At 45.3% G+C, this 69,712-nt stretch overlaps 2 protein-coding genes across 2 annotated transcripts in view; one reads left to right on the top strand and one right to left on the bottom strand.

Moving 5' to 3' along the window:
• Nucleotides 1-701, bottom strand: part of LOC106611361 (uncharacterized) — an 8,434-nt gene extending 7,733 nt beyond the window's left edge. Inside the window, exons 1-2 of the mRNA XM_014211516.3 lie at nt 407-701; nt 1-71 (exon numbers count right to left, since the gene is read on the bottom strand). The exon at nt 1-71 is cut by the window's left edge and continues 35 nt beyond it. Coding sequence (XP_014066991.1) covers nt 1-71; nt 407-443 — 108 coding nt within the window. The 5' untranslated portion in view covers nt 444-701. The remainder of the gene's footprint in view (nt 72-406) is intronic.
• Nucleotides 702-48,353: 47,652 nt separating this feature from the next.
• Nucleotides 48,354-67,965, top strand: LOC106611358 (potassium channel subfamily K member 2). The gene is made up of 8 exons (XM_014211513.3): nt 48,354-48,399; nt 49,415-49,634; nt 49,877-49,967; nt 54,795-54,912; nt 55,575-55,735; nt 59,085-59,271; nt 60,043-60,182; nt 67,175-67,965. The coding sequence occupies exons 1-8, from the start codon at nt 48,354-48,356 to the stop codon at nt 67,517-67,519; spliced, it is 1,308 nt and encodes a 435-aa protein (XP_014066988.2). The 3' UTR covers nt 67,520-67,965.
• The last annotated feature ends 1,747 nt before the right edge of the window (nt 67,966-69,712 follow it).

Genomic DNA, 69,712 nt, shown 5'->3' with positions numbered 1-69,712 from the left:
CTGGTTCGCGAGCAGGAGCAGGGATAGTATACCTGTCACCAGCATGTCCGCGCCAGACTCTATCGACGCATCTGCAAGCGCAACAAGCAATGTCGCTATCATTCTTCAGGCTCGACAGGTCCGGCATTAAACATTGTAGGCGTATTGTACGCGTGTTGTATATAACATTTAGGCCGATTACACATGTGTAATAACCGTAGGTTATGAGAAATAATCATCATAACGTATAGCAGTGATTTAAAACATTTCCATTATTCCCACACAGCTATAGTGATGCTAATGCTGCGACATTTTACCCATCTGGTGCTACAAAAGTATCAATCTCTCACTCAAAATGTAATCTGTCAGTTATGATACATTGGGTTAAATTGTTGCAATCGTACATCGCAGTGTTGTCATATCCTACCTGTTGGCCTGTTTGATGAGTAGAAAAACAAACGCATCCTAACGTCCTGTGGTAAATTCAGATTGTGATTTCATAGCGGGGGATTCTTCCATTCAGCCCAACCCTCTCGCCCTCCGGTAATATCTACACTGCACTGCGCAGCGGCGAGAGGCCTGGGCCGCGGACGAATAATGAAAAAATACATCCTTCCTTCCTCCCTTTCCTTAAAGTAATCACCGATCTGACATGACAGGAGAGTTGGAAGCTACATGGAGCCCCTGATTACATCTATCTAGCTTTGTTGACTTTAGATAATAAATATCCTCATGTAGAGGAGGAATTATAAAAGTAATAAAATGAAAGAAGGATGTATTTTGAAAGTATTCGAACTGGCATCTGTTTTGGTCAAGGACAGCATCCACGTGGAACCCGGGGCGAGGACGTGTCTGCGCTGGTCAGTGCGGTATCGCGGGAGCTCTCTCTCTCTCTCTCTCTCTACATCCTATACATGAGACGCCACGTAACTGCAGCTGACTAGGCACGAATCAGGCGGGATTAGATAGAGTGTGTGTGTGTGCATCTGCGTTCCTACTGTTCTTCCATGTTCTTCCCCCCATGCCTCTCTTTCTCTCTCGTGTACAAACTGTAGGCTACTTTTCTGCCACCAAAGGGGTGCATGGGAGTGGTCTATTAGTAGGTCACTCATACAGTCTCACAGGCAGGCTACATTGGTCCAATACCTACACTTCATTTAGAACTGACACGACAACATTCACCTTTATTTATAATGTCACTTTTGACTAGACAACATATACTGATTTCCTTTTGGGACATGTTTTAGCCTACTTGTCTCTCTGGGAAAGCTTGGTGTAGGAGGCTGTAGTAGGGTGTAGCTGCTCTGTCAAATTCATATCAGTGTGTGTGTGTGTGTTTATGTATGTTTTTCTGTATGTGTGTGTGTGTATATATGTGTGTGTGTGTTTATGTGTATGTCACGGCTGTCAAAAGGAGAAGACCAAGGTGCAGCGTGTGTGTAGTTCCACATTTGATTTACTCTGTGAAACTATGCAATACATCAAATAACTGAATAGACAAAACAACAAACCGTGACGCAGAGGAGAAACAAACACTACTCAAAATGAATCTCCCACAAAACCCAGGAAGAAAAACCCCTACTTAAGTATGATCTCCAATTAGAGACAACGAGGACCAGCTGCCTCTAATTGGAGATCATCCCAAACAAACCAACATAGAAATTCAAAAACTAGAATCCAAGAACATAGAAATAGAACACATAGAATAAAAAAGGTGCAGACTCCAAATGCAACTAAAAAAACAAAACAAAAAAAACAAAAGGGAGGGTAGGGAGGGTAACCAGTGTCTATGGCGGCTCTGGTGCTGTACCCAGAACCTTATCATCCAGCGCATCCTCCAGTAGAGGAGGCGGGTCTGGTTTGGGGCGTAACCCCCATTCCGTCCGCTGATCCCTTTGCTTCTGTGCCACCGGACCGTAGATCATCGCCGGAGGTTCCGGGCTGCAGGCCGTCTCAGGAGGTCCGGGCTGCAGGCCGTCTCAGGAGGTCCGGGCTGCAGGCCGTCTCAGGAGGTTCCGGGCTGCAGGCCGTCTCAGGAGGTTCCGGGCTGGGAACTGTCGCCGGAAACTCTGGACTGGGAACTGTTGCCGGAAACTCTGGACTGGGAACTCTTGCCGGAAACTCTGGACTGGGAACTGTCGCCGGAAACTCTGGACTGGGAACTGTCGCCGGAAACTCTGGACTGGGAATGCGCAATAGAGGCCTGATGCGTGGGAGTGGCACAGGTGGCGCCAGACTGGTGACACGCACCTCAGGGCAAGTGCGAGGAGCAGGCACAGGATGTACCAGGCTGGATAGACTTACTGGAGGCCGGGTACGTGGGGCAGGCACAGGATATACTGGGCCGTGGAAGCGCACCGGAGGTCTCGAGCGTATAGCTGGTACAACCCATCCTGGCTGGATGCTTACTTTCGCCCGGGGAGCTGGCACAGGACGAACTTGGCTGTGAACACGCAGTGGCGACACAGTGCGCAGCGCCGGCGCAGGATATCCTGGACCGAGAAGGCGAACTGGAGACCAGCAGCGCTGAGCTGGCACCACTCTTCCTGGCTGAATGCTCAACCTAGCACAGCGAATGCGGGGCACGGGCACGGGCACAGGTCGTACCGGGCTGTGAATGCGCACTGGCGACACAGTGCACATCACCGCATAACACGGTGCTTGCTTCTTCACGGTGAGTTGGCTCAGGTCTCCACCCTGACTCTGTCAAACTCCCCGTGTGTCTCTCGCACTTGCCTCGTGGTTGGTATAGTGCCTCATAATAAGGCCGCTCTGCTTTTGCTGCCTCAATCTCCTCCCTCTAGAGACAACGAGGACCAGCTGCCTCTAATTGGAGATCACCCCAAACAAACCAACATAGAAATATAAAAACTAGAACCTAAGAACTTGGCTCTGTCATATCCTCACATGGTCTCTCCTATCATTGCTACGCAGACGACACACAATTCATCTTCTCCTTTCCCCCTTCTGATAACCAGGTGGCGAATCGCATCTATGCATGTCTGGCAGACATATCAGTGTGGATGACGGATCACCACCTCAAGCTGAACCTCGGCAAGATGGAGCTGCTCTTCCTCCCGGGGAAGGACTGCCCATTCCATGATCTCGCCATCACGGTGGACAACTCCATTGTGTCCTCCTCCCAGAGTGCTAAGAGCCTCGGCGTGACCCTGGACAACACCCTGTCGTTTTCCGCTAACATCAAGGCATGACCCAATCCTGTAGGTTCATGCTATACAACATTCGCAGAGTACGACCCTGCCTTACACAGGAAGCGGCGCAGGTCCTAATCCAGGCACTTGTCATCTCCCGTCTGGATTACTGCAACTCCCTGTTGGCGGGGCTCCCTGCCTGTGCCATTAAACCCCTACAACTCATCCAGAATGCCGCAGCCCGTCTGGTGTTCAACCTTCCGAAGTTCTCTCACGTCACCCCGCTCCTCCGCACACTCCACTGGCTTCCAGTTGAAGCTCGCATCTGCTACAAGACCATGGTGATTGCCTACAGAGCTGTGAGGGGAACGGCACCTCCGTACCTTCAGGCTCTGATCAGGCCCTACACCCAAACAAGGGCACTGCGTTCATCCACCTCTGGCCTGCTGGCCCCCCTACCTCTGCGGAAGCACAGTTCCCACTCAGCCCAGTCAAAACTGTTCGCTGCTCTGGCACCCCAATGGTGGAACAAGCTCCCTCACGACGCCAGGACAGCGGAGTCAATCACCACCTTCCGTAGACACCTGAAACCCCACCTCTTTAAGGAATACCTGGGATAGGATAAAGTAATCCTTCTAACCCCCCCCCCCCCAAAAAAAAAGATATAAATGTACTATTGTAAAGTGGTTGTTCCACTGGATATCTTAAGGTGAATGCACCACTTTGTAAGTCGCTCTGGATAAGAGCGTCTGCTAAATGACGTAAATGTAAGTGTAAACATAGAAATAGAACACATAGAATAACCCCCGTCCCGTCCCGTCCCGTCACGCCCTGACCTACTCTACCATAGAAAATAACAGCTTACCATTGTCAGGACGTGACAGTGTATGTGTATGTGTGTGTGTGTGTATGCGAATGTCTGACCTCATTACTGTAGCGCGTTCCACTGTGACGGTTTGTTTTGACCACTAGATGGTAATCTAGTTTCACTGGCAAAAGTCCACCCTGCGCTGTTGCTCTGTCTCTCACTTGACAGGGAAATAAAGCTTGTCTGACACACACACTATTGTCTAAGGGATGAGAGAGCAAACAGACGAAGGAGAGATGGGGGAGGCAAGAATAAGATGTGGTAGAGAAAAGGAGAGAACAAGCAGAGGGCCTGAGTCCAGTGAGGGAGAAAAAGAGAGATGGAGGGAGAGAGATTGAAGTGTTGGGTAACAGCAGGGAGCAGAAGACGTTCTCAGCAAAAACACACAAACAAACACACACACACACACACACACACACACACACACACACACACACACACACACACACACACACACACACACACACACACACACACACACACACACACACACACACACACACACACAGTGAAAGATGGGTCCTCCAGGACTTAGTCATCATGTCAGTTCCTCTGTGGAGACTCAATGATTGACCCCAAAATGGGACATAACCCTCAATTATGCATTTTCTCACTCCTGCTCATGGATTTGTGTAAGGAACGGAATTGTGTAAGGAATATTGTCCAGCTCACGCTTAAGGTTTCCACACAGTTAGTGTACAGTACGTCAATGTGTGCTTGAGAAGAGTCAGATTTTTTTGGAGCAGCGCGTACTTTTCGGTGACATGATACCCTCACCGTTGCATGTGCTCCAAGACCCCTGAATAGCAACATTCACAAGGGGTGATAGCAGAGATGTTCTTGTTTTTGGCTTCCCATTGGTGGTAAAAGTAAAGAAGAACAAGAACAGCCCTTAGCCGTGGTATATTGGCCATATACCACAAACCCCGAGGTGCCTTATTGCTATTATAAACTGGGTGGGTCGAGCCCTGAATGCTGATTGGCTGACAGCCGTGGTATATCAGACCGTATACCACGGGTATAACAAAACATGTATTTTTACTGCTCTAATTACGTTTGTACCCAGTTTCTAATAGCAATAAGGCACCGCGGGGGTTTGTGAAATATGGCCAACATACCATGGCTAAGGCCTGTGTCCAGGCACTCCGCGTTGTGTCGTGCGTAAGAACAGCCCTTAGCCGTGGTACATTGGCCCTATACTACACCTCCTTGGACCTTATAGCTTAAATATACCACGGTTGTCAACCAATCAGTATTCAGGGATCGAACCACCCAGTTTATAATTAAATAATATACCTTGGCAAATATATTCTAATACTTGTCGTTGTAACATTTTTGACGTGCTGCTTGAATGTATTTGCTCACGGAGAAAAAGACCACATAAGATAGGTAGTAGCTGTTTTCAAAAATCAGCCTAGAATCACATAGTTGTCACTTAATAGCATAGCTTTTGGGGGGATTCTAGTAAGGCTACAATACTGTTTGGTTTATTGTTTGAACAGTCGCTAAGATTACATTTGGTTATCAATGCAAAATAGAATTTTGATACATAGCCTAAAGATCAGATCAAGGAACCAAGCATGTTTTAATTCGTCTTCATTGCCTACACACAACAACACTGCCCCCATGGCAGCACAAGGAATTCTCTGTCAGGGGATATGGTGCCCTGGTCAGAAGTAGTGCAGTATATAGGGGAAATGGTGCCCTGGTCAGAAGTAGTGCAGTATATAGGGGATATGGTGCCATTGTACACAGGAAGAAGGGGAGAGTTAATTGTACCGTAGTCAGACCAGGCTGGGAGGGGAAAGGTGAGGAGTATGTAGCTCACAGCAGGTTGGTGGAGGACGGGCTCGTGGTAATGGCTGGAGCGGAACTGGTGGAATGGTATCAAACACATGGTTTTTATGTGTTTGGTGCCATTCCATTTGCGCTGTTCCAGCCATTATTATGAGCCGTTCTCCCCTCAGCAACCACTGATGTAGCTAGATGTACCCAGGCTGGGAGGAGAAAGGTGAGGTGAATTTATTGAACTGCGTTGTTGGTTAAGGGCTTGTAAGTAAGCATTTCACAGTAAAGTCTACAGAGATTTTGATTTCGGCACACGTGATAAATAACATTTTATTTTATTTTATTGATCGTGCACCCGCCACTTACTCAATCCTGCTCGAGCCAGGCTTATAATTGCATGTTTATGTCGCACATAGTCAAACGCCAGACTCTTCATTGAGACAATGCTTAGTAGAACAGGGCTTAGTAGAACAGGACTTAGTAGAACAGGACTTAGTAGAACAGGACTTAGAACAGGGCTTAGTAGAACAGGGCTTAGTAGAACAGGGCTTAGTAGAACAGGGCTTAGTAGAACAGGACTTAGTAGAACAGGACTTAGTAGAACAGGACTTAGTAGAACAAGACTTAGAACAGGGCTTAGTAGAACAGGGCTTAGTAGAACAGGGCTTAGAACAGGGCTTAGAACAGGGCTTAGAACAGGGCTTAGTAGAACAGGACTTAGAACAGGGCTTAGTAGAACAGGGCTTAGTAGAACAGGACTTAGTAGAACAGGGCTTAGTAGAACAGGACTTAGTAGAACAGGACTTAGTAGAACAGGGCTTAGTAGAACAGGACTTAGTAGAACAGGACTTAGTAGAACAGGGCTTAGAACAGGACTTAGTAGAACAGGACTTAGTAGAACAGGACTTAGAACAGGGCTTAGTAGAACAGGGCTTAGTAGAACAGGGCTTAGTAGAACAAGACTTAGTAGAACAGGACTTAGTAGAACAGGACTTAGTAGAACAGGGCTTAGTAGAACAAGACTTAGTAGAACAGGGCTTAGTAGAACAGGAGTTAGTAGAACAGGGCTTAGTAGAACAGGACTTAGTAGAACAGGGCTTAGTAGAACAGGACTTAGTAGAACAGGAGTTAGTAGAACAGGGCTTAGTAGAACAGGACTTAGTAGAACAGGGCTTAGTAGAACAGGAGTCAGTAGAACAGGACTTAGGAGAACAGAACATAGACTGTTATTGGTTAATGCCGTCTTTGGTGTGATTATCAACGCACATACACCATTTATCCCCACTTCTATTGATCCATCAAATAATTGTATTAAGTCATACAGAAGTGTCTAAATGTGTAATGTGATAGGTATTTTAACATTACTATGTTTTTAAACCAAAAACACACATATGATTAATAAAATATTTAATCAGTCGTCTTCCTCAACTGAAGGGGATGATGATGCAATCTAATTTCATTGGTCCTCAACTCGTGGCTCAGACTCTTCATTCAGGATAAATGGAGTTAGCCCTGAATTAGCCAGAAATTGACCTGGCTAAAAGGTGAGCCACTTTCGTGTCACTGGTTGTCCCGAGTTGAACTCAGAGTTGACCAAAGTAACCTCACTAACTCCTCAATCCAGATTGGTAGTACAGGGCTCTGATCTCATCAATTACTTTGATGATAACTGGTATTTCTACTGCTCCCTCGTGTGTGTGTACGTGTGTGTGTGTACGTGTGTGTGTGTGTGTGTACGTGTGTGTGTACGTGTGTGTACGTGTGTGTGTGTGTACGTGTGTGTATGTATGCATACGTGTGTGTATGTGTGCATACGTGTGTGTGTGTGTGTGTGACGTGTGTGTGTGTGTGTACGTGTGTGTGTGTGTACGTGTGTGTATGTGTGTACGTGTGTGTATGTGTGTACGTGTGTATGTGTGTACGTGTGTGTATGTGTGTACGTGTGTATGTGTGTACGTGTGTGTATGTGTGTATGTGTGTGTATGTGTGTACGTGTGTCTGCTGGGAAGGTTTCTTCACAGGATTGAACAGGTTCATTTTGTTCACCTGTATAATATTCAACCTCCTGTTCCTTCTGTTTGAGGTACAGCCGCCCACTGGAGGTGATACAGTCCAGAGGTATGGTTGTTGTGATGGAGGCCTATGAGTTGGAGGAGCATGGGGGAGAGAAGATGGATGCCTGCTTCCTGGGCTGCACCACCTCCTTTTGTTTTGGTTAGATTTTAATAAGCATGGTTTATTGGTTGGGTTTGATGTGTGAAAACTAAAGATTACAAAGCACATTCTGAGACTGAGAACAACAGTTATCTTATGTTTATTTTAACTTTATTTAACGAGGCAAGTCAGTTAAGAACAAATTGTTATTTACAATGACTGCCTACCCCGGCCAAACCCAGACGACGCTGGGCCAATTGTGCGCCGCCCTATGGGACAAATGAATAAATGTCCTTGTTGTCTGGCTCTTCGCTCTGCTTGCTCAATCCAGATCCCCAAAAACGCTCACTTTCCCACCTTGTGACACACACACACACACACACACACACACACACACACACACACACACACACCACACACACACACACACACACACACACACACACACACACACACACACACACACACACACACACACGGATCACTGGATGGGCTGAGCTAAACCAACTCAGCCATTCAGTGGAATTCCATTCACAGAGAGAACATCGCCACATAACTGAAGCTTAACTCTTCTCTATCTCTCACAGCTCTTTCTCCCCATCTCTCTCTCACAGCTCTTTCTCCCCTATCTTTCTCTCACAGCTCTTTCTCCCCTATCTCTCTCTCACTGCTCTTTCTCCCCTCTCTCTCTCACAGCTCTTTCTCCCCTCTCTCTCTCACAGCTCTTTCTCCCCTATCTCTCTCTCACTGCTCTTTCTCCCCTATCTCTCTCTTACCGCCCTTTCTCCCCTATCTCTCTCCCACAGCTCTTTCTCCCCTATCTCTCTCTCACAGCTCTTTCTCCCCTATCTCTCTCTCACCACCCTTTCTCCTCTATCTCTCTCTCACAGCTCATTTTCCCCTATCTCTCTCTCACTGCTCTTTCTCCCCTATCTCTCTTTCACAGCTCATTTTCCCCATCTCTTTCTTACTGCTCTCTCTCCCCATCTCTCTCTCACTGCTCTTTCTCCCTCTCTCTGACTCTCTCCCCCATTCTCCCTTCGCCGCTCTCCTCTCCATTCCCTCTCCTCTGTTTTGCCCCCAACATCGCTTTCCATCAATTTGTATAGTAGACCATCATGCCAAGTTGAGTCAAAAGTTTTTATGAAATCAACAAAGCATGAGAAGACTTTGCCTTTGTTTTGGTTTGTTTGTTTGTCAATTAGAGTGTGCAGGGTGAATATGTGGTCTGTCGTATGGTAATTTGACATTTGCTCAGTACATTGTTTTCACTGAGGAAATGTACTAGTCTGCTGTTAATGATAATGCAGAGGATCTTCTCAAGGTTGCTGTTGATGTATATCCCACGGTAGTTATTGGGGTCAAATTTGTCTCCACTTTTGTAGATTGGGGTGATCAGTCCTTGGTTCCAAATATTGGAGAAGATGCCAGAGCTGAGGATGATTTTAAAGCGTTTAAGTATCGCCAATTAGAATTTGTGGTCTGTATATTTTACCATTTCATTAGGATACCATCAAACCACAGGCCTTTTTGGGTTGGAGGGTTTGTATTTTGTCCTGTAGTTCATTCAATGTGGGTTCTGGTAGTGTTGAGGGTAGTGTTGAGGGCACGGAGCTGCAACTTGTGTTAGAGGGAAATGTTATGCAGCAGAAAAATATTGTTGTAGAAGGTAAGGATGGATCTGAAGAGCCAGTTCCTCAGATTGGTGAGGAGGTGCCCAGTACGAGTGCTGGGATACAGGAGGGGGTTCATGTGGAGCTAATCTTCCAGGTAGTGGAGGAGATGCCCACTATGAGTAATAGGGTTCAGGTGGGGCTAGTCTCCCAGGTAGTGGAGGAAATGTCCACTATGAGTAATGGGGTTCAGGTGGGGCTAGTCTCCCAGGTAGTGGAGGAGATGTCCACTACGAGTAATGGGGTTCAGGTGGGGCTAGTCTCCCAGGTAGTGGAGGAGATGTCCACTACGAGTAATAGGGTTCAGGTGGGGCTAGTCTCCCAGGTAGTGGAGGAGATGTCCACTATGAGTAATGGGGTTCAGGTGGGGCTAGTCTCCCAGTTAGTGGAGGAGATGCCCACTACGAGTAATGGGGTTCAGGTGGGGCTAGTCTCCCAGGTAGTGGAGGAGATGCCCACTACGAGTAATGGGGTTCGGGTGGGGCTAGTCTCCCAGGTAGTGGAGGAGATGCCCACAATGAGTAATGGGGTTCAGGTGGGGCTAGTCTCCCAGGTAGTGGAGGAGATGTCCACTACTAGTAATGGGGTTCAGGTGGGGCTAGTCTCCCAGGTAGTGGAGGAGATGTCCACTACTAGTAATGGGGTTAAGGTGTGGCTAGTCTCCCAGGTAGTGGAGGAGATGTCCACTACTAGTAATGGGGTTCAGGTGTGGCTAGTCTCCCAGGTAGTGGAGGAGATGTCCACTATGAGTAATGGGGTTCAGGTGGGGCTAGTCTCCCAGGTAGTGGAGGAGATGTCCACTATGAGTAATGGGGTTCAGGTGGGGCTAGTCTCCCAGGTAGTGGAGGAGATGTCCATTACTAGTAATGGGGTTCAGGTGGGGCTAGTCTCCCAGGTAGTGGAGGAGATGTCCACTACTAGTAATGGGGTTCAGGTGTGGCTAGTCTCCCAGGTAGTGGAGGAGATGTCCACTACTAGTAATGGGGTTCAGGTGGGGCTAGTCTCCCAGGTAGTGGAGGAGATGTTCACTACTAGTAATGGGGTTCAGGTGGGGCTAGTCTCCCAGGTAGTGGAGGAGATGTCCACTATGAGTAATGGGGTTCAGGTGGGGCTAGTCTCCCAGGTAGTGGAGGAGAAGCCCTCTGTGAGTAATGGGGTTCAGGTGGGGCTAGTCTCCCAGGTTGTGGAGGAGATGTCCACTATGAGTAATGGGGTTCAGGTGGGGCTAGTCTCCCAGGTAGTGGAGGAGATGTCCACTACTAGTAATGGGGTTCAGGTGTGGCTAGTCTCCCAGGTAGTGGAGGAGATGTCCACTACTAGTAATGGGGTTCAGGTGGGGCTAGTCTCCCAGGTAGTGGAGGAGATGTCCACTACTAGTAATGGGGTTCAGGTGGGGCTAGTCTACCAGGTGGTGGAGGAGATGTCCACTACTAGTAATGAGGTTCAGGTGGGGCTAGTCTCCCAGGTAGTGGAGGAGATGTCCACTAATAGTAATGGGGTTCAGGTGGGGCTAGTCTACCAGGTGGTGGAGGAGATGTCCACTACTAGTAATGAGGTTCAGGTGGGGCTAGTCTCCCAGGTAGTGGAGGAGATGTCCACTAATAGTAATGTGGTTCAGGTGGGGCTAGTCTCCCGGGTAGTGGAGGAGATGTCCACTACTCGTAATGGGGTTCATGTGGAGCTAGTCTCCCAGGTAGTGGAGGAGATGTCCACTACTAGTAATGGAGTTCAGGTGGGGCTAGTCTACCAGTTGGTGGAGGAGATGTCCACTACTAGTAATGGGGTTCAGGTGGGGCTAGTCTACCAGGTAGGGGAGGAGATGTCCACTACTAGTAATGAGGTTCAGGTGGGGCTAGTCTACCAGGTAGTGGAGGAGATGTCCACTACTAGTAATGGGGTTCAGGTGGGGCTAGTCTCCCAGGTAGTGGAGGAGATGCCTGGTACGAGTGATGGGCTGCAACTGGGGAGTGATGAAAGGGATGTTAGAAGCGAGTCAGGGGTCTGTGGCCTCAGTTGAGGAGGAGCAGGATATGGATATCTCTTTTGATATGATAGCAGCTGGTGACGACTCAATTTATGATCTAGAGGAGGTAAATAGGTTTCTGGATCAGACTTTTGGGAAATCTGTCAAATTGGCAGATTATTTTGATGTTGATAAGTTTGTGAGGTCAGCTGTGATGTTACAGAAGACGGTGGGGTTAGACCAGATAAGTGAGAAGAAGCGGTTTCGCTTGAGGAAATTTGTTACTGCTGTTGCAGCAGCAAAAGGTGGTGGGAAACGTGGTCAGTGTAAGAGAAAATGTAAACAATGATGATGATCATGCTTCATACATACGGTGTCTTCTTTTTTCTCTTTGGTTTCTCTGTGGTTTCTTCTGCTTTTCATTTCTCTTTTCTATATGGAGGTACTAAGGGTAGGTTCTCTCAATATTAATGGTGGAAGGGACAGGAATAAGAGGGCTTGGGTATTAGAAGTAATAAAACAGAAAAGGCTTAATGTAGTTTTTCTACAGGAGACACATAGTGATGAGGAAAATGAGGTTGACTGGGGTATGTGGTGGGAGGGTGTAACGGCTGTCTGTGGAAAGAGTAGACCAAGGTGCAGCGGAGTTAGTGTTCATCTTGAGTTTTAATAAACGTAAGAACACTATACAACAAAACAAGAAAACCGACAGCCAAACAGTACTGTCAGGTGCAAGACACTAAACAGAAACAATCCCCCACAAAACCCAAAGGAAAAACAGGCTCCTTATGTGTGACTCCCAATCAGCAAGAACGAACTACAGGGAGCCACACACGGCCCAAAACAAAGAAATACAAAAACAAAGAAAAATGAACATAGAACGCCCACCCAATGTAACACCCTGGCCTAACCAAAATGAAGAACAAAAACCCCTCTCTATGGCTAGGGCGTTACAGAGGGGCAGCATATACTCAGTCATGGTACTAATTTCAGTGCTGGGTGGCAATCTTGTTTTCTTCAGGCTTAGGGGTGACTGTGGTATCTACAACAGAGATTGTCAAGGGTCGGGTTTTATTGGTCAAGGCGGATGTTATGTTTTTTTGTTTTTTTTAATGTTTATGCTCCTAATGAGGGTACAGAGCGGTTTGCTGTATTTGATAAAATAAAGGAAACCTTAAGACAGTGTGACCAAGAGGGGTGTATGGTTTTAGGGGGGGACTGGAACTGTACAGTGGATTTTACTGTTGATCACACCGCTGAAGAACCTCACCTGCGGTCAGCCACTTGCCTGTCTGGTCTACTAACTGAGTTTGAGCTTTCTGATGTGTGGAGAGTAAGGAATGCAAAAGTTAGGCAGTACACATGGTTAAAAGTTAATGAAGGTGGTGTCAGTGCAGCAACGTTAGACAGGTTGTATGTATCTGATCACTACTGTAGTAGGGTTGGAAGGTTAGACAGGTTGTATGTATCTGATCACTACTGTAGTAGGGTTGGAAGGTTAGACAGGTTGTATGTATCTGATCTCTACTGTAGTAGGGTTGGAAGGTTAGACAGGTTGTATGTATCTGATCAGTACTGTAGTAGGGTTAGAAGGTTAGACAGGTTGTATGTATCTGAGCACTACTGTAGTAGGGTTGGAAGGTGTGATATTACTCCTGTGGGTTTCTCTGATCACCATATTGTTACTGTTGATATTCACTTGTCCTGTCCACGAAGGTCATCATCTTACTGGTATTTTCAATTGTTTAAATGTTACATGATGTCATGTTTTGTGAAAGGTTTTTGTTGTTTTGGGAAAAATGGAGGGTTACAAAAGGAAATGTTGAGTCCTTGAGACAATGGTGGGAGGTTGGGAAGGCCCAAATACGATTATTTTGTCAACAGACATTTAGAACAGTATACTGCTCTGTCTCGAATTGAAGTCAAAGAGACTATCAAGGCCCTTGAACAGGACATCAAATCTATTGAATTGAAGCTGCTCACTCAGAACGACCCTGGAATAGTCATGAACTTACAGGACAAGAGAAATGAACTGAGATTGTTTCTGCATGAAAGAGTGAAGGGTGCCTTGATTAGGTCTCGTTTCGCTTCCCTCAAGGATATGGATGCTCCCAGCGCTTTCTTTTTTAACCTAGGACAGTCGACACTGCAACGTAAACAGATGGTCTGCCTTCGTCTCCCTGATGGGAAGGTGACCACGGATGACAGTGAAATGCGTCAACATGCCGTGGATTTCTACTCTGCCCTCTATAAGGCAGAGAATTGTGACTCTCTGTGTACTGAACAGTTGCTACACGGCTACCTGAATTGGGACCTGAGCAGAGAGTCGCATTGGACTCTGACATTACACTGCAAGAGCTGTCCACAGCAGTTATGCAGCTCTCAACAGGCCGAGCCCCTGGCATTGATGGTTTACCATCTGAGTTTTATAAGCACTTTTGGGGGTCTATTGGGGAGGATTTTTATGAAGTGGTGTGTGAATGTTTTCATGAGGGTTCTCTTCCTGTATCCTGTCAACGTGTGGTGCTTTCACTGTTGCCAAAAAGAGGGGAGACCTGTTGCTTTGCTGTGCGCAGAATATAAAATTGTTTCTAAATGTCTCTCAAACAGGTTGAAAGAGTATCTGGGATTGTTGGTCCACAAGGACCAGTCCTACTGTGTACCTGACCGCTCTATTGTTGACAACTTGTTTCTAATAAGAGATGTTTTAGACATTTGTAAACTGTCTGATGTAAGTGTGGGTTTACTTTCTTTGGATCAGGAGAAGGCTTTTGATCGTGTGGACCACCAGTACTTGTTTAAAACAATGAAAGCCTTTGGGTTTGGGGATGTTTTTTTGTTTTGGATGAATTTACTGTATGCTGGGGCCTCGTGTATGGTGAAGGTGGGGGGTGGTTTGAGTCGCCCCATCCCTGTCCAAAGGGCCATCAGGCAGGGATGCCCAATTTCAGGGCAGTTATATAGTCTGGCGATTGAACCAATGCTTTGTTTTTTTAAGAGCAAAGCTTACTGGTTTCTCTGTGCCAGGTGTAATGAAGGGTCCCACGATAGCACTGTCTGCGTATGCAGATGACGTGACAGTTTTAATTACAGGGAGTGAGGATGTTAAGGTTCTCTCAAATGCTCTAAAGGTGTATGAGGGGGCCTCCTCAGCTAGAGTCAATTGGGGAAAGAGTGAAGCGCTGTGGGCAGGTCAGCTTCAGACGTGGTCCGCTCCACAGTTACCAGGGGGGCTTCAGTGGGGCAGAGATGGAATGAAGACTTTGGGTTTTTTTCTAGGCTCTGTGCTCTGGGTTCAGCTAGCCTACGTTCATGCCTGTTAGGCATGGGGTGTACTAAACTGGGTCATCTGATGCGGAACAGGAATGGATCGTTGGAGGAGCGGGGAGAAAGAGCGGGGATCCGATCATCTCGCCTACTGAGGAAGGTCGTCGCTGAGGTCTGTGACTCCTTGCCAGTGCTTCATTTGCAGTATGTGACTGACATTTCCAATTCTGATTGGTGGAAGGAGGGTCTGGATTATGTGTTCCCTGCATTGATTGTTAGTGCTGCAGCGGGGGCATTCGAGGAGGATGTGGGGATGCTGCTTTCCTTCCATACCCTGGAGCTGGGGGAGTTCAAGGAGGTGGGAAAGAAAGCCATGTACAGAATATGTGTAAAGGTGTCCCATGCCTCTTCACTGGAAGGGGTCAAATAGACGAGGTGGGCAGGTGTGCTTGGTCCAGGTGCCTCTTCAAAAGGCTGTTGGCGATCATTATACAAACTGCCTATTGATAAGAGGACAGCTGACCTCCAATGGAGGATAATACATGGAGCCATAGCCACCAACATGCATCTGGTACACCTGGATCCTACTGTTGGGGAAGGGTGTCCATTCTGTGCGGAGTCTGAAACTCTGGCACATCTGTTTTTACAGTGTCCCAGGTTGGTCGGGATGATTGACCTGATCACTAATTGGTTCTCAACGTTGGGAGAGGTTTTCTCTTCCCAACTGTATATATTTGGGCCCAAGTACAGGTTCAGTCAAAAGGGTGTAGTTGAGTTGCTTAATTTTGTGTTAGGGGCAGCAAAATTAGTGATATGGAAGACCCGAAAGTACAGTATTCGGGGACAGGGTCTGTGGATGTGGTTGGAATGCTGGAGGGAATGTTGGTAGCGAGACTGAGGGTTGAGTTTGCCTATTATAAACTGGTCAACAATATTGATCTGTTTATGAGTATATGAGGTATTCAGAGTCTGTTGTGTTTAGTTACTGTGGAGGAGGATTTGGAGTTGTGTTTTTAATTGATGTGTAACTGTGGTTTTGTATGAGTATTTATTGTGTGGTGGGCTCCCAGACCCAATAAAGATTATTTAAAAGTCTCTGTCTCTGTCTCTGCTCTCTCTCTCTCTCTCTCTCTCTCTCTCTCTCTCTCTCTCTCTCTCTCTCTCTCTCTCTCTCTCTCTCAGCCCATCAATCTTTGTTCTATTAATAGATCAAGATGTTAACAGAATTGTGAAACACTGAACTAATCTAGAAACCCAGAAACGCACACACACACACACACACACACACACACACACACACACACACACACACACACACACACACACACACACACACACACACACACACACACACACACACACACACACACACACACACACACACACACACACACACGACATGCGCACACTGTACACCCCCTCTGCGTGACTCCAGGTCTATTTCACAGATCCTTGGAGAACAAACAATGTTATCCTTTAGCTCATTTACAGGAAAGGACATCCCACTGTAATTGTTAACATCAGTGTCTGGCTATAGTGTGTGTCTGTGCGTGCATGGCAAGGAGTTGTCTGTCATCAAGAGGGTGCTGCAGCACAGAGAGCAGACTGTAGAGACTCCTAGAGAGAAGCTGCAGCCCCTCACCCCCACACACACACACACACACACACACATACTAACCCTCCCTCACCCACACCCCCAGTGAACAAGGAGGCTCACATGGGGACACCTACTACAGAGAGAAGCACTCTGGCCCCCCCTGACACACACCCCTCAATGTACACAGGCTCTGTGTACCCCAGCCCCACACAGTAAACCCACTACTCTGGTAAAACCCATTGAGGTAGCCATCCTAATTAACTCAAATGGGAAATTCATCCAAGAGGATAGAATTCTTCCCCCACCACAAGGTGGATGCACTCCCTGTCCTGTCCCAGCCTGACTTTGGCACACCAGGCCACATTATTATTCACACCAGCACCAACAACCTGAGAGAGGAGCAGGAGAGAGTAGGCAGCCTGGTCTGAATCAGAGAGGTGCGGAGGGCTGCCATAATCGACATGAACATCTTAGTAGTTAGTAGATACTGTATTTCTGACTGCTATTCTTTCTTTTTGCAACATGAAATCACTATCAGTTAGCATGTGGAACATTCAGGGCCTAAACTCATCAACCTATCAGTTAGCATGTGGAACATTCAGGGCCTAAACTCATCAACTTATCAGTTAGCATGTTGAACATTCAGGGCCTAAACTCATCAACTTATCAGTTAGCATGTGGAACATTCAGGGCCTAAACTCATCAACTTATCAGTTAGCATGTGGAACATTCAGGGCCTAAACTCATCAACCTATCAGTTAGCATGTGGAACATTCAGGGCCTAAACTCATCAACTTATCAGTTAGCATGTGGAACATTCAGGGCCTAAACTCATCAACCTATCAGTTAGCATGTGGAACATTTAGGGCCTAAACTCATCAACCTATCAGTTAGCATGTGGAACATTCAGGGCCTAAACTCATCAACCTATCAGTTAGCATGTGGAACATTCAGGGCTTAAACTCATCAACCTATCAGTTAGCATGTGGAACATTCAGGGCCTAAACTCATCAACCTATCAGTTAGCATGTGGAACATTCAGGGCCTAAACTCATCAACTTATCAGTTAGCATGTGGAACATTCAGGGCCTAAACTCATCAACCTATCAGTTAGCATGTGGAACATTCAGGGCCTAAGCTCATTAACTTATCAGTTAGCATGTGGAACATTCAGGGCCTAAACTCATCAACTTATCAGTTAGCATGTGGAACATTCAGGGCCTAAACTCATCAACTTATCAGTTAGCATGTGGAACATTCAGGGCCTAAACTCATCAACCTATCAGTTAGCATGTGGAACATTCAGGGCCTAAACTCATCAACTTATCAGTTAGCATGTGGAACATTCAGGGCCTAAACTCATCAACCTATCAGTTAGCATGTGGAACATTCAGGGCCTAAACTCATCAACTTATCAGTTAGCATGTGGAACATTCAGGGTCTAAACTCATCAACCTATCAGTTAGCATGTGGAACATTCAGGGCCTAAGCTCATCAACTTATCAGTTAGCATGTGGAACATTCAGGGCCTAAACTCATCAACTTATCAGTTAGCATGTTGAACATTCAGGGCCTAAACTCATCAACCTTTGGATTGAAATGTTTACCACTGGAGTTTAAACAAAAATCTGAAAGATGTTGACGTCATCATTCTGCAGGAGACATGGTACAAGGCAGACATTGTGTCCCACAGCCCACAGAGAGGTAATTGTGCCGTCGCAGAAACACAGCTCTGTCAAATGAGGCAGAGACTCTGGAGGATTGATAATTTGGTACATATCCGAACTACAAAATCTAATTGATCACTTCAAAATTGGTAAATATCAAATCTGGTTAAAACTGAAAAAAATAACTTGTACTGACAGAAAAAGATGTGTTCCTTTGCGCAGTATATATCCCCCCCTCAGAATCCCCATATTACTCAGAGGAGATCTTCCCCAGCCCTGAGGAAGAGACGTGCCATTTCCAGGCCCAGGGAAATGTGCTCATCTGTGGGGACACAAATGCGCGCACAGGAACACTACCTGATCTAACGACCACACGAGGGGACAGCTTTATTACAGGCCATACTGTTTCTGTCTTCATCTTGACACTAATTGAGGAGTCCATAAACACAAACAACTTCTGGCAAAATTGGACTAGAGGAATTAGCGATACAAATTGGTGACATGTGGACAACCCATTTTAAAACCCTATACAACACTGTTCAAATTGATGCAAACACAGAGCAACGCTAAATTCATGACAAATTGATGCAAACACAGAGCAATGCTAAATTCATGACAAATTGATGCAAACACAGAGCAATGCTAAATTCATGACAAATTGATGCAAACACAGAGCAATGCTAAATTCATGACAAATTGATGCAAACACAGAGCAACGCTAAATTCATGACAACTTGTTGCAAACACAGAGCAACGCTAAATTCATGACAAATTGATGCAAACAAAGAGCAACACTAAATTCATGAGAAATTGAATGGATTAGAAAAAGCTATAAATGACAATCAAAATCAATTGGACCACCCAATTACTGGCCAGCTCTATAAGAAACTTCAGGCCCTCAAATTTAAAAAAAGCATGCGGACCTGATGGCATCCTAAATGAGGTGCTCAAATTCACTAGCGCAAAATTTCAATTGGCTAAATTAAAACTGTTTAATTTGATCCTGAGTGTAGGTTATTTCCTTGACATCTGGAATCAAGGACTCATAACCCCTATCCTTAAAAACGGAGACAAATTTGACCGTAACAATTACAGAGGCATTTGTGTGAACAGTAACCTGGGGAAGGTTTTCTGGAGTCAGTGCTTAATTTGAGCCGGATCTTACCGGAACAGGATCCGGCACCTCTCCGTTTTGGATGATCTCTCTCCCTCTCTCTGCTCTGATAGACATGAGCCTGCAACTCTCATCTCTCCAGCATTGCACTTAATCATTTATTTCGTTATAGAGCCGCGCGCGAGGGGGTTCTGGAGGAGCTGCAGCACGCCTGATAAATGGAAATAATTTGCCAAAGTTGTAGACTTTCTGCTGTCTGTTCAGAAAGAAATTAAATAATGCGGAATAGTCTACTACACCATGAGAAAGCCTAAAATTCAGCCAAAGAGGATACATATCTTCTTTTTAAAATAGCCTAGCTGTGGAGTGTAGCCCAATAACGAGGCATAGCCTACAGTCGGGAATGCACGGCAAATCTGCCAGTCAACAAACAGCATGCAGACAAAACTGTCCTTTCTCAATATTTCAAATACAATGGCGGGAAAACACAGGTTGGAAAGCAAATGGCTCCTGCTGAAAAGAGAAGACTAATCTCTGCTGTAGGCTACCAACATATTAGATCAACTTCCAAATATTGTTTTACAAAGTAAAACAAGAGAGAGAGATGGGTTTTTGGCACGAGCGCATCGCCAACACCAGCGATGCGGGTGAGTCAGTGAAGCTGGAAAGCATTTTTAGGACTATAATTTCCTCTTCATATTGTAGCCTACAGTGTGTCTCCACACACCTGGGCCTAGACTATTGATGGATTTAAGACAAGGTCGTTTTTATTGATATCAGATTCTCAGTATGTCAGTGTCAAAGTAGCCTGCCGTTTCGATCATTTGTGGGGTATTATGGTGCTTTCAAGACAAATGGGAACTCACAAAAAACAAGGTGAAATCATGACGTCAGTGATCTTCAGGTCAGAAATTCGGAGCTCTAGAAAGAGGCCAGAGTTCCCCACTTGAAATTCCAAGTTGAATTACCTTTCTAAACAAATGTATAGAGTACTGCACACACTACAATTACTTAGGTTTTAAAATAAGAGCAAATGGACACCTAAATGATGCAGTGAATGAACTGAGAGAGAAAGCACGCAGGGCATTCTACACCATTAAAAAACAAATTAAAATTAAAATACCTATTCAAATTTGGCTAAAACTATTTGAATGTGTCATTGAACCAATTGTACTTAATGGCAGCGAGGTGTGGGATCCACTTTCAAAACAAGATTTTACTCAATGGGACAAACACCCCATTGAAACCCTGCATGCAGAGTTCTGTAAGATTCTCCTACATGTCCAGAGGAAAACTACAAACAATGCATGCAGGGCAGAATTAGGCCAATATCCACTAATAATACAAACTAAAAAAAGGCCAATTAAGTTTTGGAAACATCTAAAATACAGTGACCCCCTCTCATATCATTACCAAGCCCTGCAATGCCAAGAGCTGAGCAAAGAAAAGAGTCCCCTCATCCAGCTGGTCCTGGTGCTGAGTTCACAAACCTGTTCTACTAACACACTGAAGCCTCAGGACCAGAACATCCAATCAATCAGAATAAACCCAATTACAACACAATCAAAACAAAACTACATTACCTATTGGGAAACACAAACACAAAGCAAAATGCAGTGCAACCTGCCCCTAAATCGACAGTACATCATGGCAAACTGTTTGACCACGGTTACTGATCAAAACCTTAGAAAAACCTTGACAAAAAAAACCTAGCTCCTTAGAGGAAAGGCTGTGCAACCACTGCACCACAGCAGAACCCGAGACAGAGCTGCATTTCCTGACAAAATATAAAAATATAAAACAATTAGAGAATGTCCTTTCCCCAAATGTCAAATACCTTTCTGAAGAGAATAGGCTACATGTCCTGTTGGGGGAGGATGTAGAGAGCTGTGGGTTGGCAGCGCACTACATTGCTGCCTGCCATAAAACAAGAGACAGTGTCTGACAGATCAACCAACCTGCACATGGCCTCTATACCATTGTTATTATCCATTGTATGATTATTTTTACTCTTGATTATTGTTGCTAATCATCATCCCGATGACAATCTTGATTATTATTATTTTAATTATGTTCATTTTGAAAATTAATCACTTAATCTCCAAAGTACTCTTTGGCAATATGTACATTGTTACGTGATGCCAATAAAGCAAATTGAATTTAATTGAATTGAAATTAATTGAGAGAGAGAGAGGGAAAGATAGACAGAGACAGAGGGAGAGAGAGACAAATCAAATCAAAATCAAATGTATTTATAAAGCCCTTTTTACATCAGCAGATGTCATAAAGTGCTTATACAGAAACCCAGCCTAAAACCCCAAACATCAAGCAATGCAGATGTAGAAGCATGGTGGCTAGGAAAAACTCCCTAGAAAGGCAGGAACCTAGGAAGAAACCTAGAAAGGAACCAGGCTCTGAGGGATGACCAGTCCTCTTCTAGCTGTGCCGGGTGGAGATTATAAGAGTAGATCGTCTTCAAGATGTTCAAAAGTTCATGATTGACCAGCAGGGTCAAATAAGAGAGAGTTGGAGAGAGAGAGAGAGAGAGAGAGAGAGAGCGAGAGAGAGTCAAAAACAGCCAATCCAGGACAAGGTAGCACGTCCGGTGAACAGGTCAGGGTTCCATAGTGACAGGCAGAACAGTTGAAACTGGAGCAGCAGCACGACCAGGTGGACTGGGGACAGCAAGGAGTCATCAGGCCAGGTAGTCCTGAGGCATGGTCCTAGGGCTCAGGTCCCCCGGAGAGGAGAGAGAGAGATAGAGAAACAGAGGGAGCATTCTTAAATTCACACAGGACACCAGGTAAGACAGGAGAATTACACCAGATATAACAGATGACCCTAGCCCCCCGGCACAGACTATGCAGCATAGAGGCTGGAGGCTGAGACAGGGGAGGTCGGGGACACTGTGGCCCTGTCCGACGATACCCCTATATAATGGTAGTGGTAGTAATGATGATGGTAGTGGTAGTAATGATGATGGTAGTGGTAGTACTGATGATGGTATTGGTAGTAATGATGATGGTAGTGGTAGTAATGATGATGGTAGTGGTAGTAGTAGTAGTAATGATGATGGTAGGGGTAGTAATGATGATGGTAGTGGTAGTAATGATGATGGTAGTAGTAGTAATGATGATGGTAGTAGTAGTAATGAGGATGGTAGTGGTAGTAATGATGATGGTAGTAGTAGTAATGATGATGGTATTGGTAGTACTGATGATGGTAGTGGTAGTAATGATGATGGTAGTGGTAGTAATGATGATGGTAGTAGTAGTAATGATGATGGTAGTAGTAGTAATGAGGATGGTAGTGGTAGTAATGATGATGGTAGTGGTAGTAATGATGATGGTAGTGGTAGTAATGATGATGGTAGTGGTAGTAATGATGATGATAGTGGTAGTACTGATGATGGTAGTAGTACTGATGATGATGGTAGTAGTAGTAATGAGGATGGTAGTGGTAGTAATGATGATGGTAGTGGTAGTAATGATGATGGTAGTGGTAGTAATGATGATGGTAGTGGTAGTACTGATGATGGTAGTGGTAGTAATGATGATGGTAGTGGTAGTAATGATGATGGTAGTAGTAGTAATGATGATGGTAGTAGTAGTAATGAGGATGGTAGTGGTAGTAATGATGATGGTAGTGGTAGTAATGATGATGGTAGTGGTAGTAATGAGGATGGTAGTGGTAGTAATGATGATGGTAGTGGTAGTAATGATGATGGTAGTAGTAGTAATGATGATGGTAGTGGAAGTAATGATGATGGTAGTGGAAGTAATGATGATGGTAGTGGAAGTAATGATGATGGTAGTGGTAGTAATGATGATGGTAGTGGAAGTAATGATGATGGTAGTGGAAGTAATGATGATGGTAGTGGAAGTAATGATGATGGTAGTGGTAGTAATGATGATGGTAGTAGTAGTAATGATGATGGTAGTGGTAGTAATGATGATGGTAGTGGTAGTAATGATGATGGTAGTGGTAGTAATGATGATGGTAGTGGTAGTAATGATGATGGTAGTAGTAGTAATGATGATGGTAGTAGTAGTAATGAGGATGGTAGTGGTAGTAATGATGATGGTAGTGGTAGTAATGATGATGGTAGTGGTAGTAATGAGGATGGTAGTGGTAGTAATGATGATGGTAGTGGTAGTAATGATGATGGTAGTAGTAGTAATGATGATGGTAGTGGAAGTAATGATGATGGTAGTGGAAGTAATGATGATGGTAGTGGTAGTAATGATGATGGTAGTGGAAGTAATGATGATGGTAGTGGTAGTAATGATGATGGTAGTGGTAGTAATGATGATGGTAGTGGAAGTAATGATGATGGTAGTGGTAGTAATGATGATGGTAGTGGTAGTAATGAGGATGGTAGTGGTAGTAATGATGTAATGGTGAGGATGACAGTTAGTTAGTTATAAGTTAGTTATCGTTTCATTTTCCATGTTTAGTCTTTTATATTTATTATATTTTTACTATTGACTGTTACCATTTTATTGTTGTTGTTATTTTTATTTTTTTATTATGTATTTGTATTATTATTTACTACAGTTTTATATTATCATTATTCATTATTTTATTACAATGTTTTTCATGCCAATAAAGCAGCTTGGATTTGAATTTGAATTTGAGAGAGAGAGATCGAGAGAAAGAGGGGGGGAGAGAGAGAGAAAGAGAGAAAGAGGGCGAGAAAGAGAGAGATCGAGAGAAAGAGGGGGAGAGAGAGAGAGAGAGAGAAAGAGAGAAAGAGGGAGAGAGAGAGAGAAAGAGGGGGAGAGAGAGAGAAAGAGAGAAAAAGAGAGGGGGAGAGAGAGAGATCGAGAGAAAGAGAGGGAGAGAGAGAGAGATCGAGAGAAAGAGAGGGAGAGAGAGAGAGATTGAGAGAAAGAGGGGGAGAGAGAGAGAGAAAGAGAGAAAGAGAGAGGGGAGAGAGAGAGAGAGAGAGAGAGAGAGAGAGAGAGAGAGAAAGAGGGAGAGAGAGAGAGAGGGGGGGAGAGAGAGAAAAAGAGAGAAAGAGGGGGAGAGAGATCGAGAGAAAGAGAGAGAGAGCAAGAAAGAAAGAAAGAAAGAAAGAAAGAAAGAAAGAAAGAAAGAAAGAAAGAAAGAAAGAAAGAAAGAAAGAAAGAGGGGGATGGAGAGAGATCAAGGTGTATTACAGTATACTTCATGACTGGAACTCCCTGGATCTTTCATTAATGTACCTGCCTGGGAAAACCATGATGAGCTTCTCTTCCCTGTGTCTCTGCATGCATGTGTTTCTGTGTGTTTGTGTCTCTGCATGCATGTGTTTCTGTGTGTGTGTGTGTGTGTTTCTGTGTGTGTGTGTGTGTGTGTGTGTGTGTGTGTGTGTGTGTGTGTGTGTGTGTGTGTGTGTGTGTGTGTGTGTGTGTGTGTGTGTGTGTGGTGTGTGTGTGTGTGACTATGTGTTTGTGCATGCATGCTTATGTGTGTGTGTGCATCTGTGTGTGCCTGTGTGCATGCTTGTCTGTGTGTGTGTATGTGTATGTATCTCTTGTCGTGATGTGTGTTTCATCATATATTTATGTTATGTTATGATATGTTATTTATAAAAATTCAAAAAACATTAGTCTCAGCCCCCCAGGAGGTCTTTTGCCTTTTGGTAGGGCGTCATTGTAAATAAGAATTTGTTCTTAACTGACTTGCCTAGATAAATAAAGGTTAAATATATATATATTTTTTAAATAACAAAAATATGTGTTCATGTGAGTGTGCATGTATGTGTATGTGTGTTATCACTCTCCTTGTCTGTTGGGGTGTTTAATAAGTAATTTAATAAGTGATGTTTAATAAGTAATTTAATAAGGGATGTTTAATAAGTAATTTAACAAGGGATGTTTAATAAGTAATTTAATAAGGGATGTTTAATAAGTAATTTAACAAGGGATGTTTAATAAGTAATTTAATAAGTAATTTAATAAGGGATGTTTAATAAGTAATTTAACAAGGGATGTTTAATAAGTAATTTAATAAGGGATGTTTAATAAGTAATTTAATAAGGGATGTTTAATAAGTAATTTAATAAGGGATGTTTAATAAGTAATTTAATAAGGGATGTTTAATAAGTAATTTAATAAGGGATGTTTAATAAGGCCTTCTCAGAGAGAGATTGATTACTTGGTTCTGAAGATAAAAAATCTGCTTATCACACTCAACTTCTCTGCTCTCTTTTTCTCCCCCTCTCTCTCTCTCTCTCTCTCTCTCTCTCTCTCTCTCTCTCTGTGTGTCTCTCTCTCTCTCTGTCTCTCTCTCTCCTCTCTCTCTCTAGCTCTCTCTCTCTCAATTCAATTTATTTCAAAGGGCTTTATTGGCATGGGAAACATATGTTTACATTGCCAAAGCAAGTGAACTGGATGATAAACAAAAGTGAAATGAACAATAAAAAATGTACAGTAAACATTACACTCTCAAAAATTCCAAAAGAATAGGGACATTTCAAATGTCATATTATGGCTATATACGGTGTTGTAATAATGTGCAAATAGTTAAAGTACAAACAGGAAAATAAATAAACATAAATATGGGTTGTATTTACGATGGTGTTTGTTCTTCACTGGTTGCCCTTTTCTTGTGGCAACAGGTCACAAATCTTGCTGTTGTGATGGCACACTGTGGTATTTCACCAGTAGATATGGGAGTTTATCAAAATTGGATTTGTTTTCAAATTCTTTGTGGGTCTGTGTAATCTGAGGGAAATATGTGTCTCTAATATGGTCATACATTTGGCAGGAGGTTAGGAAGTAAAGCTCAGTTTCCACCTCATTTTGTGGGCAGTGTGCATATAGCCTGTCTTTTCTTAAGAGCCATGTCTGCCTACGGCGGCCTCTCTCAATAGCAAGGCTATGCTCACTGAGTCTGTACATAGTCAAAGCTTTCCTTAATTTTGGGTCAGTCACAGTGGTCAGATATTCTGCCACAGTGTACTCTCCTTATCTCTCTCTCTCTCTCTCTCTCTCTCTCTCTCTCTCTCTCTCTCTCTCTCTCTCTCTCCCCCCCTCTGTCATGCCTACTCCCGTTCCCTCTCTCCGGTGCTCGACGTCACTGGTCTACTAACCACCAGTCCTGGCAACCCATCGTTATGCACACCTGGACTTCATCAATACCTTGATTACTTCCCCTTTATTTAGCCCTCAGTAGACTCAGTCTTCAGGCAGTATTGGTTTTGTTCACGGTCTGAACGCTTCTCCTATTTTGTTTATCTGCTTATTCTCACTATTAAACTCACCTTCTGCACCTGCTTCCTGTCTCCTACTGTAAACATTACACTGTCTCTCTGCCTCTTAGATGAAACACTTAGGTCTCAGTTTGTTTTACAGAATGGATGACTGTTCTATAGTTAGCTGTCTCCTGTCTATTTCTATCCTCATTTGTGGCACCTGCAGATGGCAGCTCTGTGTTTTCTCTCATTTACCCATCTCATTTACCCATCTCATGCTCTCCACCTCTCCTGTCCTCTGCTCTGTCACCCCGGGCAGCAGCAGCATCTCAGGGGAATAGGAACAGGGGTTTCCTAAATGGGGTGAGATCAGATTCCCCATCTGTGTGTGCCTGTGTGTGCCTGTGTGCGTGTGTGTGCGTGTGTGTGTGTGTGTGTGTGTGTGTGTGTGTGTGTGTGTGTGTGTGTGTGTGTGTGTGTGTGTGTGTGTGTGTGTGTGTGTGTGTGCGTGTGTGTGTGTGTGTGTGTGTGTGTGTGTGTGTTATCACTCTCCTTGTCTGTTGGGATGTTTAATAAGTACACACAGATTCCCCATGTTTCGGGGGCGCTCCAGAATTAGAAGCATGACATAATTCGCTTGAGTTCACCAGAGCGAGCATCTGAGGAGAGAGGGTGAAGAGTATGAAGGGGTAGAGAGGATGACAAATAAATGGGGATGAAGGGAGAGATTTCTTCATTCCATTATTTTATTTTAGGTTGTGTGTATTGTTGTGAATTGTTAAACACTACTGCACTGTTGGAGCTAGGAACACAAGCACTTCACTACACCCACAATAACATCTACTAAATATGTGTATGTGAACAATAAAATGTGATTTGATGTTATATATGTATGTTATATAAGGTTTTGAAGTTATTGACACACTGATGGTTCAGTTGGGGAAACTGAAGTTTTCCAACATGGCATCAGACTACATTTAGATTGACATTAAACTGGTATAAAACTGGAATGATAATAACGATATGACCATACACACTGAGTGTAGAAAACATCAGGAACACCTTCCTAATATTGAGTTGCACCCCCTTTTGCCCTCAGAACAGCCTCAATTCATCAGGACATGGACTCTACAAAGTGTTGAAAGCGTTCCACAGGGATGCTGGCCCATGTTGACTCCAATGCTTCCCACAGTTGTGTCAAGTTGGCTGAATGTCCTTTGGGTGGTGGACCATTCTTGATACACACGGGAAACTGTTGAGTGTGAAAAACCCAGCAGCGTTGCAGTTCTTGACACACTCAAACCAGTGCGCCTGACACCTACTACCATACCCCGTTCAAAGGCACTTAAATATTTTGTGAATGGCACACACACAATCCATGTCTCAATTGTCTCAAGGCTTAAAAATCCTTCTTTAACCTGTCTCCTCCCCTTCATCTACACTGATTGATGTGGACTTAACAAGTGACATCAATAAGTGATCATAGCTTTCACCTGGATTCACCTGGTCAGTCTATGTCATGGAAAGAGCAGGTGTTCCTAATGTTTTGTAACCTAGTGTAGTTTATTTCTACCTGGAAACTCAACTTAATGGAAACACCAATTTTTTTCTTAGTATGGACAGCGAGAGAGAGAGAGAGAGAGAGAGCGAGAGGGTGATAGAGAGAGAAAGATAGACTGATAGAGAGAGGGATAGCAAGAGAGAAGGATTGCAAGAGAGGGATCGCGAGAGAGAGAGAGGGGTGATAGAGAAAGACAGGCTGATAGAGAGAGGGATGGAGAGAGGGATAGCGAGAGAGAGAGAAAGAGATAGCAGAGAGAGAGGGAGAGGGAGAGAGAGAGAGAGAGAGAGAGAGAGAGAGAGAGAGAGAGCAAGAACAATAGAGCAATGGAGGAGAGTAACCGTTACATGCGTGCTAACTATGTTCTGTTGGTTGTTCCCATCATCCAGCCAGGCTGGTCTGCTCAGGTTCTAGTCACGCAACACAGCGACTATGTTTGTCCAAGGCATAGCATAAGTGCATTCACGTTCACGGCCCACAGAGTCAGGACACACACAGACAGAGCACCCCACCGCCCCATTAGTTATGTAACAGAAGGGCAGAGGGATTACCTCTTCGCCTATCTCTGACCCCCTTGTGAAAACCACCTGGTCTATTTATAGTCCAGGCGTAATAATCGTGATTGTTGGACTGACTGATGGATGTGATGGGAGCCTCCTGAGCTAACAATGACATTCAGAGACCTGTTAGCCGCTCACCCCTGACCTATGACCTCTAAGCGAACAAACAAAGAGGACGGAGAGGATAGCACCGCAGCAGTGTCATGTACAGAACATGTTTCTTTCTTCAATAGTACCAAACAACCAATAATCACTCAACGTTACCGAATCCTAAAGCACTATTATACAAGGGTGTGTGATAAATTGTGGTTTTATCACTGGTGTCCTATGGTCATAGGTACAGGACGTTAAAATAATCACTAAACATGATCAGATAACTAGTAATCACTCAGCACGATCAGCTACCCACCAATCAGCATGATCAGATAACTAGTAACCACTCAGCACGATCAGCTACCCACCAATCAGCATGATCAGATAACTAGTAATCACTCAGCACGATCAGCTACCCACCAATCAGCATGATCAGGGACATGTGTCAGGTATTTCTGTGGCACAGGTGTCTTAACTACATGCATGTTCAGGAACTCTGAGCTAATTCTCCACAGGCACCTGGCAGGGCACCTCCTGTTAGCTCTAATAGGGGGGGAGCGCTAACCCTCAGTAAGTAAAAATAAGTAAGTAGCCAGGGTCCCCCCACCTACCTCTAACCCAAACATTACTGTATTTTTGCTTTTTTTTTAACAGATCATTTCCTGCAATTCAACACATTTTGCCATGGGGCAGAGAGAAAAGTGCAGTTTAATCATGCTATTCTACATATTCTGTCATGAAGCTGAGAGAAAAATGTGCTGTTTTATAGCTCACCTCATGCTATTCTTCAGATTTTGCCTTTGGTTGTTTAGCAATAAAACCGAGGTGTGAAAAACTCTGAGGCAGAACAGACAGGGTTGGCTTAGACTGTTGACAACGTGTAAACTAGATTTAGTCTCCAATGTTTATTGAAAACATAAATACATTTGCACAATGAGCACTTGTTGTGTCTTAAATACATTGTTACAGTTGTTGGTTGGCTAGCTAGTGAATTTTTGCCATAATAGCGTAGACATGACATCAGTCAAAACACCTCAAAACAAGACATGGTATCAATAACAATATACAATGAGCTGAAAGGAGCCACCTACGATTTCCCACAAGGCAGCTTCTTGTCATTGTTGCTAGCTACAGTAGCTGACCTCCGGCCACATTGATTCGCATGTGTAATTTTCGAAACCTTGAGGCTGAGAGAAAATGTTGCTGTTACAAGCTAATTTCCTGCAATTCTACATATTTTGCCATGGCTTATGACATATTCATATGCTATCTGGGTTGATCGGGGGCCCCGGGGCAATCATAAATCTCACCCCGTAAGTAGCCTTGCACGAGCCTTGGTTTGTGAGAGCCGGAACAGAGAGCCTGTTTCTGTAACATGAGACTTGATGTACAAGTACACCCTCTGGACAGGAAGCTAGTCTGTCACAGGGACAGGAAGCTAGTCTATCACAGGGACAGGACATTAGTCTATCACAGAGACAGGAAGCTAGTCTATCACAGGGACAGGAAGCTAGTCTATCACAGGGACAGGACATTTAGTCTATCACAGAGACAGGAAGCTAGTCTATCACAGGGACAGGAAGCTAGTTTATCACAGGGACAGGAAGCTAGTCTATCACAGGGACAGGAAGCTAGTTTATCCTGCCCCAGCCCTAACCTTGACCATTAGGTGACCCTGGTACAGCGATTAGCAGCAGTTTCTACAAACTCCCTAAATAAGGTTTTCCAGGCCGTTGTGGAAATGCCAGGTTTTCTGCACTGAAGAGGTCAGAGAGAGAGGACTCTGAGGTGGAACCTTACTGGGCATGTACAGTTGAGAGACTGACTCTGAGGTGGAACCTTACTGTGCATGTACAGTTGAGAGATTGACTCTGAGGTGGAACCTTACTGGGCATGTACAGTTGAGAAACTGACTCTGAGGTGGAACCTTACTGGGCATGTACAGTTGAGAGACTGACTCCTGAGGTGGAACCTTACTGGGCATGTGCAGGATATTGACCCTGACTCTGAGGTGGAACCTTACTGGGCACGTGCAGAATATTGACCCTGACTCTGAGGTGGAACCTTACTGGGCACGTGCAGAATATTGACCCTGACTCTGAGGTGGAACCTTACTGGGCACGTGCAAATGAGTGGCCCTTGAGTGGTAACGTCCACAACCGAGAGAGACACCCATCAGATCCACTGGGTGAAACTCACACTGGACTTTTATTTCAGCCAGATATTGGTTATGGTCTGATTTCCAACCCTTCTACCCACTAGTCCATGCTTACACCAATAAAATGCGTTTGATTCTTTGAGGAAGTGAATGATTACACAGTTCGGGGAGAAGGGAGAGAATCAGAAATGGCCTTTAGTTTCACCGTTTTTATTCTTTATTTAAGCATGGCCATCAAGTGACTACCACTAAATTCCCCTTTGGCACAATGCAGATAGACTTGACTTGATCATGGAGCAACAAAGATGACCCATACAAACTTTAATAACATTACTGATTCTCTGGACCAAAGCATTTCCAAATCTGTGAGTAATGCATTGACAAGCTATTGCTGAATGTTCCTACCACACATGCCCATAGGACCAAAATAACAGACATAATTTACAGACTTTAGGCTATTTTGACACAATTAACTGAATGATTGGGGCTATTTTTAAAACCCATGCACTGTCCATGCCAACAGACTGGAGACTAATGAGAGAAAACACACATACATCTAAATTAACTGTTCTCTTCCTGCGCTGCTGTAAATTGACCATGTCCAGACTTTGTCCTTTTCAGCCCAATCCTCTCTCACATCTAGCCCAAACCAATTAGTGAAGGTCTAAAACTGAGATTCCTGTCCCAACCCAAACACACTGCTCTGTTGCCAGAGGAAACACAAATCCTCAGACTCATTTAGCTAATCACCAGCAACCCACCTCTGAGACCACCCTGAAACACAGTAGGACCAAGTCTCTTAAAACTGATCTCAGGTTTTGTACCCCCCACCCCCTACTGATTAAGGTTAGCATCCAGAGAGGGTAAGGTAAATAATGGTAATGTTTATACCCTGAAACCCACAGTTAGCAGCAGGTGCTAGCTTAACATAGCCAGGGAAATGTTTCATTATGCAAACCCTGCACGATCAAACCATAGCTCCTGATTAGCAATGCTGGCTATCTTTAGCCTCGCTAAACATGCATGTGTCTGGTATTTTTGCAATGAGTCATCAGGTGGAAATATCAAGTGTTGTTCTATTGTCTGGTATTTATGACATCACTCACACCACAGGACTGACAGAACTGGAAGGGTTGACTGTGGGCCAACTTATAGCTCCTGTAGAGAACGTGGTTCTCTGAACTACATCTGTAAGATGAGTAGGCTATAGGCCCTCACTAAAGACAAAGACTTGAAGAGTTGTGTTAGATCTCAGACTAATGACCAGGCTTTAGTGATGAGCCTAATAATGATAGTGAGTTGAAATTCAATTTATTTATTTGATTTAACCTTTATTTTGACACTTAGGTCTCTTTTACAAATACGCTCATATATGGGAACTCCTTCAAGACTGTTTGGAAAGCATTCCTCATGAAGCTGGTTGACAGAATGCCAAGAGCATGCAAATGTAAAAAAATATATATATATATAACCTTTGTTTAACTAGGCAAGTCAGTTAAGAACAAATTCTTATTTACAATGACGGCCTAGGAACAGTGGGTTAACTGCCTTGTTCAGGGGCAGAACGACAGATTTATAGCATGTCAGCTCAGGGATTCGATCTAGCATTCTTTCGGTTACTGGCCCAATGCTCTAACCACTAGGCTACCTGCTGCCCCAAAAGGGTGGCTACTTCAAAGAATCTCAAATATAAAACATATTTTGATTTGTTTAACACTTTTTTGGTTACAGCATGATTCCATTATTTCCATATTTCATAGTTTCATAGTCACAAATCACACAGAAAAACTGTTACATTCCTCCACAAATAAGTCCCCAATCAATACCTTAAATTACCAGAATGTCACCAGAACATCAAGATGAAATCTATTTAGAATTCTGTTCCAGCAATGTGGTGCATTAAAACTAATAGCAGATTTACCTAGATTGGTGGAGACCCTAGGAAACTCAAGAGTTAACCAGTCCTGTGAACGGATTAGGAAACTCAGGTGTCTATACTTCATCAGCAAAATTAGATAAGATGGAAGGTTTTAAAGTAGGGAGGGCCTTGTAAACAAAAAGGGAGTAATGTATAGATCTACGGTCTTTAGCGAAGTCCAGCCAACCTTTTGATACAGGATGCAGTGATGAGTATCAACACTGTCACCCTGTAACGGATTGGCAGTCGTGGTGAAGGAATGAGGCACAGGAAGCAGCGAGCACAGGGTAGTGGCGTATTTGATGTACACTCACTCATCAAACAAAATACTCCCAAACACAGGGGAGAAAATACACACGGCGTAAAATAGCGCCGACACGAACATGAGCTGTCACAATAGAAATAATCCCGCACAACACGGAAGCGGACCAGCTAACATAAATAGCCCCGCTAATTAACCAAACTAAACACAGGTGCACAAAACCAAAAAGAAGGGAAAACCAAAAAGGGAATCAGTGGTAGCTATAGGCCGGTGACGACGACCGCCGAGCGCCACCCGAGCAGGAGGGGGCGCCACCGTCGGTGGGAATCGTGACAGTACCCCCCTCCTGACGCGCGGCTCCCGCAGCGCGCCGACACCGGCCTCGAGGACGACCCGGAGGGCGTGGCGCAGGGCGATCCGGACGGAGGCGATGGAAATCCTTCAACATGGATGGGTCCAAGACGTCCTCCGCCGGCACCCAGCACCTCTCCTCCGGGCCGTACCCCTCCCAGTCCACGAGGTACTGCATGCCCCTCGCCCGGCGTCTCGAGTCCAGAATGGCCCGTCTGCTGTACGCCGGGGACCCCCCGATGTCCAGAGTGGGTGGAGGGACCTCCGGCACCTCACCTTCCTGCAGGGGACCAGCTACCACCGGCCTGAGGAGAGACACATGAAACCAGGGGTTAATACGGTAATAGGAAGGGAGTTGTAACCGATAACACACCTCGTTTATCCTCCTCAGGACTTTAAAGGGCCCCACACACTGCGGCCCCAGCTTCCGGCAGGGCACGCGGAGGGGCAGGTTCCGGGTCGAGAGCCAGACCCTGTCTCCCGGTATGAACACGGGTGCCTCACTGCGGTGGCGGTCAGCACTCCTCTTCTGCCGTCCACTGGCCTCCTTCAGGGAGTCCTGGACGGCTCTCCAGGTCTCCTTGGAGTGCTGTACCCAGTTCTACACCGCAGGAGCCTCGGTCTGGCTCCGGTGCCATGGTGCCAGGACCGGCTGGTAACCCAAAACACACTGAAAGGGTGACATGTTAGTAGAGGAGTGGCGAAGTGAGTTCTGGGCTAACTCAGCCCAGGGAATGTACCTCGCCCACTCCCCTGGCCGGTCCTGGCAATACAATCTCAGAAACCTGCCCACCTCCTGGTTCACCCTCTCCGCCTGCCCATTGCTCTCGGGGTGAAAACCGGAGGTCAAACTGACCGAGACCCCCAGCCGCTCCATAAACGCCCTCCAGACCCTGGATGTGAACTGGGAACCTCGATCAGAGACAATGTCCTCCGGCACCCCGTAGTGCCAGAGGACACCCGCGGAATGCCCAGCTTAATGGCAAGTCCACGATACATAAAGTTCCCAGCTGCGCCTGAATCGACTAGCGCCCTATGCTGGGAAGAGGGAAAAAATTTAGAAAACAAAACAGGTAAGAACACGTGGCCAACAGGGGGTTCTGGGTGAATCTGGTGCTGACTCACCTGGGGTGACCGAGAAGTGTTCTGCCTGCCCTCTCGACTCCCAGACTGGCTCCTCCAGCACCGGTCGGCCGTGTGTCCTCTCCGACCACAGCTGGTGCAGGAGGAGCCAGCTCCTCCGGTGCCCCTTGGCACGGTCCCCCTACCTCCATAGGGGTAGGGGCGGGGGTGCATGGAGGTGGAACGGGCAGGACCCTCTCCGAACGCCCGCGGGCAGCCAGCAGATTGTCCAAACAAATGGACATGTCGATGAGCTCGTACAGGGATAGAGCGGCATCTCGACAGGCCAGCTCCCTGCGGACGTCCGCCCGGAGACTGCATCTATAGTGGTCTATGAGGGCCCTGTCGTTCCACCCCGCCCCAGCAGCCAAGGTCCTGAACTCCAACGCGAAGTCCTGAGCGCTCCTCGTCTCCTGTCTGAGGTGGAACAGCCGTTCACCCACCGCTCTTCCTTCCGGAGGGTGGTCGAACACGGCCCGAAAGCGGCGGGTGAACTCTGGATAATGGTCCCTCGCCGAGTCTGGGCCATTCCAGACCGCATTAGCCCACTCCAGAGCTCGGCCCGTCAGGCAGGAAACGAGGGCACTCACGCTCTCCTCTCCTGAGGGAGCAGGTCTGACGGTGGCCAGGTACAGCTCGAGCTGGAGCAGAAATCCCTGGCACCCAGCTGCCGCCCCATCATACTCCCTCGGGAGCGCCAGACGAAGCGCGCCTGAGCCAGACGTAGTGGGAGGAGGAGGTGGCTGCATTGGAGGAGCCGGAGGTGGAGAGAGGAGACCACTTCTCTCCCATTGGTCCATCCTCTCCATCATCTGGTCCATCGCGGATCCTATGCGGTGGAGGACCGTAGTGTGGTGGAGGACGCGTTCCTCCATCGAGGGGACAGGGGTGGCCGCTGCTCCTGCTGATTCCATGCCTTTTCGTGGTGCGGGATTCTGTAACGGATTGGCAGTCGTGGTGAAGGAATGAGGCACAGGAAGCAGCGAGCACAGGGTAGTGGCGTATTTAATGTACACTCACTCATCAAACAAAATACTCCCAAACACAGGGGAGAAAATACACACGGCGTAAAATAGCGCCGACACGAACATGAGCCGTCACAATAGAAATAATCCCGCACAAAAAATAAATAGCCCCGCTAATATAACCAAACTAAACACAGGTGCACAAAACCAAAAAGAAGGGAAAACCAAAAAGGGAATCAGTGGTAGCTATAGGCCGGTGACGACGACCGCCGAGCGCCACCCGAGCAGGAGGGGGCGCCACCGTCGGTGGGAATCGTGACACACCCATAACAAAAGGAAGGGCACCGTGGTAGATGGCATCCAAAGGGTTAAGAGTAGTAGCAGCTGCACTTTGATAAATAATATCACCATAATTAAGAACAGATACAAAGGTTGACTGAATAATCTGCTTCCTACTGCTTAGAGAAAGACACCATCTCTTTCTGTAAAAAAAGCTAACTTTTAATCTTAGCTTCTTAACCAGCTGCGCTTTGGCAAGGTGGATGGGGTTATATCCTGCCTGGTTGGCCCTGTCCGGGGGTATCGTCGGACGAGGCCACAGTGGCCACAGTGTCCCCCGAACCCTCAGCCTCCAGTATCGCAACTGGCTCAAATAGCCGACCAATCAACCTGTTACCAACCCTTAGTAAAGTGGTGTTTGAGCAGATACAATGCTATTTTACAGTAAACAAATTGACAACAGACTTTCAGCACGCTTATAGGGAAGGGCATTCAACAAGCATAGCACTTACTTATCGATCATTATCATGATCTGCTGCTGGAAAAGCGTATGTGTTGTGGCTTTACATCCCCTGCTATATTGTGGATAAAGAGTTACTTGTCTAATAGAACACAGAGGGTGTTCTTTAACGGAAGCCTCTCCAATATAATCCTGGTAGAATCAAGAATTCCCCAGGGCAGCTGTCTAGGCCCCTTACTTTTTTTCAGTCTTGTCTAACGATATGGCACTGGCTTTGAGTAAAGCCAGTGTGTCTATGTATGCGGATGACTCAACACTAAACACGTCAGCTACTACAGCGACTGAATGACTGCAACATTTAACAAAGAGCTGCAGTTAGTTTCAGAATGGGTGGCAAGGAAAAAGTTAGTCCTAAATATTTCAAAAACTAAAAGCATTGTATTTGGGAGAAATCATTCACTAAACCCTAAAACTCAACTAAATTTTTGAATAAATAATGTGTAAATTGAGCAAGTTCAGGTAACTAAACTGCTTGGAGTAACCCTGGATTGTAAACTGTCATGGTCAAAACATATTGATACAACAGTAGCTAAGATGGGGAGAACAGAGAAGTCCGTCCATAATAAAGCGCAGCTCTACCTTCTTAACAACACTATCAACAAGGCAGGTCCTACAGGCCCTAGTTTTGTCACACCTAGACTCTTGTTCAGTCGTGTAGTCAGGTGCCACAAAGAGGGACTTAGGAAAATTGCAATTGGCTCAGAACAGGGCAGCACGGCTGGCCCTTGGATGCACACAGAGAGCTAACATTAATAACATGCATGTCAATCTCTCCTGGCTCAAAGTGGAGGAGAGATTGACTTCATCACTAGTTGTATTTATGAGAGGTATTGACATGTTGAAAGCACCGAGCTGTCTCTTTGAACTACTAGCACACAGCTCAGACACCCATGCATACCCCACAAGACATTCCACCAGAGGTCTCTTCACAGTCCCCATGTCCAGAACAAACTATCGATCAAATGTATTTATAAAGCCCTTTTTACATCAGAGGCACACAGTATTACATAGCGCCATGACTACGTGGAACTCTATTCCACATCAGGTAACTGATGCAACCAGTAGAATCAGATTTTAAAAAACAGATTAAAAAAAAACACCTGCTGGAAGAGCGGAGACTGTGAAGCAACGCAAACATAAGCACAGACACATGCATACACACACATGAAAACATATGCACTACACACATGGATTTTGTGTTGTAGATATGTGGTAGTGGAGTAGGGGCCTGAGGACACATTTAGCGTGTTGTGAAACTGTTATGAATGTATTGTAATGTTTTTAAAATGGTATAACTGCCTTAATTTTGCCGGACCCCAGGAAGAGTAGCTGCTAATGGTGATCCATAATAAATACAAATAGTCTATGTGCCGGGGGGCTACGGTCAGTCTGTTATATCTGGTGTAATTCTCCTGTCTTATCTGGTGTCTTGTGTGAATTTAAGCATGCTCCCTTTAATTCTCTCTCTCTCTCCCTCTCTCCCTCCTCTCCCGGAGGACCTGAGCACTATGACCATGCCTCAGGACTACCTGGCCTGATGACTCCTGGCTGTCCCCAGTCCACCATGTCGTGCTGCTGCTCCAGTTTCAACTGTTCTGCCTGCGGCTATGGTACCCTGACCTGTTCACCGGACATGCTACCTTGTCCTGGACCTGCTGTTTTCGACTCTCTCTCTCCCTCATTCTCTCTCTCTCTCTCTGTACCACACCTGCTGTCTCGACCTCTGAATGCTCGCCTATGAAAAGGCAACTGACATTTACTCCTGAGGTACTGACCTGTTACACCCTCTACAACCACTGTGATTATTATTTGATCTTGCTAGTCATCTATGAACGTTTGAACATCTTGAAGAACAATCTGGCCTTAATGGCCATGTACTCTTATAATTTCCACCCGGCATAGCTAGAAGAGAACTGGCCACCCCTCAGAGCCTGGTACCTCTCTAGGTTTCTTCCTATGTTCCTGCCTTTCTAGGGAGTTTTTCCTAGCCACCATGCTTCTACAGCTGCATTGCTTGCTGTTTGGGGTTTTAGGCTGGTTCTGTATAGCACTTTGTGACATCTGCTGATGTAAAAAGGGCTTTATAAATGCATTTGATTTGATTTGAATTTGATTTGATCTATATGTTTTTTAAACATCAAATCCATACCAATCCAAATGCCTAAGTATTTATGTGCGGGAACACGTTTGATTTGAGAACTTATGAGTGAACATGTAATTCATCTGAAACATTCTTAAGAGTTTAAAAACAACAGGTATTTTGTTTTTCCCATATTAAAGCACACGTTTTATGTCAACAAAGGATTCCTGCATAGCTATAAAATCTGACTGTAGTTTTGACGCAGCCAAATCAAATCAAATTGTATTTGTCACATGCGCTGAATACAACAGGTGTAGACCTTTACAGTGAAATACTTACATACAAGCCCTTAACCAACGATGCAGTTTTAACAGGAGGGGCAATAGCACACATAATAGTATCATCCAAATATACTGAACAAAAATATAACGCAACATGTAAAGTGTAAAGTCTCATGTTTCATGATCTGAAATAAAAGATCCCAGAAATGTTCCATTCGCATAAAAAGCTTATTTCTCAACAAATTTGTTTACATCCTTGTTAGTGAGCATTTCTCCTTTGCCAAAATAATCCATCCATCTGATAGGAGTGGCATATCAAGAAGCTGATTAAACAGCATGATCATTACACAGGTGCACCTTGTGCTGGGGACAATAAAAGGCCACTCTAAAATGTGCAGTTTTGTAACACAACACAATGCCACAGATGTCTCGGTTTTGAGGGAGCGTGCAGTTGGCATGCTGACAGCAGGATTGTCTACCAGAACTGTTGCCAAATAATTGTATGTTCATTTCTCTACCATAAGCCACCTCCAATGTCGTTTTAGAGAATTTGTCAGTACGTCCAACCGGCCTCACAACCGCAGACCATGTGTAACCACGCCAGACCAGGGCCTCCACATCTGGGTTCTTCACTTGCGGGATGGTCTGAGACGAGCCACCTGGACAGCTGATTAAACTGTGGGTTTGCACAACCAAAGAATTTCTGCACAAACTGTGGCTCAGGGAAGCTCATCTGCGTGCTCGTCGTCCTCATAAGGGTCTTTACCTGACTGCAGTTCGGCGTCGTAACCGACTTCAGCGGGCAAATACTAATCTTCAACGGCCACTGGCACACTGGAGAAGTGTGCTCTTTACGGGTGAATCCCAGTTTCACCTGTACCTGGCAGAGGGCAGACAGCATGTATGGCGTCGTGTGGGCGATCGGTTGGCTGATGCCAATGTTGTGAACAGAGTGCCCCATGGTGGCGGGGTGATTATGGTATGGGCAGTCATAAGCTACAGACAACGAACACAACTGCATTTTATCGATGGCAATTTGAATGCCATGATGAGATCCTGAGGCCCGTTGTCGTGCCATTCATCTGCCGACATCACCTCATGTTCCAGCATGATAATGAACGGCCCCATGTCGCAAGGATCTGTACACAATTCCTGGAAGCAGAAAATGGCCCATTTCTTCCATGGCCTGCATACTCACCAGACATGTCACCCATTGATCATATTTGGGATGCTCTGGATCGACGTGTACAACAGCGTTTTCCAGTTCCCGCCAATGTCCATCAACTTTCACAGCCATTGAAGATTAGTGGGACAACATTCCACAGGCCACAAACAACAGTCTGATCAACTCTACATTAAGGAGATGTATCGTGCTGCATGAGGCAAATGGTGGTCACACCAGATACTGACTGGTTTTCTGATCCACGCCCCTACCAGATGCATATCTGTATTCCCAGTCATTTGAAATCCATAGATTAGGGCTTAATGAATTCATTTCAATTGACTGATTTTCCTCTATACTACCATGCTGTTGGTGTACAACAGAACTTTTCTGAATTTTCTGGAAGCTATTTGCTCCCACTATCAACCCAGAGAGCCCCTGCCCTCCTCCCTCCCATCTACGCCTCTCTTTATCTCTCCTCCTCTCCCCTCTCTTCTCCTACCTCTCCCCATCTCTCCTCCTCTCCATCCCCCCTCCTCCCATATTTCTCCCCCTTTCTCGTCTCATCCCTTTACCTCTCCCCCTCTCCTCTCCTCCCTTACTTCTCCCAATTTCTCCTCTCCTCCCCTACCTCTCTACCCCTCTCCACTCCTACCTCTCCCCTCTCCTCTCCTCCCCTACCTCTCCCCCTTTCTCCTCTCCTCCCCTACCTCTCCCCTCTCCTCACCTCCCCTACCTCTCCCCCTTTCTCCTCTCCTCCCCACCTCTCCTCTCCTCCCTTACCTCTCCCCCTTTCTCCTCTCCTCCCCTACCTCTCCCCTCTCCTCTCCTCCCCTACCTCTCCCCCTTTCTCCTCTCCTCCCCACCTCTCCCCTCTCCTCTCCTCCCCTACCTCTCCTCCTTTCTCCTCTCCTCCCCTACCTCTCCCCTCCTCTCCTCCCCTACCTCTCCCCCTTTCTCCTCTCCTCTCCCACCTCTCTCCTCTCCTCTCCTCTACTCCCCTACCTCTCCCCCTTTCTCCTCTCCTCTCCCACCTCTCTCCTCTCCTCCCCTCTCCTCTCCTCTACTCCCCTACCTCTCCTCCTTTCTCCTCTCCTCCCCACCTCTCCCCTGCTCTCCTCCCCTACCTCTCCCCCTTTCTCCTCTCCTCTCCCACCTCTCTCCTCTCCTCTCCTCTCCTCTACTCCCCTACCTCTCCCCCTTTCTCCTCTCCTCCCCACCTCTCCCCTCTCCTCTCCTCCCCTACCTCTCCCCCTTTCTCCTCTCCTCTCCCACCTCTCTCCTCTCCTCTCCTCTCCTCTCCTCTCCTCCCCACCTCTCCCCTCTCCTCTCCTCCCCTCCCTCTCCCCCTTTCTCCTCTCCTCTCCTCTCCTCTCCTCTCCTTTCCTTTCCTCTCCTCTCCCCCTTTCTCCTCTCCTCCCCTACCTCTCCCCCTTTCTCCTCTCCTCTCCTCTCCTCTCCTCTCCTCTCCTTTCCTCTCCTCTCCTCTCCCCCTTTCTCCTCTCCTCCCCTACCTCTCCCCCTTTCTCCTCTCCTCTCCTCTCCCCCTTTCTCCTCTCCTCCCCTACCTCTTTTGATCTCTCCTCTCTCTGCTCTATTTACTCTGTCAGGGGCCTCTCAGTGAGAAAGTAAAATGGGTGAGTCAAACAGAAAGAGAGAGAAATAATTAAAGATAGATAGATAGATAGATAGATAGATAGATAGATAGATAGATAGATAGATAGATAGATAGATAGATAGATAGATAGATAGATAGATAGATAGATAGATAGATAGATAGATAGATAGATAGATAGATAGATAGATAGAAAAAGAGAGAGTGAGGGAGAGCAAGACAGAGAGAGTGAGTGAGTGAGAGCAATACAGAGAGAAAGAGCAAAAGAAAGAGAGACAGAGAGAGAGAGAGAGAGAGAGAGAGAGAGAGGTCTTGGCTCTGGTGCCATGTGGAAACGTCCGCCCTGCATGCACCTGCGTGTGAACACCAACAGAGGCAAAGGAAAGGAAGAAGAGAAAACGGGAAAAGGAGAGAAAACATTCCACTAATCACAGAGAGAACGTCTTGTGAGGAGCGGAGAGCAGAGGGCATCGGCTAGACAATAAGTAAGTGACGGTCTTTAACGTTTACTGGACCGGTGTGTGTAGGTGCGCCAATGGACCGCTATGTGCGTTTAGGTGCGCGCATGTACTGTAGGCTACGTGTGCTTACTTGTGTGAGAGGATACAGACAGGGTGATGATTCCCCTTTATTCAATATCTTATATCTCTTATAGAGGGAGGGCCGGCAGCTGCCCGGTGTAGACTGTATATAGACTATTGTATGAAAGTGCTGAACAATTTATTATACTATTGTTCATTCTGATACGGATTCCCCTTCAGAGGACAGGACTGCCTGCTGCTTCTCTGTGGTGAGACAAGGTTAGACCATGATTTCATGAAAAGTAGCCACTGCACAAAATTGCTGTTTCGTATATGTTTTGATTTTGTTTATTTTTTTGGTGTGTTTTGTTAGGTTCTGTTATTGTGGTGGGTTGTGAGTTCCCTACTCTACTTAGACAGCGGGTCTACCATTTATACACACATAGGCCTACTTTAGATAGGCTAAAACTGATTCGGTACTTTTTATCTGCCCGAAAACAGCATTTTTTATCATGCAGCACAGCGCTATTGCGTGCGTATAAAGGACAGGTGAGCGTTCTGCGCGCGGGCATTACATATCCTGTCCCTCGACCAGTGCAAACACGCTTATTAAGTCGCTTTTTCTGCACATTTACAATATTATTTAAAGAATAATATGCATTTATTGTAGGCCCATGTGGTTGAGACTGAATCGCCTGGACATGTTCAGTAGCCTACCCACTGGGCACAGACTTCAGTTCAACATCTAGTTTTTGTTTATTTTTGGTTGAGTTGTCAACTGACTTGATTTCAACATGAATTCAACAAAAAGTGTCATCATGTCATTAGATTTAGGTTAAAAGTTGGGTGAAAAAATTGCCTTACCTTGATAACTTTTTGCAAATCCAATCAGTTTTCCACGTTAATTCAACGTCATCGCATTGCTTTTTTTGTCAACACGACATGGAATCAACGTTGATTCAACCAGTTCAAGCATTTCCTGTTTACAAATACATGTTTAGGCCTTGTACTTTGGGTGATGATGGAGTTGGGGCAAAACAGTTGTAAACTCATGAGTCATTTAAAAAGGCCTTTTCCTCAATACATTTTTTATTAGATTTACATTTACGTCATTTAGCAGACTCTCTTATCCAGAGCGACTTACAAATTGGTGGATTCACCTTATGATATCCAGTGGAACAACCACTCACAATAGTACATCTATATTTTGTTTGGGGGGGGGGGGGGGGGGGGTTAGAAGGATTACTTTATCCTATCGAGGTGGGGTTTCAGGTGTCTCCGGAAGGTGGTGATTGACTCCGCTGTCCTGGCGTTGTGAGGGAGCTTGTTCCACCATTGGGGTGCCAGAGCAGCGAACAGTTTTGACTGGGCTGAGCGGGAACTGTGCTTCCGCAGAGGTAGGGGGGCCAGCAGGCCAGAGGTGGATGAACGCAGTGCCCTTGTTTGGGTGTAGGGACTGATCAGAGCCCGAAGGTACGGAGGTGCCGTTCCCCTCACAGCTCCGTATTCAAGCACCATGGTCGTACTCTGCGAATGTTGTAGAGCATGAACCTACAGGATCGGGTCACCGCCTTGATGTTAGCGGAGAATGACAGGGTGTTGTCCAGGGTCACGCCAAGGCTCTTAGCACTCTGGGAGGAGGACACAATGGAGTTGTCAACCGTGATGGCGAGATCATGGAACGGGCAGTCCTTCCCCGGGAGGAAGAGCAGCTCCGTCTTGCCGAGGTTCAGCTTGAGGGGGTGATCCGTCATCCACACTGGTATGTCTGCCAGACATGCAGAGATGCGATTCGCCACCTGGTAATTAGAAGGGGGAAAGGAGAAGATTAATTGTGTGTCGTCTGCGTAGCAATGATAGGAGAGACCATGTGAGGATATGACAGAGCCAAGTGACTTGGTGTATAGCGAGAATAGGAGAGGGCCTAGAACTGAGCCCTGGGGGACACCAGTGGTGAGAGCACGTGGTGCGGAGCAGGATTCTCGCCACGCCACCTGGTAGGAGCGACCTGTCAGGTAGGACGCAATCCAAGAGTGAGCCGCGCCGGAGATGCCCAACTCGGAGAGGGTGGAGAGGAGGATCTGATGGTTCACAGTATCAAAGGCAGCAGATAGGTCTAGAAGGATGAGAGCAGAGGAGAGAGAGTTAGCTTTAGCATTGCGGAAAGCCTCCGTGACACAGAGAAGAGCAGTCTCAGTTGAATGACCAGTCTTGAAACCTGACTGATTTGGATCAAGAAGGTCATTCTGAGAGAGATAGCAAGAGAGCTGGCCAAGGACGGCACGCTCAAGAGTTTTGGAGAGAAAAGAAAGAAGAGATACTGGTCTGTAGTTGTTGACATCGGAGGGATCGAGTGTAGGTTTTTTGAGAAGGGGTGCAACTCTCGCTCTCTTGAAGACGGAAGGGACGTAGCCAGCGGTCAAGGATGAGTTGATGAGCGAGGTGAGGTAAGGGAGAAGGTCTCCGGAAATGGTCTGGAGAAGAGAGGAGGGGATAGGGTCAAGCGGGCAGGTTGTAGGGCTGCCGGCCGTCACAAGTCGCAAGATTTCAGCTGGATTTCATCTTTATAAACTCCCATCTGGGTGAAATAGTGTTCCATCACAGCATCAAGATTTGTGACATGTTGCCAAAAAAGGGCAACCAGTGAAGAACAAACACCATTGTTAATACAACTTATATTTATGTTTATTTATTTTCCATTTTGTACTTTAACTAATTGCACATCATTACAACACTGTATATATATATATATATATATATATATATATATATATATATATATATATATATATATATATATATAATTGGTCACGGGAGGGTTGTGTGGTTTTCTATTGGTCACAGGGGAGGGTTGTGTGGTTTTCTATTGGTCACAGGGGAGGGTTGTGTGGTTTTCTATTGGTCACAGGGGAGGGTTGTGTGGTTTTCCATTGGTCACAGGGGAGGGTTGTGTGGTTTTTATTGGTCACAGGCCTGTGGTATACTATACCACAGGTCTGTATAGTCTACCAGTCTAACTAACTTTTACTATACCACAGGTCAGTATAGTCTACCAGTCTAACTAACTTTTACTATACCACAGGTCAGTATAGTCTACCAGTCTAACTAACTTTTACTATACCACAGGTCAATATAGTCTACCAGTCTAACTTTTACTATACCACAGGTCAATATAGTCTACCAATCTAACTTTTACTATACCACAGGTCTGTATAGTCTACCAGTCGAACTTTTACTATACCACAGGTCAGTATAGTCTACCAGTCTAACTTTTACTATACCACAGGTCAGTATAGTCTACCAGTCTAACTGACTTTTACTATACCACAGGTCAGTATAGTCTACCAGTCTAACTAACTTTTACTATACCACAGGCCAGTATAGTCTACCAGTCTAACCTTTACTATACCACAGGTCAGTATAGTCTACCAGTCTAACTTTTACTATACCACAGGTCAGTACAGTCTACCAGTCTAGCTAACTTTTACTATACCACAGGTCTGTATAGTCTACCAGTCTAACTAACTTTTACTATACCACAGGTCAGTATAGTCTACCAGTCTAACTAACTTTTACTATACCACAGGTCAGTATAGTCTACCAGTCTAACTTTTACTATACCACCGGTCAGTCTAGTCTACCAGTCTAACTAACTTTTACTATACCACAGGTCAGTATAGTCTACCAGTCTAACTTTTACTATACCACAGGTCAGTATAGTCTACCAGTCTAACTAACTTTTACTATACCACAGGTCAGTATAGTCTACCAGTCTAACTTTTACTATACCACAGGTCAGTATAGTCTACCAGTCTAACTAACTTTTACTATACCACAGGTCAGTATAGTCTACCAGTCTAACTAACTTTTACTATACCACAGGTCAATATAGTCTACTAGTCTAACTTTTACTATACCACAGGTCAATATAGTCTACCAGTCTAACTTTTACTATACCACAGGTCAGTATAGTCTACCAGTCTAACTTTTACTATACCACAGGTCAGTATAGTCTACCAGTCTAACTAACTTTTACTATACCACAGGTCAGTATAGTCTACCAGTCTAACTTTTACTATACCACAGGTCAGTATAGTCTACCAGTCTAACTTTTACTATACCACAGGTCAGTATAGTCTACCAGTCTAACTAACTTTTACTATACCACAGGTCAGTATAGTCTACCAGTCTAACTAACTTTTACTATACCACAGGTCAGTATAGTCTACCAGTCTAACTTTTACTATACCACAGGTCTGTATAGTCTACCAGTCTAACTTTTACTATACCACAGGTCAGTATAGTCTACCAGTCTAACTAACTTTTACTATACCACAGGTCAATATAGTCTACCAGTCTAACTTTTACTATACCTCAGGTCAATATAGTCTACCAGTCTAACTTTTACTATACCACAGGTCAGTACAGTCTACCAGTCTAACTAACTTTCACTATACCACAGGTCAGTATAGTCTACCAGTCTAACTTTTACTATGCCACAGGTCAGTATAGTCTACCAGTCTAACTTTTACTATGCCACAGGTCAGTATAGTCTAACAGTCTAACTTTTACTATATCACAGGTCAGTATAGTCTACCAGTCTAACTAACTTTTACTATATCACAGGTCAGTATAGTCTACCAGTCTAACTAACTTTTACTATACCACAGGTCAGTATAGTCTACCAGTCTAAGTAACTTTTACTATACCACAGGTCAGTACAGTCTACCAGTCTAACTAACTTTTACTATACCAGAGGTCAGTATAGTCTACCAGTCTAACTTTTACTATACCACAGGTCTGTATAGTCTACCAGTCTAACTTTTACTATACCACAGGTCAGTATAGTCTACCAGTATAACTTTTACTATACCACAGGTCAGTATAGTCTACCAGTCTAACTTTTACTATACCACAGGTCTGTATAGTCCACCAGTCTAACTTTTACTATACCACAGGTCAGTATAGTCTACCAGTCTAACTAACTTTTACTATACCACAGGTCAGTATTATCTACCAGTCTAACTAACTTTTACTATACCACAGGTCAATATAGTCTACCAGTCTAACTAACTTTTACTATACCACAGGTCAATATAGTCTACCAGTCTAACTTTTACTATACCACAGGTCTGTATAGTCTACCAGTCTAACTAACTTTTACTATACCACAGGTCAGTATAGTCTACCAGTCTAACTAACTTTTACTATGCCACAGATCAGTAGAGTCTGCCAGTCTAACGGTCTATCCTTCCCTCTATCCACCATTCATAGTGACAATAGTGGTAGGTGGATCGTTTGTCCAGATCTGCAAGAGGCTAACCAGCAATCATACCACATATAAACACATTCAAAGTAGCATCAATGTTCAATATGAATCGACAAGTACAAAGAGGAATAGCTGATAGGCAGCGGGTTGGCCCCTCTAGGTCCCTCTAGGCCCCCTAGGCCCCTCTTGGCCCCTCTAGGCCCCTCTAGGTCCCTCTTGGCCCCTTTAGGCCCAGCAGTTCTATTTATATTTTGTTTTACTGCATGCACACACAGGACGTCCCCCTGATTCAACGTAATTTGTGCCACTGGCCAGTGATTAACACATATAAATCATGCTTCTGATAAAAACTGTAAAATGGTGCAGTTCACAAATTTTGGGGATTTTAGAAATAAGTTTAGTAACTCTAGAAAGTTCTGCGATTCCCCCTTTTTATTAACAGCGGCCATCAAAACTGCTTTCAAATGTGTGTTTTTCTGCAGCTGCGTTAAGAATGTTGTACAATGACTGGGTATGCATGTTTCTCTCCCTGTGCAGCACTCTCAAATTGAAAGCACATAGAGAGGAATATTATTTTATCGCATAGAATGCGACAAGCTGACCAATTGAATAAGTCAACTTTTCTACTATGGGGTTGTCTGAGTTTGCTGTTGATTAGTCATGTTGTTGGCTGAGGAAATGTAAATGTGGACAACAATTTTTCATTAGCTAATTCCAAATTTGCGTAACCAAACGTACCGGTTCTCAGTTCCACTTGGGTTCTCATTTGGATCATAAGCGCCAGTACCTGGCCCAATTTAAATCAAATAAAAAATCAAATCAAATTTATTTATAAAGCCCTTCTTACATCAGCTGATATCTCAAAGTGCTGTACAGAAACCCAGCCTAAAACCCCAAACAACAAGCAATGCAGGTGTAGAAGCACGGTGGCTAGGAAAAACTCCCTAGAAAGGCCAGGACCTAGGAAGAAACCTAGAGAGGAACCAGGCTATGAGGGGTGGCCAGTCCTCTTCTGTCTGTGCCGGGTGGAGATTATAACAGAACATGGCCAAGATGTTCAAATGTTCATAGATGACCAGCAGGGTCAAATAATAATAATTAACCCCTGTGTGTAAGGTATGGATGTTTGGACAGTCAATGTAAATAATCTCTAAGGTACAGGTCTGAGCAGGTAGACAGCTAGGGTTAGCAGCTCAGCAGTCTGTTGGCCTGGTGGTAGAAGCTGTCTCAGAGCATGTTGGTCCGAGACCCGATGCTCCGGGAACCCCGTCTGCCAGATGGTAACAGAGTGAACAGTCCGTGGCTCGGGTGACTGGAGTCTTTGACGATCTTCCGGTGTAAATGACCTGGAGGGCAGGGAGCTCACCCCGAGTGATGTATTGTCCCGTCCGCACCACCCTCTGCAGAGCCTTGCAGTTGAGGGCGGTGCAGTTGCCAAACCAGGCGTTGATGCAGCCAGACAGGATTCTCTCAATGGTGCATCTATAGAAGTTCTTAATGACCGTGCCAAATTTCTTCAGTCGACTGAGTTTGAAGTGGCACTGTTGCGCCTTCTTCACCACAGTGCTGGTGTGATGGGTCCATGTCAGGTCCTCTGTGATGTGCACACCGAGGAACTTTTGACCCTCTCCACTACAGCCCAGTCGATGCAGATGGGGGCGTGCTCCGCCCCCTGTTTCCTGTGTGTGATATACGTTGCCGCAGCAGTTTAAGAGCCCGGCCATGTCTCACACAACATTATTTATTGGTACATTTCTCAAATTAAGGCTAATAGCACTCACTTACTTACTAACCACACACACACACACACACACACACACACACACACACACACACACACACACACACACACACACACACACACACACACACACACATATACACATATGGGTGAAAGCTGCAGAATAGTAGATGTATGTGATTCACATTGCCACAACAGTTTAGGAGCCCGGCTGCTCGACGGCCGTGTCTCACACAACAGTATTTATTGGTACATTTCCTAAACAAACAGCCAATGTGTTTTCATTCTGCAGAAGAGCACGTGTCAGACCTATACAACACAGAAGCATAGAGAAAACACACACAAGAATTACTCACCAGCCACAGCACAGCATGGACACACATGGGCTCCGTCTAATTTCTACTTCCCTTTAAGGCATGGTTTTGAAGATGTCATATCAATGAAACTTCATTTAAAGTATGATCTATCTGAGTTTGTTGACAGGAAATGAAAGAAGATACTTTAAAATACACTATCAATCAACTAATAATCTCTTCTCCCCGTCCCCCAAATAGTGGCAGCACCTGACCTAGTGGACCCCAAATCCGCCACTCACAGCAGCAAGCCCCGCCGCTCCTTCTCCGCCAAGTCAATCACACTGAGCCCTACAGAGGAGTGTAAGGCCATCGCCACGGTGATGAAGTGGAAGACAGTGTCGGCCATTTTCCTCCTGGTAGTTCTCTACCTGGTTGTCGGAGCTGCCGTCTTCAAGGCCCTAGAACAACCCCATGAGAGGTATTTATCATTCTCTCTCTCTCTCTCGCTCTCTCTCTCCATCTCTCTCCCTCTTTCTCGTATATATCGCTCCTTCTCCCTGCACACAATCGCTCTCTCTCTCTCTCTCTCTCTCCATCCCTCCTTTATCTCTTTGTAACCCTGTCTTCCTCCTTTCTCTCTCTCTCTCTCTCTCTCACTCTCTCTCTCTATCCCTCCTTTATCTCTTTGTAACCCTGTCTTCCTCCTCTCTCTCTCTCCAGTGCTCAGCGCCTGGCCATCCTGACTCAGAAACTAGACTTCCTCTCTACACACTCCTGTGTAAACCACAGCCAACTGGAGGAACTGGTCAAGGTACCATTGTTACTGCTTGTGTGTGTGTCCGTGTGTGTGTCCGTGTGTGTGTGTGTGTGTGTGTGTGTGTGTGTGTGTGTGTGTGTGTGTGTGTGTGTGTGTGTGTGTGTGTGTGTTATCATGTTAATTGCCAGAGTGACTCACTGAGAATGTCTCTCTGCTGCCGTTGGTGCTGATTTGCGTGGTGAATTCCAAAATGTTAACGTTTTAACACACACTGATGTAACAGTGTGGCTTCAGGAAATAAATAAGTTGATTAAAAAGGACTAAAAACCACTCTGGGTCTTGGAGTGACCTCACTGACCGTGGTAACAGATGTACTGTACATGGTGGCAGGCTGAATTGGTCAGGGAATGAGCCTACTCCCTGGTCATCCCATTAATGAGACTGGGGCACACAGGGTCGAACAGCTGCACTACCAATCTATTCAATGTTATAATGAGATAGGAACTACCAGTGTGCCACAAGGATGAGTCAGAGTTCCTCTTAGACAGAGGCGAGGTTGTTCTCAGCTTTAACTCTTCTCACAGTCTGACAGAGGTGACATAAAGCAACCAGCAGTCATTTGGTCCTCCCTTCTCTGCTTATGTCCAGTAGAGCCATTAGACCATCACAACACACAGGTTTTACTGTTTTCTTCTGCTGTTGAAAACCTCTTGTCTAGATATTGGTCTACTCGTTAAAGAACAGGCAAGAACCAGGACAAAATACTGAAGTCGTGTGTGTGTGTGTGTGTGTGTGTGTGTGTGTGTGTGTGTGTGTGTGTGTGTGTGTGTGTGTGTGTGTGTGTGTGTGTGTGTGTGTGTGTGTGTGTGTGTGTGTGTATGGCCATGTCCGAAATCTGTCTTTCCAAGTACTTATTACAAGTACATAGTGTGTACTAATCGTACTACAGATATTTAGAACATACTGTTTAATAAAAATGTATAAAGCGAAGCAAGTACCGAAGGGAAACCCGAGTATGGTGGCCTCGGCTGATCACATCAGCAGATATTGCACCATTTGGATACACACTCTACTTCCATGCGGCCTATTTAAGTTGACCGGTTCTACACATGCTTCCTCGATGCCGGATGTAATGCGCACGCATACGCTGGTGTCTCTTGCTGCCATTTCTGTTGCTGCTGTAACTAGCTGTTACTGGCTATGCTTGAGTGTTTCTGATGTCCCACCACTTCTCCAGCCCCCAGCTGTCTGGGTTCTGTTTCTGATGTGTTTGTTTCCCGCCCTTTGTTCATTTTGGTATGGTGCGTCTCTCAGGTGATTATCATACACACATGGGTCTGATAAGAGGATTCTCTTCCTCATTAGCATGTAGCAAATTCGACTGAAATGAGTATCTGGGCATTTAAAGTGTTGGCATGTGGACTAATATGTTGTTGAATTGTGTTCTTACACTGGTACAGTCATGCCCTATGAGAGATGTATGACTGCGCATGTGCGAAAATAAATAAAGTGCATTTTCCCCCGTTCTGGTTGAAACACCAATGATGAACATGTGTGTTTATTCCTCCGTTAAGTAAACGGGCGGGTAGTTCCGGGTGTGGTTTGGGGGTGGGGGCACTTGCGTTTGCTTGGGCTAAAGGCCGCCATATTGAGCGTGGATGAAGATGAAGAAGACGGAGAGAAAAATGAAGAAGCCTACGCCGAATTGATACAGGTTTTGGATGATAAAAGTCTTTCCCTGATAATGAGAGAAGCAGCAGATGATGGGAGAAAAGCGTTAAAGATATTGAGGGAACATTATGCAGGTAAAGGGAAGCCACGTGTGATTAGCCTCTACACTGAACTAACTTCTCTTCAGAAAGCCGCTGACGAAAGTGTTACGGACTATATCATTCGTGCTGAGACGGCTATTACAGCACTGAGAAATGCTGAAGAGACTTTAAGTGATGGGCTGTTGATTGCAATGATTCTGAAAGGTTTGCCCGAATCATTTAAGCCGTTTGCCATCCACATTACGCAGAGTGACGAGCCGACAACTTTTGGCAAGTTCAAAACCAAGTTGAGGAGCTATGAAAGCACCGAGAAGTTTAGCGCCATTTCCACTGACGACAACGTGATGAAGGCAAGTAACATTAAAGTTAGCTGGCCAAGAGGGAGAGATAAAGGGACCGAGATAACCTGCTTCAACTGTGGCCAGAAAGGGCACAAGGCCCGGGAATGTACCGTTACTGGAGAGCGCAAAGAACGGAGACAGTGGTGTAGTTTTTGCAAGAGATCCACTCATACTGACGCAAATTGCAGACGAAAAAGAAGAGACAATGTGAAACAAGCAACAGATGCTGAAAGCCACACATTTGCATTCAGAATAAGTGACTGTCAGGTTAGTGGACTGAAACAGAAAGGGCTGATGGTTGATACGGGAGCAACGTCACATATAGTCACGGACATCGGGAAGTTTAAGGAGTTTGACGAGACTTTCAAACCGGAAAAACATTCCGTGGAGCTGGCTGACGGAACAAGAACGAATGGTGTCGCGGAGAGGAGAGGTGCAGCGGAGGTTTACCTGAGAGACAACACGGGTCGTCGGGTAAAAACAACGCTGACGAAGGCGCTGTACGTGCCGTCGTTTCCACAGGACATTTTCTCTGTTAAAGCAGCGACAGCCAACGGAGCTTCAGTCAACTTTCGACAGGGGTGTAACAAGCTCATCCACAAGAACGGTACCACTTTTGACATCAAGGAGTACGATAGACTTTACTATCTTAACACTGTAAGTGATGAAAATGATGATGGATGTCATGGGTGCTATGATATTCACACATGGCACAAAATTCTTGGGTTACATGTTTGGAATATAAACTGACATTTGTGAGATGAATAACTGTAAGCTAAATGTGTTGATAAAGTTAGGTTGAATACGACTTGTACAGTATAAGAGCAAGTGGGGGTGTTGGCATGTGGACTAATATGTTGTTGAATTGTGTTCTTACACTGGTACAGTCATGCCCTATGAGAGATGTATGACTGCGCATGTGCGAAAATAAATAAAGTGCATTTTCCCCCGTTCTGGTTGAAACACCAATGATGAACATGTGTGTTTATTCCTCCGTTAAGTAAACCGGTATTCCTGTCCTGAAGATGTCAGCACCAACATAAAGCATATTAGAATTTTGAAATTGTACATACTACGAAACATACAGTTGACGTTTGAAGTTTACATACACCTTAGCCAAATACATTTAAACTCAGTTTTTCACAATTCCTGACATTTAATCCTAGTAAAAATCAGTTAGGATTACCAGTTTATTTTAAGAATGTGAAATGTCAGAATAATAGTAGAGAAAATGATATATTTCAGCTTTTATTTCTTTCATCACATTCCCAGTGGGTCAGAAGTTTAAATACACTCAATTAGTATTTGGTAGCATTGCCTTTAAATTGTTTAACTTGGGTCAAACATTTCAGGTAGCTTTCCACAAGCTTCCCACAATAAGTTGGGTGAATTTTGGCCCATTCCTCCTGACAGAGCTGGTGTAATTGAGTATGGTTTGTAGGCCTCCTTGCTCACACACGCTTTTTCAGTTTTGCCCACAAGTTTTCTATAGGATTGAGGTCAGGACTTTGTGATGGCCACTCCAATACCTTGTCTTTAATGTCCTTAAGCCATTTTGCCACAACTTTGGAAGTATGCTTGGGGTCATTGTCCATTTGGAAGATCCATTTGTGACCAAGCTTTAACTTCCTGACTGATGTCTTGAGATGTTGCTTCAATATATCCACATAATTTTCCGTCCCTATGATGCCATCTATTTTATGAAGTGCACCAGTCTCTCCTGCAGCAAAGCACCCCCACAACATGATGCTGCCACCCCCGTGCTTCATGGTTGGGATGGTGTTCTTCGGCTTGCAAGCCTCCCCCTTTTTCCTCCAAACATAACGATGGTCATTATGGCCAAACAGTTCTATTTTTGTTTCATTAGACCAGAGGACATTTTCTCCAAAAAGTACAATCTTTGTCCCCATGTGCAGTTGAAAACCGTAGTCTGGCTTTTTTATGGTGGTTATGGAGCAGTGGCTTCTTCCTTGCTGAGCGGCCTTTCAGGTTATGCCAATATAGAACTCATTTTACTCTGGATATAGATACTTTTGTAACTGTTTTGTCCAGCATCTTCACAAGGTCCTTTGCTGTTGTTCTGGGATTGATTTGCAGTTTTTGCAGTTTTTGCACCAAAGTAAGTTCATCTCTAGGAGACAGAACACGTCTCCTTCCTGAGCGGTTTGACGGCTGGGTGGTCCCATGTTGTTTATACTTGCATACTATTGTTTGTACAGATGAACGTGGTACCTTCAGGCATTTGGACATTACTCCCAAGGATGAGCCAGACTTGTGGAGGTCTACCATTTTTTTCTGAGGTCTTGTCTGATTTCTTTTGATTTTCCCATGATGTCAAGCAAAGAGGCACTGAGTTTGAAGGTAGGCCTTGAAATACATCCACGGGTACACCTCCAATTGACTCAAATGATGTCAATTTTCCAATCAGAAGCTTCTAAAGCCCTTTTCCAAGCTCTGTATAGTGTATGTAAACTTCTGACCCACTGGAATTGTGATACAGTGAATTATAAGTGAAATAATCTGTCTGTAAACAATTGTTGGAAAAATTACTTGTGCCATGCACAAAGTAGATGTCCTAACCAACTTGCCAAAACTATAGTTTGTTAACAAGAAATTTGTGGAGTGGATGAAAAACGAGTTTTAATGACTCCAACCTAAGTGTATGTAAACTTCTGACTTCAACTGTATTTCTGTGTACCCAGTCAACCTACTATTTAGAACTAAGTACAGGTATTCAGACATGGTCTATGTGTGTGTTTCATCCACAGCAAGTGGTGTCAGCGATCCGTTCAGGGGTGAACCCAGCCGGGACTCTGACCAATCACAGCAGCCTCTGGGACCTAAGCTCCTCCTTCTTCTTCGCTGGAACCGTCATCACTACCATCGGTAAGGGTGTGTGTGTGTGTGTGTGTGTGTGTGTGTGTGGGGGGGGGGCGTGTGCTCGTGTGCGTGTGTCCAACATCTCATTTACCCTCTCAGTGCAGTCGTCATTACAACGTTCTTCTGTAAATCAATCTTCATGATTCTATCCTTCCTATTATCTCTCTGTTCTCCCTTCACTCCCCAAGGACCTGGGATTTAGTTGCACTTCAAAAGCCTGGGTGGGGCCTCTAACAAGAGGTGGAGGGATGGAGGGAGAGAGAGGTAGGGAGAGGTGGAGAGCTGCTTAAAGTTTAGGACTAATTGGTTGGTGACCCACCCTAAGGACACAGGGAAGAAAGCAAAGGAAAGAGATAGACAAAAGAGAAAGCGGGTGAATAGTGTAAACCTAGCACATAGACCGCTGTAGCTAATGAATATTATTATTGCCTTGTCTTCCTCCTAATAAAGGGAAATTACATTCACTTGTTCCCAAAGGAAGCAATGCTGCAATAGAATGAGTGATTTCATTTCCAGACAGAATTACTGCATTAGGGTTGAAGAAAACATTTAAGTGACAAAGAACTAAACAATCAAATAACTAGTAGAATAACAAGGAAGTAGAACATAGATACAATATTTCAGCTGCACAGTCTTTTAAAGATGCCTCATTTCTTCTGTCTCTCCAGGATTTGGGAACATTTCCCCCCATACGGAGGGAGGGCGTATCTTCTGTATCATCTATGCCATTTTGGGGATCCCTCTGTTTGGCTTCCTGCTGGCTGGAGTAGGAGACCAACTGGGAACCATCTTTGGGAAGGCCACCGCCAGGGTTGAGAAGATGTTTGTGGTGAGTCCATGTAGAGGATGTGTATGTGTGTGTATGTGTGTGTGTGTGTGTGTGTGTGTGTGTGTGTGTGTGTGTGTGTGTGTATGTGTGTGTGTGCGTGTGTGTGTGTGTATGGCCAATCTTAATTACTTCTCTATCCCAGGAGAGTAGAGGCCTGTCTATCAGTCGTATCCCAGATGGAGGTTTTGAAAGGACTATCCATTACTTCATTACAGTTAGCAACAGCAGTGTCAAACATATGGCCCACCAGGCTTCCAATCCAGTCTGCGGGTGGTTTGAGCAAAAAAATATATATCACAACAACAACAAAAAATGTATCATAATTCTTATTATTATATATATACAGTACCAGTCAAACGTTTGGACACACCTATTCATTCAAGGGTTTTTCTTTATTTTTACTATTTTCTACATTGTAGAATAATATTGAAGACATCAAAAGTATGAAATAACACATCTGGAATCATGTAGTAACCAAACTAGTGTTAAACAAATCAAAATATATTGTATATTTTAAAATTCTTCAAAGTAGCCACCCTTTGCCTTGATGACAGCTTTGCACACTCTTGGCATTCTCTCAACCGGCTTCATGAGGTAGTCACCTGGAATGCATTTCAATTTGTGGAATTTCTTTCCTTCTTAATGCGTTAGAGCCAATCAGTTGTGTTGTGACAAGATAGGGGTGGTATACAGGAGATAGCCCTATTTGGTAAAAGACCAAGTCAATATTATGACAACAACAGCTCAAATAAGCAAAGAGAAACGACAGTCTATCATTACGTTAAGACATGAATGTCAGTCAATCCGGAGAATTTCAAGAACTTTGAAAGTTTCTTCAAGTGCAGTCGCAAAAACTATCAAGCGCTATGATGAAACTGGCTCTCATGAGGACCGCCACAGGAAAGGAAGACCCGGAGTTACCTCTGCTGCAGAGGATAAGTTTATTAGAGTTACCAGCCTCTGAAATTGCAGCCCAAATAAATGCTTCACAGAGATCAAGTAACAGACACATCTCAACATCAATTGTTCAGAGGAGATTGTGTGAATTAGGCCTGCATGGTCGAATTGCTGCAAAGAAACCACTACTAAAGTACACCAATAAGAAGAAGAGACTTGCTTGGGCCAAGAAACACGAACAATGGACATTAGACCAGTGGAAATCTGGCCTTTGGTCTGATGAGTCCAAATTTGAGATTTTTGGTTGCAACCGACGTGTCTTTGTGAGACGCTGAGTAGGTGAGACGCTGTGTGGTTCCCACCATGAAGCATGGAGGAGGTGGTGTGATGGTGTGGGGGTGCTTTACTGGTGACACTGTCAGTGATTTATTTAGAATTCAAGGCACACTTAACCAGCATGGCTTCCACAGCATTCTGCAGCGATACGTCATCCCATCTGGTTGGCGCTTAGTAGGACTATCATTTGTTTTTCAACAGGACAATGACCCAACACACCTCCAGACTGTGTAAGTACTATTTGACCAAGAAGGAGAGTGATGGAGTGCTGCATCAGATGACCTGGCCTCCACAATCACCCGACCTCAATCCAATTGAGATGGTTTGGGATGAGCTGGATAGCAGAGTTAAGGAAAAGCAGCCAACAAGTGCTCAGCATATTTAGGAACTCCTTCAAGACTATTAGAAAAACATTCCAGGTGAAGCTGGTTGAGAGAATGCCAAGGGTGTGCAAAGCTGTCATCAAGGCAAAATGTGGCTACTTTGAAGAAACTCAAATTTGTTTAAAAATGTGTTTATAAATTTGCTTAAAAACCAAAGCCTATGCAACATGAACCTATTAAAAACAGTACTGAAGCAATGAGGTTTGTTCAGTACGGTATAATACATTATTAGTGTATATTGAATTTGCTTGAATTGCCCTGCCAATGCATTGTTGTTTGGACCATTAAAAAAAAAATCTAATATTTTTTTGGGGAGGTATGTTATGTGATCACAACGGTTGTTGTATTACTTGTGAGGCTCAGCTGAGTGAGCATACATTTAAATCATTTACTGGGCTGATGGTGTCTGCATCTGATGGTCAGTCTCAGCTGACACTGACCAAAAAGGGACACTGTCTTCCAACTGATAGCGACACTCAAGTCGCACTGTATTAATTCATGCCTCATGCACAAATTCATGTTGTTACTCCTATGAACAGAGAAAGTCAAATATTCCTGGATATTAAAAAAGACCCAAGCAGCTAATAATAACAACACAAGCCTATAGATACACTTTCCTATCATTCATTAATGCTGCAGTGTTGGTTGTAGCGCTGAGTGGAAGTAGGGAGAATGTGCATTTTAATAGCCTATTAAAGTGTTGAATACAAAGTGTTGACAGTGCTGAGTAAGAACTTAAACTCACTCATAAAAACAGCAGCTCTTTGCTGTATTCGTTGACAGTCTCTCTCTAGTCGGGGTTTTAAACCTTTAGAAATCTCACGATTAGAAATCTCACAGCTACGATACTGCAGACACAGTCATCTGAGCCATCTGATTGGCCAGCGGCAGGCCTATAGTGCACTTGATTTGCTCTCCGGGCCCGCCGGGAAGGCACAGTTTGTACCTCCAGACTTAGCCTTTATCGTTGTTTTTTATACAGAAATGTTTGGCGATCGACTAAAAATACCTTTCACGATCAACCGACTGGTTGGTGACCACTGGTCTAAATTAATTGTTTACGAGGTTTAATGTTTGATTTGTTACATTAAATAATTCAGTAATGACTGGAAAAAATTATGTAAATCATTCATTCTTATCAGCAGTAAGAAACGACTAGCCATTGGCTGCTAACAGCGGAGCACTGCTAGCTAACTGGCAAACACAAAAACAGTCAACAACTTAGGGAGTAGAAACCCCCAGAAATTGTCTGATCGCCATCTAGTGGCGAAAGTAAGAATTGACGAAAATGTATAGTCAAGGAGGAGAATAATTATTCTTTCAAGGATTTTTTTTATTTTATGGAGGCAGCATACTAAAACAAAGGGAACATGACACAGTGTGTAAATGATAACACATTAGTACAGGAAATGAAAGCTAGAAAGAAAATTCCAAAATGACAGACAATTTTCAAATGCGGCCCGTGGGGCAAAATGAGTTTGACACCACAGCACTTTAGTATTGCCAGGAATAACTGGAAGAGGGGTGTTTCCAGCCAGAATATTGTAGCCCCTATCTGCCAATCATACCATCCCTCGTGGCCACCTCCTAATCATCCCCAGACTCCAGTTGGCTAACTCTGCAACTCTTCCTAAGGTCATTGCTGTACATGAGAAATGTGGTGTCAACTTAGCTGGAATAATGGTTAGATAAGATTAATAATCTATCTCCCTCCCTCCCCCCTCTCTCTGTAGCAGTGGGATGTTAGTCAGACCAAGATTCGTGTCATCTCCACCGTTCTCTTCATCCTGTTCGGCTGTCTGCTCTTCGTGGCGCTGCCGGCGGCCATCTTTAAACACATTGAGGGCTGGAGTGCCCTGGAGTCCCTCTACTTTGTAGTCATCACCTTGACAACCATTGGTTTCGGGGACTTTGTCGCAGGTAAATGTTTACGAAGGTAATAATTCGATACAGGCCAAGTCCTAACTTTAAATGCGTATGCTTAAGTACACGTTCGTACGCTCACACGAACACACTTTTTCATTTAACCTTTATTTATACAGGTTTGTCTCATTAAGAGGAAAATCTCTTTTAAAGACTAGTTAAAGGTCGCAGCAGTCGCATGAAGTGAGTTAGAGTATAGAAGAGATGATTGAATCCTAGAGTGAGGTGCAGCTATCAGTCTCGGTCACACGTTAACCAATCACTCAGGGAAAGTGAACAGAACATACAGATCTGCTATTTTCATTTGATCACAACAGCAGGAATGCAAATTGTAGTGTACTCAAAGCTGTGACGAAAAATGTATCAACCCCTACAAAAAATGTCCATGAAATATAATCCACATAATAATTCACATTTCCTGTTGCTGCAGGATTATTTTCCTGCTGTGAGAAGCAGGGTCAAATTAAGATAGGGCACTATCATATAGAATGTACTGCTCAGAACTAGAACAAGGAGCTGGTCATCCGGAGAGATAGAGAGAGAAAATAAGGGGTCAGGTTACAATACCTAATGTGTGTGTGTGTTTCTGTGTGTGTTTCTGTGTGTGCGTATATGTGTGTGTGTACGTGTTTGTGTGTGCGTGCATGTGTGTGTGTGTGTGTGTGTGTGTGTGGTGTGTGTGTGTGTGTGTGTGTGTGTGTGCGTTCGTGTGTGTGTGTGTGCGTTCGTGTGTGTGTGTGCGTTCGTGTGTGTGTGTGTCCTCTCCAGGTGGTTCAGAGATAGAGTATCTGGACTACTACAAGCCTGTGGTGTGGTTCTGGATCCTGGTGGGACTGGCGTACTTCGCTGCTGTTCTCAGCATGATAGGAGACTGGCTCAGAGTCATCTCTAAGAAGACCAAAGAAGAGGTACGTATCTCACTCTCTTTCTTTCTCTCTCTCTCTCTGACACACACACACACACACACACACACACACACACACACACACACACACACACACACACACACACACACACACACACAGACACACACACAGACACACACACACACACACAGAGAATAGCATAGAATTCACATTACATACATACTACAAACTTCTGCCCCCTGGGTAACCATTATTCCTTCTAATCAACTATCTATAGTATATCTTCTGATTGCTGTGAGCCTTTCCAGGGACACTCTCCACACAACAACCCAACATATGGGGAGGAGGAAGAGAGAGAGAGAGAAAGAAGAGAGAGACCGATATATATATAGAGAGAGGGGAAGAGAGAGAGAGAGAGAGGGGAGGAGGAAGAGAGAGAGAGAGAAAGAAGAGATATATAGAGAGAGGAAGAGAGAGAGGGGAGGAGGAAGAGAGAGACAGATATATAGAGAGAGGGAAGAAGAGAGAGGGAGAGAGAGGAAGAGAGAGGGGAGGAGGAATAGAGAGAGAGAGAGAGACAGGGGGAAGAGAGAGGGGGGGAGGAGGAGGAAGAGAGAGAAAGAGAGAAAGACAGAGTGAGAGACAGAAGAGAGAGAGACAAAGAGAGAGAGAGGGGGTAGAGAAAAGGGGAGGAGGGCGAGAGAGAGCGACAGAGAGAGACAGAAGAGAGAGAGAGAGAAAGACAGAGAGCGAGAGAGAAACACAGAGAGAGAGAGACAGAGTGAGAGAGAATGTAAGTGTATCAAGTTAATAAGTGTCACTTTCTCCTCTCTTGTCTCACTCTACAATCTAATGGGCTCTGGTCTTATTATCTCATTAAGAACCAGAGAGGCACCAGTAATGCAACACAACAGTGATAGAGTAGACCATACAGTATACTGTGATAGTTACCACCCAAACTCAAACAGTGACTGTACAATAGATTAGAATAACAGACCTTCTACACTTAAACAGCTCTCTGAGTGAACACCACCCAAACCACCGCTCCCACACCTCCTCTCCTGTTTTTATCTCTTTCCCCCATTCCTCCTATTCCTCTCCTGTTTATATCTCTTTCCCCCCAGTCCTCCTATTCCTCTCCTGTTTATATCTCTTTCCCCCCAGTCCTCCTATTCCTCTCCTGTTTATATCTCTTTCCCCCCAGTCCTCCTATTCCTCTCCTGTTTATATCTCTTTCCCCCATTCCTCCTATTCCTCTCCTGTTTATATCTCTTTCCCCCAGTCCTCCTATTCCTCTCCTGTTTATATCTGTGTCTTCCAGTCCTCCTATTCCTCTCCTGTTTATATCTCTTTCCCCCATTCATCTCCTGTTTATATCTCTTCCCCCCATTCCTCCTACTCCTCTCCTGTTTATATCTCTTTCCCCCAGTCCTCCTATTCCTCTCCTGTTTATATCTCTTTCCCCCAGTCCTCCTATTCCTCTCCTGTTTATATCTGTGTCTTCCATTCCTCCTACTCCTCTCCTGTTTATATCTCTTTCCCCCTATTCCTCCCATCCCCCTCTCTTCCTTACATGTGAAGAACTGTATTTAAACTGCAAGGCAGAGCAAGCCCCTGCGCCAGCTCAGCAAAGAGGAACTACACTAGAGATCTGATTAGGCCAATCACATTTACATCTTATCCTGAAACGTTCTTTGAGCCTTGCAGCCCTGTCTGCAGCTTGCTAGTCCAGCGATCCCTCATCTCTCTTTTTCAAGTCTTGTTCGCCCTGAGTATATTATACAATATACGGTATATACTGTATATCAATATATCAATCAATCAATACTTTATCAATAACTCTCCTCTATGTTTGACAACAACTAAACCAAAGAAGATATTACACGTTTTGATAATGGTGTGTGTGTGTGTGTGTGTGTGTGTGTGTGTGTGTGTGTGCAGCGTGACATGTCCAACATGCAGTCAACATTTACCCCATGCAGTCAGTACAGTTGTGTGTGATTCCAGCGCAGCTTTAATAGAACATGCATGTACAGTAATTGAGGTCAAATCAAATTTAAATAAGATTTTTATTTGTCACATGCTAACAGTGAAATGCTTACTTGTGGGCCTTCCCAACAATGCAGAGAGAAAACTTGAGAAATAATAGAGGACCTCACAAGTGGTTCAGTGGTCTAAGGCACTGTATTGCAGTGCTAGAGGCGTCACTACAGACCCGGGTTCAATCCCGAGCTGTATCACGATAGGCCGTGATCGGGAGTCCCATAGGGTGGCGCACAATTGGCCCAGTGTTAGGGGAGGGTTTGGCCGGGGGGGCTTTACTTTGCTCATAGTGCTCTAGCAACTCCTTGTGGTGGGCAGGGCGGCTGCAGGCTGACCTCGACTCCTTGTGGCGGGCCGGGCGCCTGCAGGCTGACCTCGACTCCTTGTGGCGGGCCGGGCGCCTGCAGGCTGATCTCGACTCCTTGTGGCGGGCGCCTGCAGGCTGACCTCGACTCCTTGTGGCGGGTCGGGCGCCTGCAGGCTGACCTCGACTCCTTGTGGCGGGCTGGGCGCCTGCAGGCTGATCTCGACTCCTTGTGGCGGGCTGGGCGCCTGCAGGCTGATCTCGACTCCTTGTGGCGGGCTGGGCGCCTGCAGGCTGATCTCGACTCCTTGTGGCGGGCTGGGCGCCTGCAGGCTGATCTCGACTCCTTGTGGCGGGCTGGGCGCCTGCAGGCTGATCTCGACTCCTTGTGGCGGGCGCCTGCAGGCTGACCTCGACTCCTTGTGGTGGGCCGGGCGCCTGCAGGCTGACCTCGACTCCTTGTGGTGGGCCGGGCGGCTGCAGGCTGATCTCGACTCCTTGTGGCTGACCTCAACTCCTTCTGGCGGGCGCCTGCAGGCTGATCTCGACTCCTTGTGGCTGACCTCGACTCCTTCTGGCGGGCGCCTGCAGGCTGACCTCGACTCCTTGTGATGGGCCGGGCGCCTGCAGGCTGACCTTGACTCCTTGTGATGGGCCGGGCGCCTGCAGGCTGACCTCGACTCCTTGTGATGGGCCGGGCGCCTGCAGGCTGACCTCGGTCGTCAGGTGAATGGTGTTTTCCTCCGACACATTGGTGCGGCTGGCTTCTGGGTTAAGCGGGCGGGTGTTAAGAAGTGCGGTTTGGCGGGGCATGTTTCGGATGGACGCATGACTCGACCTTTGCCTCCTGAGCCTGTTGGGGAGTTGCAGCGATGAGACAAAATTTAAACTGGGGAGAAAAAGAGGGGTAAAATACAAAAAAAATATGTAAAAAAATTATAACACAAGGAATAAATACACAATGAGTAATGATAACTAGGCTATATACACAGGGTACCTGTACCGAGTCTATGTGCAGGGGTACGAGGTCATTTAGGTAGATACTGTATGTATATATAGGTAGTGATAAAGTGACTAGGCAACAGGATAGATAGTAAACAGTAGGCTGAGTCTCCTCCTCCACAACCGCACAGCCAATGCATCCCTGTTGCTAGACAAAACCTTAGTGATATCTGTTCTTCCTCACTTCATCTGACCTGACCTCTACCCCAAAGTGCTCACTCCTCCCCAACTCAAGGCTGTTATGGTTATTGATAACAGACTGTGTCTCTTCTCCTCCCATAAGATCCCTGATGGCTAACAATAACCTATCCTGACATAATGTAAACGTTATACATGACCCTCTCTCCCTCAGTGACATTGTTAGTTTGTAAGATCTCCACCCGTCTCCCCTTATCAATGCCTGCCACATGTAATCGCTTCCCTGCACTCAACACATTCCAAGCTTAGTTGCACCCACCATCTACCTTCCTCCTACAACCCTTAACTACTGGTGTAGATCCTCAAACTTAGCCCTCCATCAGTGACATGAATAAGTAACATTTCATATTCTCAGAACCCAACACTATTTAGCAGTCTTATAGCTTGGAGATAGAAGCTGTTCAGGGTCCTGCTGGTTCCAGACTTGGTGCATCGGTAGTCTTTGACAATTTCTGGGGTCTTCCTCTGACACTGCCTGGTATAGAGGTCCTGGATGGCAGGGAGCACAGCCCCAGTGATGTACTGGGCCATACGCATTACCCTCTGTAGTGCCTTGCGGACGTATGCCAAGCTGTTGCCATACCCAGCAGGGATGTAGCTAGTCAAGATGCTCTCAATGGTGCAGCTGTAGAACTTTTTGAGGATCTGAGGGCCCATGACAAATCTTTTCAGCCTCCTGAAAATAAGGCATTGTGTTGGTGTTTGTGGACCATGTGGACACCGAGGAACTTGAAGCTCTCAATACCCTCCACTATAGCCCTGTGGATGGGGGTGTGCTCGGCCCTCCGTTTCCTGTAGTCCACGATCAGCTCCTTTGTCTTGCTGACGCTGAAGGAAAGGTTGTTGTCCAGCCAGGTCTCTGACCTTCTCCCTATAGGCTGTCTCATCGTCGTTGGTGATCAGGCCTACCACCGTCATGAAGTCAACAAACTTAATGATGGTGTTGAAGTTGTGCGCAGCCACACACAGTCGTTTGTGAACAGGAAGTACAGGAGGGGACTAAGCACGCACCCCTTAGGGGCCCCCCTTGTTGTAGGTCAGCGAGGCGGATGTGTTGTTGCCTACCCTCACCATCTGGGGGTGACCGTCAGGAAGTTCCGGATCCAGTTGCAGAGGGGAGTGTTCAGTTCCAGGGTTCTGAGCTTGGAGGGGACTATGGTGTTGAACGCTGATCTGTAGCCAATTAAAAACCTTCTCACATAGGTGTTTCTCTTATCCAGGTCAGAGAGGGCAGTGTGGAGTGCAATATAGATTTTGTCATCTGTTGGGGCAGTATGCGAATTGAAGTGGGTCCAGGGTGTCTGGGATGATGGTATTGATGTGAGCCATGACTTTCAAAGCATTTCATGGCTACAGACGTGAGTGCTACAGGGCGATAGTCATTTAGCCAGGTCACCTTGGCGTTCTTGGGCACATGGACTAGGGTGGTCTGCTTGAAACATGTAGGGATTACAGACATGGTCAGGGAGTGGTTGAAAATGACAGTGAAGACACTTGCCAACTGTTCAGTGCGTGCTCTGAGTAAGCATCTGGTAATCCATTCCATTGTGAATGTTAACCTGTTTAAAGGTCTTACTCACATCGGCTATGGAGTGCGAGATCACACGGTCGTCCAGAACAGCTGGCGCTCTCATGCATGGTTAAGTGTTGCCTGCCTTGAAGTGAGCATAGAAGGCATTTAGCTCGTCTGGTAGGCTCACATCACTGGGTAGCTTGCAGTTGGGTTTCCCTTTGTAATCCGTGATAGTTTGCAGGTCCTGGCACATCCGACGTGCATCAGAGCTGGCATAGTAGGATTCGATCTTAATCCTGGATTGACAGTTTGCCTGTTTGATGGCTCGTCATAGGCCATAGCGGGATTTCTTATAGGCCTCCGGATTAGTGTCCCACTCCCTGAAAACGGCAGCTCTTGTCTTTAGCTCAGGGCAGAAGTTGCCTGTAATCCATGGCTTCTGATTGGGTTATGTATGTGCGGTCACTGTGGGGGGGGGGACATTGTCAATGCACTTATTAATGAAGTTGGTGACTAATGTGGTAAACTCCTCAATGTTATTGAATGAATCCCGGATCATATCCCAGTCTGTGCTAGTAAGATGGTGCTGACAGACATGGCAGCTCTGCTTCTAGCTCCTAAGCAACTTTGCAGTATTTAGAATTTTTTGTGTGTTATTTCTTACATTATTAGCCCAGAACATTTTTTGTGTTATTACATACAGCAGGGAATAACTTTTGGAAATCAGAGCAGCGGTAACTAACCAGCATTACGACCAGGAATACGACTTTCCCGAATTGGATCCTTTGTTCGTACCCCCCAGGGCAATTGAACTTAGCCCAGAGGCTGCTCCAAGACACCGCCAGCGGAGAAGAGGTATTCGTTGTGGACTTCTAGTTCGACTGAGGAGGTGTGCACACCATCCACCGCTTCCAAGTAAATGTTCAGTCTCTTAACAATAACGTAGATGAGTTCAGGGCGAGGATCTCCTTCCAGAGAGACATCAGGGACTGTAACATACTCTGTCTTACGGAATCATGGAAATGTGGAAAAAGGGAAGGGGTCTGAATATTTTACGAATGCACCGTATATTCTCCATACATATTAACCATGTCCTTGTTCAGCCAAGACTCCAAGAAAGATAGAATACAGTTCTTCAGGTTGATAGGAAAGTCTCGAACTGAGTTCATCCAGTTTGTTCTCCAGTGACTGCACATTCGCCAACAGAACAGAGGGCAATGGCAGTATATTTGTTCGCCAACACAATCTCGTTAGGAGGTCGCCTCACCTGCCTTTTTTTTTACCGACGCTTCCTCTTTAGAGTCCCGATAATTAGGGCCTAGTCAGGAGTAAGCAGAACGTCCAGAGCTGCCGACTCGTTGAAGTAGACATTTGAATCCAAATCAAGGTTAGTGGTCGCTGTTCTGATGTCCAGAAGCCATTTTCGGTCATAGGAAATGATGCCGGAGACATTATGTTAAAAAAAAGTAGCAGAACAGGAGCCCTTAAAACGTCTGTTATCAACTACAGCTTCATCTTTTTCACATGTCTTCCTGGATATGATGAGAACAGCACAGTCTCACACAGCATTTCTCTCTCTCGCCCGCCTCTCTCTCTCTCTGTCCCCCCTCCTCTCCCCCTCATCTCATTTTACATGTACATTTTTAGTCATTTAGCAGACGCTCTTATCCAGAGTGACTTACAGTAGTGAATGCATACATTTAATTTCATAATTTTTCCTGTGCTGGCCCCCCGTGGGAATCGAACCCACAACCCTGGGTTCGATTCTCTCTCTCTCTCTCTCTCTCTCTCCCCCCTCCTCTCCCCCTCATCTCTCCCCCTCCTCTCCCCCATCATCTCTTCCCTTCCTCTCCCTCTCCTTTCCCCTTCATCTCTCCCCCCTCTCCCTCTCCTTTCCCCCTCATCTCTCCCCCCTCCTTTTCCCCTTATCTCTCCCCCTCCTCTCCACCCTCTCCCTTATGTCTCTCCCTCTAGGTAGGGGAGATCAGGGCTCACGCAGCAGAGTGGACGGCTAACGTCTCGGCAGAGTTCAAGGAGACTAGGCGTCGCCTCAGCGTCGAGGTCTACGACAAGTTCCAGCGAGCCGCATCAATCAAAAGCAAAATGTCATCTGAGCTGGGCCTAAACTCTGACCCCGAGCTCACCCCACCAAAAAGGAAGATGTCCGTCAACTTCACCAATGAATTGGATTGGGAGGAGACGGTATCCCCGCCTGTTACCAAAAATGGAAGTCTGTTCCTAAATGGGAAGGAGGTGGACCCTAAGAGAGGTGACATTGCTATTACACCTCAAGTAGAGTTCACAACCTTTCACCTCTGACTCTGCTTCAGCACAAGCCACGCCCACCTGGTTACAACAACCAATGGCAGCCATCTTTCAGCACAAACTGGATGATGTCGTTGATAAACACCTGCCCTTATGACGGACTATATAACAATATAACACTATGAATAAATTATGAAGTATTTTGATTTTGAACTACAACCGAATAACAACATGAATTGTGAACTGTGAACAGATCTTAATGTATCTGAATAGAAGAGTCACGTTTGGGGAGTAAGGTCAGGGCAAATCTGAATTGTCATCCTATTCCCTGTATAGTGTTCTACTTAATGGCCATAACCTCATAGGGTTATGGTCAAAAGCAGTCCACTATATAGAAAATTGGGTATCAAATAGGACATAGCCTTAGTTTATGTATACAATTTATTATGTTGCCGATGTACAGTGAGGGAAAAAAGTATTTGATCCCCTGCTGATTTTGTACGTTTGCCCACTGACAAAGAAATGATCAGTCTATAATTTTAATGGTAGGTTTATTTGAACAGTGAGAGACAGAATAACAAAAAATAAATCCAGAAAAACACATGTCAAAAATGTTATAAAATGATTTGCATTTTAATGAGGGAAATAAGTATTTGACCCCTCTGCAAAACATGACTTAGTACTTGGTGGCAAAACCCTTGTTGGCAATCACAGAGGTCAGACGTTTCTTGTAGTTGGCCACCAGGTTTGCACACATCTCAGGAGGGATTTTGTCCCACTCTTCTTTGCAGATCTTCTCCAAGTCATTAAGGTTTCGAGGCTGATGTTTGGCAACTCGAACCTTCAGCTCCCTCCACAGATTTTCTCTGGGATTAAGGTTTGGAGACTGGCTAGGCCACTCCAGGATCTTAATGTGCATCTACTTGAGCCACTCCTTTGTTGCCTTGGCCGCGTGTTTTGGGTCATTGTCATGCTGGAATACCCATCCACGACCCATTTTCAATGCTCTGGCTGAGGGAAGGAGGTTCTCACCCAAGATTTGACGGTACATGGCCCCGTCCATCGTCCCTTTGATGCGGTGAAGTTGTCCTGTCCCCTTAGCAGAAAACCACCCCCAAAGCATAATGTTTCCACCTCCATGTTTGACGGTGGGGATGGTGTTCTTGGGGTCATAGGCAGCATTCCTCCTCCTCCAAACACGGCGAGTTGAGTTGATGCCAAAGAGCTCCATTTTGGTCTCATCTGACCACAACACTTTCACCCAGTTGTCCTCTGAATCATTCAGATGTTCATTGGCAAACTTCAGACGGGCATGTATATGTGCTTTCTTGAGCAGGGGGACCTTGCGGGCACTGCAGGATTTCAGTCCTTCACGGCATAGTGTGTTACCAATTGTTTTCTTGGTGACTATGGTCCCAGCTGCCATGTAGTTCTAGGCTGATTCCTCACTGTTCTCATTATCATTGCAACTCCATGAGGTGAGATCTTGCATGGAGCCCCAGGCCGAGGGATATTGACAGTTCTTTTGTGTTTCTTCCATTTGCGAATAATCGCACCAACTGTTGTCACCTTCTCACCAAGCTGCTTGGCGATGGTCTTGTAGCCCATTCCAGCCTTGTGTAGGTCTACAATCTTGTCCCTGACATCCTTGGAGAGCTCCTTGGTCTTGGCCATGGTGGAGAGTTTGGAATCTGATTGATTGATTGCTTCTGTGGACAGGTGTCTTTTATACAGGTAACAAACTGAGATTAGGAGCACTCCCTTTAAGAGTGTGCTCCTAATCTCAGCTCGTTACCTGTATAAAAGACACCTGGGAGCCAGAAATCTTTCTGATTGAGAGGGGGTCAAATACTTATTTCCCTCATTAAAATGCAAATCAATTTATAACATTTTTTTATAACATTTTTGACGTGCGTTTTTCTAGATTTTTTTGTTGTTATTCTGTCTCTCACTGTTCAAATAAATCTACCATTAAAATTATAGACTGATCATTTCTTTGTCAGTGGGCAAATGTACAAAATCAGCAGGGGATCAAATACTTTTTTCCCTCACTGTATGAGGAATATTAGTGAGTATTAGTGAGTTTGTCTCTATGCCTTGAGTCAGAGTATGGTTAGGTTCTATAGAGTTCTAAAGGGTTCCAAGAGGGAACCTTTCCCTGACTGTTAACCAGAACCGGACCGCTCAGGTTTTTTTCTACTGAAGGAGCCTTAGTCCTTTTCTACCACGTGAATGAACAGACAATAC

This window comes from Salmo salar, chromosome 09 (assembly GCF_965601325.2).
Source record: "Salmo salar chromosome 09, fSalSal1, whole genome shotgun sequence".
NCBI classification, from domain to species: domain Eukaryota; kingdom Metazoa; phylum Chordata; class Actinopteri; order Salmoniformes; family Salmonidae; genus Salmo; species Salmo salar.
This window is presented reverse-complemented; position numbering and strand designations above follow the sequence as displayed.

What these genes read in the sequence shown, in the direction of transcription:
- LOC106611358 (XM_014211513.3), top strand. Translation starts at nt 48,354, where the DNA reads ATGTTGGTCCGAGACCCGATGCTCCGGGAACCCCGTCTGCCAGATG. An exon ending in GGGTTGAGAAGATGTTTGTG is followed by an intron (nt 55,736 to 59,084) that starts GTGAGTCCATGT and finishes CTCTCTCTGTAG; the next exon opens with CAGTGGGATGTTAGTCAGAC. An exon ending in CTAAGAAGACCAAAGAAGAG is followed by an intron (nt 60,183 to 67,174) that starts GTACGTATCTCA and finishes CTCTCCCTCTAG; the next exon opens with GTAGGGGAGATCAGGGCTCA.